The 60,948-nt window shown below is 38.7% G+C and overlaps 3 protein-coding genes and 1 long non-coding RNA gene across 6 annotated transcripts in view; 2 read left to right on the top strand and 2 right to left on the bottom strand.

The window, feature by feature from the left end:
* Nucleotides 1-3,393: 3,393 nt before the first annotated feature.
* Nucleotides 3,394-7,369, bottom strand: LOC307041104 (uncharacterized protein). Its single transcript, XM_079684437.1, has 12 exons — nt 7,295-7,369; nt 7,111-7,196; nt 6,792-6,880; nt 6,593-6,695; nt 6,383-6,499; nt 6,149-6,300; nt 5,874-6,011; nt 5,578-5,641; nt 5,320-5,448; nt 4,360-4,451; nt 4,172-4,211; nt 3,394-3,678 (listed from the first exon to the last, which is right to left on the bottom strand). Exons 3-12 carry the CDS (start codon nt 6,833-6,835, stop codon nt 3,607-3,609), a joined length of 951 nt encoding a protein of 316 aa, XP_079540563.1. The 5' UTR covers nt 6,836-6,880; nt 7,111-7,196; nt 7,295-7,369; the 3' UTR covers nt 3,394-3,606.
* A 6,080-nt stretch (nt 7,370-13,449) lies between these two features.
* On the top strand, nt 13,450-30,678 carry LOC307042002. Its single transcript, XR_013808966.1, has 3 exons — nt 13,450-13,538; nt 17,547-17,634; nt 29,669-30,678. It is a non-coding gene; the product is annotated as an uncharacterized lncRNA (long non-coding RNA).
* A 243-nt stretch (nt 30,679-30,921) lies between these two features.
* On the top strand, nt 30,922-37,498 carry LOC307041998 (uncharacterized protein). The gene is made up of 3 exons (XM_079685636.1): nt 30,922-31,741; nt 31,862-31,981; nt 36,717-37,498. Exons 1-3 carry the CDS (start codon nt 31,523-31,525, stop codon nt 36,966-36,968), a joined length of 591 nt encoding a protein of 196 aa, XP_079541762.1. The 5' UTR covers nt 30,922-31,522; the 3' UTR covers nt 36,969-37,498.
* A 17,208-nt stretch (nt 37,499-54,706) lies between these two features.
* LOC307041993 (metabotropic glutamate receptor 4-like) overlaps nt 54,707-60,948 on the bottom strand; it is a 211,834-nt gene continuing 205,592 nt past the window's right edge. For 2 of the 3 annotated variants that reach the window (XM_079685624.1, XM_079685626.1), the window contains 2 exons: nt 58,372-58,618; nt 54,707-55,764 (listed from right to left, as the gene is read on the bottom strand). In XM_079685624.1, the coding sequence (XP_079541750.1) occupies nt 55,604-55,764; nt 58,372-58,618 (408 nt within the window). In that variant the 3' untranslated portion in view covers nt 54,707-55,603. Of the gene's footprint in view, nt 55,765-56,094; nt 56,432-58,371; nt 58,619-60,948 lie in introns of those variants that run through there. The other variant, XM_079685625.1, reaches the window with a different exon arrangement.

Raw genomic sequence — 60,948 nt, 5'->3', positions numbered from 1 at the left:
TTTAATTATTGATATATTTATGATCCTCGTCACGTATTCAGTTTTTGCGTCAGTTCTTCCTGTTTGTCCAGAAGCCTTCTCATCAGGGCTCTATAAATAAAGAACTACGGCAGATGTGTAATATTTTATGCAGCTGAACCGAACCGAACCAATGCCGTTATGTGATGACTTCCAAAGAGAAAAGCAAGCACACTCCGAATAAAGTATTATTTTATTTTGTTTAAATGTTTTGGATTTCACATCGCATAAACACCATATCCCAACGTGCATTGCGGCTAAAACAGCCAATCACCGAGCTGAGGATCTTTCCTACGTCTGTTTTCAGGTATTGACTACATATCTTCAGAAACATAAGTTGATTCAGATATAACTCATAGCAATATTGTAACCATTAAGAAAAGCCAACTGCATTAAAAACCCAGTTAATAAACACTAGGTAAAGTATTTTCCTTCAGTAATGAAGATGTAATTCCAATGTAGACACACCTGGGGTCGCTATTCTCTCTGTTACGCTGAGCCATGCATTGTCTGGAACGTAAAAGGGACGAAGAAGACGAAGTGACGTACTTCCGGTTCAACATGAAAACATTCCCAGTTAAACATGCAAAAACAAATCGCTAAATAAAAAGATAAAACACTGGCATGTAATTTACTATAGAATAAATAGAATGGTTTTGAATAATAGATGAGAGTAAAATTTACGTCACTTTACAGCCCCGCCCACTTTTGGGGAAACCAACGCTGTCATTTGAACGTCGATCAAGCCTGAAGCCACAGAGCTCTTCTTATAGGCCCATTCCCAAACCGCTCCCTACACTCTACCCCTACACACTACAGGCATCAAAAAATGCTTTCAACGCTTCGCCCATTCACTTGAATGGGGTGACGTAGAAGATTTTGAATCTTCGCCGAACTGCATTGTGGGGAGCATGGCATGGCTTTGCAAGCATCACGAGCATCTATCGGCATCAAAAGTTGAACAATGTTCAACTTTTGAGGCTCGATGCTTGGCATCAGCCAATCAAATTCCGTTTATGCAAATCCCGCCAGTGCAAGCTCAGCCAATCCAACCGCGTGCAAGCTGGGAGAGCCAGACCGCAGTTCATTTCCTCATATTCCAAACGAGATATTACGGTAGCAAATCACCCGGTTCTTTACGACCGGAACTATTTACCGGGATACAAACCGGAGGAACCAGGCATGGAGGGAGGTGGCAGAGACAGTGGGTGAAACTGATAGTTTTTTCGCCTGTTTGGAGAGTTTATATCCAGTTTACTTCGTTTTAACATTGCTATTGCTCTGTATGTCGGGGGCGGGAGATTCATGTGATTGGTTGCTCGCAAAAAATCGCCAAGCTTCAGACACGCCCAGCTTCAAGATTTTTTCATGCCTGTAGTGTAGATGGGCCGTTACCCGTTTGCGCGTTCATTCCTATGAGAGTTGCTCATTGGCGCATGATGATAAAATGGCCCAACTTTTGAGAGAGCGAAACGTCACAGATTACCCAGCATGCCTGAGAAGTACCCGTATGTGCGCTCATAGCGCATGCGCAACTTTAACCAAAATGCTCGTTCACATCAAGCACGTCAATTTAAGTACACATAACATGACCGCGCGTTCATGACAGCATGGTAATGATTTGTTATTATGATGGATTTGATATTAACGAGGCGGCAGTAAGCAGCTAGCGGCTAGCTAGTAATTATGCTAATTTACACATCAATCGTTATGTACTTATATTACGCTGGATCTAGTGATATCCAAGCAACAGAGCTTCATTTAGCATGAAAGAATGATTGCTCTGTATATATATATATATTGTAGTGCCGAGAGACGGGAGTCGGAGGCGGGGTATCGAAGGTACAAGCTAGACTTTTATTTAACATCAGAACAACATGTAAACAGCTTTCAGCCCAGGAAGATAAGACCGGGGGAAACAGGAAGTCCGGTCCACTCACTAATGTCCGTGCGGAACAATACCCCAACCCATAGTTCCGTGGGTGAATAATGTCAATCACCACAATATATACATATATATAGTGCAATACGCTTCTTAGTGCAATAAGAAGCTACAGGGACGTTAATCTAACGTCGGTAATATTAACTTTATTTAATAAAACATTTACGGTACAAGATTTAATCATACAGCCCATGTAGTATGATAATGAATTACAGCAAACATGTGCAATATATCCATTATTACAGCTCCGTGGGATGGCAGTAAGACGATATGGGTCCGTTCTTATTGTGCATCCATGGGTAAAGATAAACGTAACTAACATTGGTTTCTCAAACAGCATCTCTGTAAACTACGTGTATTCACTGAATTTCACTCTCTGCCTTTAACGGCTCGTTGTAGCTCCAATAACTCCAGCCCCCACCCTCCCTGTGAGCACGGTGTGCTCTGATTGGTCGAGTATACAGTCTATGGTCGAGACACGTAACATGAACCAGCGCGCCATATAGATAGAAGTCTATAGTCAGTCTATATATATATATATATATATATATATATATATATATATCAGTCTATATGGCGCTGCTTTGTGGTATCTGTGGCAAGTACTTCCGGTATATGCCACATCTGCCACAACTTGCCGAGGCATCTGCCGCGGCTCAACGGGAGTTGCCACAAGATGCCAGAGTAAGAGAAGGTTTACGGTAGCTGCCACTCGCCTTCCGTGGCAAATGCTGCTATTTAAACCCGTATTTATCGTGTAAAATGTCGATGTTTTGGCATGACTTTATCGAACTGATCTGTATACAGGAGTTGCCACAAGATGCCAGAGTAAGAGAAGGTTTGCGGTAGCTGCCACTCGCCTTCCGTGGCAAATGCTGCTATTTAAAACCGTATTTATAGTGTAAAATGTCGATGTTTTGGCATGACTTTATCGAACTGATCTGCACACAGGACTGATGGTCCGATCTCTATTTTTTTAAACGTTATCATTTCTATTCGATTTTACTTGGAGAACGTGGTTTGTTAAAAATAAATAAACGTGCTATTTTTATGATAATACTCAAGATATATTATAAGTAAATAAAGACAATGTATTGACATTAAAATCTATCATTGTTGACCAGAGGTGGGAAATAGGCTAACTACTCAAGTACTGTAGGACTTGTGATTTAGAAAAAGCCTCCTTGTGCTTTTGTTGAGTATGTAAATGGTATGTAACTTAGTGCTTCTACCCCACTACAATTCAGAGGTAAATTGTGTACTTTTACTCCCCTACATTTATTATAAGCTACCTTTAGTTACTTACTACAGATTCTGATTAATGATTACAAATATAATCAAGTCTTAAATCAGACTTTAGTTATTCCTGGAGTGAATTCACAAGCTACAATCATGACAGTATAGTAAAAAAGCAAGACACAATTCATGTTTTTTTATCCAACCCTTTTATTGGGTTTTGAAACTGGCAAATACTTTGTACTGCTCGAGTTCTTGACAGAAGGTTTCGTAGTCGTTTCTTTTGTCAAATTCAAAGGTGAAGAGCTTGTGTGGTGAGTCATCCTCATCCGTCTCCCCTTGCCAGCGTTGCAGTGCTTGTAGGGTTTCAGCTTGGTTGTCCTTATCCATCGACAGGAAAGCGGGCAACTTTAGTCCCTTCTCGAAAACTGTGTTTGGCACCAAACAGCAGCAGAATTCATGTGGGTAATCAAGATGTTTTCCTGCAAGAATAAAATACGTTTTTACTTTAACTAATGCTTAAAAATGTAAAACGTAAATCTAGTAAATAACCAGATTTACCTCAACTTCTAATTTCATTGAATAATTAAAACAAACCTTTGCATCAAACATAACCAGAGATTGATAATCGAGATTGAGATTGACGTATAATTGAAAAGGCTTGCTTTACATTCAATAACATTATAACCTAAGAAATGTTGTTGTTGTTGTTGTTGTTGTTGTTGTTGTTGTTGTGTGTTGCATTTGAATTTAAATGAATTCTAGTTCACTACCATTTTTATTGTGAATACCAGCAAATATACCATGATGTATTAGTGAATTTAAGAAATAAAATCACTGCAAATCTAACTAAAACATCTTCCTGTATCTTTGCCTACAAAGCACACACACTGCTTTTATATATATAAAGGTTGCCAAAATTCATATAATAGATTTGTTGAGTTAATCTTTTGTGGGTGTTTGTAAATTCCCTACCTCTTCTGGTATGTGAGCCTCATCTACTGTCATGTCAGCTCTGGAAAAAGGACAATTATTTGTTAAGAAACTGGTGCCATTCCTTCATTACATTAATGTAATCTTGATATGCATAACCACTACATGTCCCTGGCAGAATGGATTTATTGATGTCCACATAGTTTGCCTACAATGCAAGTGGGCTATACCTGGTCCTTCTCATGGATGTGCACTCCAGAAGCACACTTTCTGCTTGGTATCGGCAGATTTTATTTTCCTGTGACATCCACTGAATAAAAACCTTTAAATAGAATATATTTGTAATTAAAAGCATGTTCAAATCTGACATTGAAATTAGGCTTATGCTGTGTTTTATGTTATGTAACTATAGTTATTTTACCAAAACGTATCATCTCACCTCTGGCAAAAGTACCCCTGATATATAAGGCTGCTTCTCAGCTACAGTTACAGGCAGTGAGAGTATGTTTTGAATTCGCTGGATGATCTCTTCTGTCTGAAGTAACAAGTAATTTAAAAACATAGAGGAAATTAACAATATGAGACCTAACAATGTGTGAAACTACCTAATTGTAAACTGGAAAATAATAATGTTCCTTAATATGAATACAGATTTGCATGTCTGACCGATTTGCACTGCGCAAGTGCGAGTTGGTCTCCCATATTATTGGACAGCTACGTACGGCAATCCAAACAGGACATATGACAAAGCGGCATTTGGCAAAGAAGCAAAAAAAACGACCACATTAATCTGCACGAGAGATGAGTTATTGAAATTACATCATCTTCTTAAGGCACTTAAAGACCTGCTTAAACTAAATATCCAAATGTATTTATATTAAGGACCAAAGTGCCTGTTTATATGTAGCTGGCAATTGTGTTTGTTAACTATATTACATAACTCAGCTTCATCTGTCTGAGGTCATCATCATACATTACACTGTGAAAAACCAGCGCTGAATGAATGTTACATTTGAGGCTTTGCAGACATACAATACGTTGCCAAACATACTGTGTGTATTTTTAAATGGTATATCAAATGTAAAACAAGATTTAAAGATACATTTTAAATGAATCAAAGGCTATTGTTTGCCTGCTTGAAATATCAGGAATGATATGCTAATGACATTAAAAAAAAGAACTCTACATACCTTCATGTCATTGAACAAAGTAAAATGTTCACCGTAATGTTGACGTAGGGCTGGATCTAATCCTGTATGGTCCCACAGATACATTCTGTTGGAGAGAACAGTCCCACTCTGCAGGTTTCTCTCCAAGTCCTGTAAAAAATATATGTTTATTTAGATGTAGATAAAGTTGTAAGCAGCCCAGACTACACGCATATTGAGTGTCATTTAGGTGACTCTTTGTAAAGTCCACTATAGAAATTGCATAATATATGTTATCACCTGTATCTCTTCATCTGTCATAATATCTCCTGACATGTCTTCCAGTGCCTCCAAGATGCCACTTCTGTTCAAGACAAAATTATGTTTCCAATAGCGCAGACATTTTAATATATTTCACTTTAAAATTTTAAAAAGCAAATGTCTAAGGCCTTCAATTTTTAGACAATTTTTTAGTATTTATATTGTTTATTCATTTAAACGTAAATGGAGTAAAACATATTATTGTTTAACCGTTAATCTGAACAAACTGAAAATGATTGACACTGACATGTGGACATGTAAGAAGATGTACTTACACATCACGTGTGTCGCATCCACAAAAGAAACTCTTCAAAGTCAATTTTCCCTTCAAAGAAGCACATTGAAAATGCAGCCATTTCTTACACATTGCGCACTGGACCCATTTGTACTGTTTGATGTGTTCATGGAAAAACCTGTGAAAATGCAGAAGTGGGACAACTTTATTAATATTACACAATACATTAGAAGTGCTTTCAAGTAGTCTAGTAGTAACTATAGATAACTGACATTGTCAAGTATGTTGTGTGTAAAGTGCTATATAAAAAAGTACTTAGTTGTCCCGGTTTCTCTCTGGAATAAACATGACTTGATTTTCCAAGCCGGGCAATGGATACTGGAGTCTGGTTGTTTGGCTTCAGCTTCCAGTAGTTCAATTTCCTTTTGTTTCACCGTTGCCAATTCTTCCATGGTAGGTGGGAAGTTCTTTGTAAAAAAGAAGAACTTGAGTTTTGCACAACACTTCTCTTATTGCCAGTATTGAGTGATCAGAATGAATTAGTCTTACCTCAACATTCACAGTTTTAAGCATCTGCGAAGCATGGTGCAGACGAAGAGTCCTGCACTGATTCAGTGTCAGAGTCTCTGCAGTAACGTCCAGATTTCTGACTTCATTTTCAGCTGCCTGGTTGGGAACAAAGAAAGAAACAATTGACTAATTGACTTTAAGTATTCAGCAGATTGCACATGAATTTAAAAGGAAGACAAGCTAACTCACAGCACACACAAAAACTCCACAATTAACGGAGTACTGCTGCTTCCACTGGGGAGGACACGTGACAGTCCATCCTTGAAGGCCACCAGACAATGTGAAGACATTTCTAAAAAAGAAAGTCAATACCTTATTAATAATATGTTATCAAATAACCTGACCTGGCGAATTACTGTTGTATGTCAGGCTTTGACTCTCCCTTTACCTGAGTATGTCCATGTCTCTGTCACTGATTTTTGGGAAAAGCATCAGCGAATCATATATCTTAATCTGTTTAGCTTTGAAGTCCAGCACCTGTGAAGAAAGATAACTGTCACCACTTAATTCAGAATTCTAAGAAAAAGGTTAAAGTGACATGTAAGTTTTAAAGAATGTCATGGTCTGGGTTATGGCATTTGCATTATATGCAACATTTAATCTGGCCCTCTGAACATGAACTTGCCTGCCAAAAATGTAAATCCGCTATCTTTAACTATCCAGTTCCATAAACATTTCATTTTTGAAAAATAATAATAAAATATTACTGATGGCTCAACCAAAGAATGAAGTGGTTCCCCCTCTCTGGAGAATAATCACCTACAAGTCTTGGCAGGAAGATCTTGTCTGACACCTAAGGCACAACAATAAATGATAATATAATACATGTTAAAAGCACATGTGTATTGTTGTTCTTTTGTAGTATGCATTAAAAATAGTAAAATGACCTACAGGGATGGACTTCACAACCCTATCACTGACTGCTCCACTTGTAGTCCATTCACGATGCCACAAAATGAAGTCGAAAGTGCCCAAAGAACTACACTATAACAGAAAATGTAGCATTGATATTATAATAATCCTTAATAATGGTTTTATAACATTATATTTAATGGGGAAAAGTTCAATCTATTACCTTGTTCTCTTGAGCCAGTTGTGCCAGACGATAGCCTGTCTGTCGTTGAAAATACATGTTATAATAAAAAAATATTTTTCATTGTTTAGTTTTTCACACTTTTTTTATCAGTATTAGGTAAACATTTCTGGAGCTTCCAAACCAATATTATTTATCTGCACTTACATCATCAGTCAGCCATGGCATGTTTACTGAGGACTGTCCCAACAACTCTGGAGGGCAAACACTATGAATGTCCAGTGTTTCCCCTAGGATGGAGTCATAGCAGCTGTGCTAACGCACGTGGGCTCAGCATAATGTGAGAGCGGAGCGCGTGGAATCTTTTAGTGCGTGCGAAGTGCGCCCCGCCAATTTGTTTCTCCAGTATATGTCAGCACAAGAAAGGCTCTTGAGGCCTAGTACCAGGGCCGGTTCTAGACAATTTGCTGCCCTAGGTGAGATTTTAGGTCACATTTTATATGTAAAGAATAAATGAAAAATCTCTACAAAGACAAATACACAGCAAAAACAGAAACTTATTGACATTTTTTTTTGAACATTTTACAGTAAAATGCTTCGATCTGGTGCACTTTGAGCACACAATTACTAGAGACTAGATCTAGGGGGCACAACTCTAAAACGCCATATGAAAAAGATCGGTTTACATTTTAATAATCAAATAAGTATGTGAACATAACCAATAACCTACCATAGCCAATAGGGGTGTTGAAAATAATCGTTTCTACGATGCATTGCGATGCGGACGTGGACGATTCGGTATCGATGCAGTGACGGAAGATAATCGATTAGTAGTAACGTTGCTTCCTGATTTTCCGGCTGCGGCTTAACTATAACGTTTTTTTTTCTGTCACTTTAATATCAAATCGGTCGGTACCTCAGAGATCAGGGAACAGACGTGACAGCGGCACAGCAACACCAAACACGGAGCAGTCTGCTTTATCCACCAACACAAGAACACCATTCCAGAACCAACAGCAGAAGGACCCGCTCTGAATCACTCCGTGTCGCTGCGGCTCAGAGACACAGGGATTTATGTTTTTCAAAAATAATCGCGTTACAATCATGTCAGGTTTTTGGTGGATTTAATTAAGTCTTGGATTGCAGAGTTTGAATGTCCTCTAGTAATTTTCAGACGATATATACGTGTATAAAGTTTGTGAAGGCAGGAGGAAAAAAGCTTCCGCGATCACCGTCTCCAAACCCCGCCCCCTCCCTGAAAATAACGAGTGACAGGCTGATAGCGACCCGATCGAAACTTTATTATTCACTTACTCACTGAGATATAATGAAGCTAACTTAATCTCATACATTCATGGGATTTATGTAACAGTAAGACAGAGAATGTAAGTGTGAACCCACATGCAGTATTTTTGTTTGTATATGCTATTGTAAATACTCCTGTTGTCTGCTGTGTTCAGACTTAAGTTCGTGTGTGATGCCACATTCAGGACATTCAGTGTCCTTTTTTAACAGAAGACCGTTGCTAGAAGCTGCAGTTAGACTGCAGAAGCATTATTTTTTTGTTTTTGAGGATGGAACTACTTCACACACAGATATGGGAGGCTAGACCTATACAATTCCTTTATTTTGGTTTATAAATTAATGTCAAGACATTTATGTTATTGATTTCTGAAGCACTTTTTAAATAATAAAAAGAGAGTTCATATGTATGTACTGCATGTATGCATTGATGAAAAAATAAGCCATGTGCAGTAATATAGAAAATTGAGGATGCAACGCATTGGTATGAATCGTGATGCATCGTGATGCATCTTGATGCATCGGGATATCGAAATTGAATCGAATCGTTGACAGGATAATCGTAATCGAATCGAATCGTGAGACCAGTGAAGATGCACAGCCCTAATAGCCAATAACAAATACATGTAAGTTATTTTATTTTTGTTGTTCATTCATATCTTATTTTACCTAGTAAACATTTATTTATGCATATTTTTGTATCTCTCCAACTTTAAACAATATTTTTGGATTACTGACATTGGAATGATTTCAAACCTGTTTTTATTTATCCTAATAATTATAAAGGAGTGCCTTGGAAATATGTGTTTACATAATTTGTGGTCAAAACGTTTGAGACCCACTGAGATAACTTAGACTAAAATTAACTATCTAAACACTCAGAGAGTCCTTTACCTCACTGAGCCTCTCAGTCTGACAGGAGAGCTCTCCTCCACCCTGGTTGTAGAAACATCTACTTCTTATATCCGCTAGCGCTGCTAGCACCAGATTCTAATAACAACAGCGCCGGTACCGGTGCGCCCTCTCTCTCTCTCTCCCTTGCTCGCTCTCTACCACGCTCGCACTTTGGCTGTGAGCTGCGGGCGCCTGATAAGCCAACATCCCCCACTTTCATCACTTACAGCGCCCACCGTACAGGGCAAATTAAACGTGTAACCGGGGTGAAAAGGGTGTTACATTTACTTAATTATGAATGTTGTTACATCAAGGCCGAACATTTGGATGAGCGCCAACGGTCAAAAATGTTTTTTCCCTCCCAGAGCTACCAGCGCAGCGCCCCCCAGATCTGGCGCCCTATGCGACTGCCTGTGTCGCCTATGCCAGAAATTGGCCCTGCCAGTACATACAGTGGCAATGTCTCAAGATTTAGCAAAAATACACCTTTATTGAACATACAGTAACACAAATACTGCAAATCAATATAACAAACAATCAAAAATGAAAAATGGTCGCCACTTATTATTATTTTAAGAAAAAAGATATATATATATATTTTTTTTTTGGTACCTGGCTGGCGCCCCTAGCAGCGGCGCTCATATTTCAGGAGCGGCGCTGCGCCGCCACTATTTGTATATAGGGGAAACACTGATGTCCTTTCTGGATACTGGGAAACGCCTTGAGATTTCTGCCAGGGGTTGTTGTTCATTCCGACATCCAGATAACAATTCCATGAGTTTTTCCTTAAATATAAACATTATTACAAAATAAGGAGTGTTAACTGCTTAATTACAGTTATTTAAAGAAACAAAAATGGTAGAGATGTGTGTTTATTCACCTTGTCCTTTAAATATGTTGCATATGACTGTGCCAGAAATGAAGATGTAACAGTATTTTCAAGCTGGATTTTAGGATTGCTGGCTGGATTAGCATGAACATTATCCTTCCCCTCTGTAAAAATAGCACAAAAAATATATATTATTAATTGTCATAAAATAATAACAAAATAATATGATGAACATTACTACGATGCAAGGATTATGCTTTTACACAATTAGATCCAGTTCAAGGTTATGGCAGTTGTTTTAGCACTTTCACAACTCAGAAATTATTATCATTAATTATATTATATCATGATTTTACTAAAGCAGTGCTTGAATTGGGCCGGTACTCACCGGTACGCAGTACCGGCACTTCTGATTTTTACCCATGTGGTACCGGTGTTACAGTATAAGTTGAGTCATGACAACTGGCGACATTCTATTATTTTCGTCATCGGAATCCGGGGCGTGTACATTGAGGACCCATTGTTGACTTACCAGGAAAGAAACATCGTTTGTCGTTTACGTTCATCTTTTGCTATATCTGCCTTCCTAAGATCCACTCGTATGTGAGGTTGTGGGGCAGAGGCCGATATCGTGACGCTTACAGGGAGGTATCGAACATTTCAAAGTAGGTGACTGTGTGGATGCCTGTTCAAAACATTGCAAACTTCAATAAATCATTTAAATTATATATTTGTGTCCGACTTTCATTTGTTCATCGTTTTAATGTGATGTATAGTAGCTTTGATAGCTGTCCATACCTTCAGACAGCCTAAAAGTAAAACACAAGTTGTTTATTCACAGCCTGAACGCTCATCGAGATGACTGGATCAGTCATGACAACTTGTGATCAGCTCCGATTAAATTGTGATATCAATTCTGTAGCTAACCTCCAGGGATCACGTTTATTTTATGAAATACCTGTATCCCTCTCATCACAACAAGACTCTACACTGTGCAGGAAAAACAATTACATACATGAAAATAACCTTGATGCATGGGAATTAAACACACAAACTATCTTCCGTGGCTATATTGATATGTCACAGTAACGGTAAACCACAGAAAAATAAGTCCAGCGGGGCACAAGTTGAATACATATAATACGGTAGTTCTATTATGCCTTTAAGCCTATAAGTTTAACCCATAAGAACCCGGACCCATTTCTACTTTTGGGGAAATTAAGGGGAACGTCATTTAGACTAAATAGACACATTTCTGACAAGTAACCCCCCCTAGTGTTAAATATCTGGGCTTTAATGGTAAAGTAACTCTTATTTATAACTTAATTAACAAGGATGATGTTTTGGTTTGCATTTGTTTGAACATACTATGAATTGAAGAATAAAGCATATGTTAACTAAATATAATTGAATCAGCTAAATTAACTGACCAGACCATACTCATATTTCTAATTGTGCATATATGTCACTCCGGGTTTACTGTGAATGTTTAGGGTTAAAGTCCCGATGTGACACCATGTGTCACAGCAATATTTATGGCATTTGTTTCATATCAATTTCATCAAGAAATGTTTCCACAACAGGTTAAATGTAATCAGAATCAGAATACCTTTATTCGTCCCACAGAGGAGAAATTTACATTTGTTACAGCAGAAAAGAGCCAAAGACAGCTTAATGTTTAACAAATGACATGTCATGTAAGCATTTTTATTCTTAAATGGCTTGAATATTAACTTTAGCAACAAAAAACCTTTCCAAATCTAGCTAGTTCTGTCACATGTTTTAGCCTGACACATGGACATCTTGGACATGTTGTTATGGGAAGACAAAAGCAAATGACAAGGACCATGACCCCAGACTGTTCAGTGTGTGTCACTTAGGGACTTCGTGAGATAGAAAAATCTCATGAGGAATCTGTATAAGGAACTTTCCAGAACCTTTAAATTTCATGTGACACCCGTGTCTAAGCAATTCTGTCTGCCTTCCGTGTTCCTTTTGTTATTTACTTCCTCTCTGCCTTCTTCTGATGATTTATCTGTTAGTTTGTGTGTTTAATTCCCATGCATCAAGATTATTTTCATGTATGTAATTGTTTTTCCTGCACAGTGTAGAGTCGCGTTGTGATGAGAGGGATACAGGTATTTCATAAAATAAACGTGATCCCTGGAGGTTAGCTACAGAATTGATATCACAATTTAATCGGAGCTGATCACAAGTTGTCATGACTGATCCAGTCATCTCGATGAGCGTTCAGGCTGTGAATAAACAACTTGTGTTTTACTTTTAGGCTGTCTGAAGGTATGGACAGCTATCAAAGCTACTATACATCACATTAAGAACGATGAACAAATGAAAGTCGGACACAAATATATAATTTAAATGATTTATTGAAGTTTGCAATGTTTTGAACAGGCATCCACACAGTCACCTACTTTGAAATGTTCGATACCTCCCTGTAAGCGTCACGATATCGGCCTCTGCCCCACAACCTCAAATACGAGTACTGAATGTGCATCAAAGTGATCCTATGGAGGCAGATATAGCAAAAGATGAACGTAAACGACAAACGATGTTTCTTTCCTGGTAAGTCAACAATGGGTCCTCAATGTACACGCCCCGGATTCCTATGACGAAAATAATAGAATGTCGCCAGTTGTCATGACTCAACTTATACTGTAACACCGGCACTTCTTACTGAGTACCGGCAAGGTGCCGGTACTCAGTAAGATGCCGGTACTCAGCCGCCGGCAATATACGTATATATTGTAAACGCAACGCAGCGCAAATGTGGGTCTGACTCTGCCTCACAGAGGGTGACTGGCTGTCTACATGACGTGGCCTGCCGACATTGCCACTTTCATACAGATCATACTAATCCCCTCGATTGGTCTCTGTGTGTCATTCAAGCTCGGGAGGGTATGTGTTGGTGTATGTGTGGCGCGAGCGAGCGAGAAAGCGCGTGCACCGGTTACGTGTATTGTTGTTAGCATCTGGTGCTAGCTAGCTGCGCTAACGAACAACAAGGTGGAAGGAAAGTCATTTGCTGTCAGACTGAGAGGCTGATAACTACAGCTCTGGTGAGGTAAATTACTCTCTGAGTCTTTAGATAGTTAACTTAGTTTAAGTTATCTCAGTGGGTCTCAAACGGTTCGGTCACCATTTATGTAAACACATATTTCCATTTGAGGGGGTAGTGATTAGTAAAAAATGCATGAATAATACAAACAAAATGTTAACTAGGTGAAAAAAGGTAAGATAAACTTGTTGAGAGCTAAAACTAGTCTTTGCTGTTGCCTCAAAGAGGAGCAGGGGGGAGAGGAGGGAGACAGACACACTCACAACTATAAATGAACCAAAAACAAATAAATAAACAAGTTTCAATGTTTTTTCATATTGGATATTGTATGTTATTGGTTATGGCCATGTACTTATGATTTTATGATTATTTAAATGTATACATTTTTGTTTCATATGGGTGTAGTCTCTTTATTTCCCCCTCAAAATGCACCAGATTGATGCATTTAAGTCCCAACATTTTAAAAAAAATCTTACCGGGGGAGCATGCCCCCGCACCCCCCTATAGGATTTGAGGCCCGGCCCCACTGTTCCCAAATAGATTTGCAATTTTTTTTAAATAGTAACCCATCTCCATATGTTTCTTTTTGGGTAGTAGATTTAAACTAGAGGGCTATCACTTTGTGCAGCAACGCTATTGACAAATAAATCCAGCAAAATGGCACAAAAAACTGGTAGTGGCCTCAGGGACGAGGAGTCATTTAACCAGCCAGTAGGAGTCAAGCTTTACTTTCTTTTATATCCATAAAGAAAAAATAAATCTGTTTACAGTTGTTTCATTATGGATGTTGAGAGGTATCCATATATCTCTTCATTTTGCTCTCAAATTGCACCAGATTGATGCATCTAACTTCAATATTTAAAAAAAAATGTTCCCGGGGGATTATGCCCCGGACCCCCCTAGACTAGAGGGTGTCAGGTCCACTCCCCACTTATAAAAATAGCACTTTACCACTGCACCCCCTCTAATCTCAGATGCACCCTGAGTCATTTTGTTTAAGTACAGTGAGCCTTTCTAAAATATACAGTAAAGAGATAAACCCGCCAGCATTATAGGATATACTATGACTTTGTGCGAAATACTTGTTGCTGATTTAGAGTACTGGCACCTTTTTTATTCCAATTCAAGCACTGTGTACCAGCAGATTGCAATCCCAGCATTCTATGCAGTCCAATAGACAGCTGGGTGTTGCACATGGCCTCCATTTGTGCCTTAAAACTGTTGTTAATTTTGTCGTTGTGCAACTCAAACAAAACCCTCAGAGTTTGTTTGAAATGTGGCTCTTTCATTTGGCACAATGAATATTTCACAGCTGACAGTTCACGATTCAGTGGCTCTGCCACTGAAGAGTTCACCTCTGTACGGAGGGTGGGGCAAATGTTCAGGCTTCTCAACTTCTCTTCTGGGCGTTTTTGATTTTTCTGATGAAATCTGTCATACAGAGAGAATCGTTCACATGTTCCTGTTATTGGATGTACTGCTGTGAATCTGTCACTATCTGGGCTTTCTTGCAGTGGTAATGGAGACCTCAGATTCTTCACCCACTGCATGTCAATGTGTAGTTTCCTGTTGGCTGCCAGTTCTATGTTGTCAGGGGTTCGTGCACAGAGTCTTCCATCGTTTGGTTGGAAGAAAAGCTGTTTGGTGCGGTTGTTGGTGTGTTGAGCAACCTGACCTGCTACATCCGAAATGTAGCAGGTCGGAAAGCGCTTGAAACTCAGAAGACCATAAGTATGGTCTCTTGCCGACTCCGTCCAAAACAGAATCTTCATTTAGTACACTATGGCATGTACACAGGAGAAATGAAGGACACAACCTAAAGAATCGGAAAAAAGACATATCATGTTATTGGAAATCAAACAATGTTTAATAAATGTTTGTATTTAAAAATATCAGTCAAGCTCTTTCTCACCACCAGCTTTCTGTAGCTTCACAAAAAGCTTCGGGTAAATGTCCTTAAAATTAAGGAGTTCCAGAAGCCTGTTCATCAAATCCGAAATTGATCCCTCTGAGCAGCACAAGCATCCTGGAGTTCCTTTTTTTGAGGCTAAAAGATTGAAAGGGACCATTTCAATAAATTAAAACCACAATACATATTGTATTATCTTGCATGACAAAACCCAATTTCAATGACAGATCTGCATAGAGGGCTATGTCTACATTGTCAAAAGTCTGAGAGAAAAAACGAAACAACAATAAAATTAGCTTAAGGTGTACCTTCTTTGAGTCAATGATTCCCAGTATGATGTCTTCATTTATGTTCATGTTGGGATGCTTGATGCACTGTGTCAAAGGTCACTCTGGTTCTTCCAAACCGGCACCAGTTGTCTCTTTCATCAGTAAAAACTGAAAAAAAATAACACCGTTTGGAGTAACCCTCGTCTCCAAAGAAAACAGGAACCACAATGTCCACTCCATTGGTTTTTGCAGCAGTGTTTAGTTTTTCACATTTTGTCTTCCACTCAGAGGACATCAGCCCTTTGCTTAACATATCCTGCAAGGAGGTGGATGTGAGGACTGCTGGCTGTGAATATCGTTTGGCACTTTTTGTTCTTTCAAGGTGTACACATTCTTTTCCCGGATTTCCTGAACACCAAGCAATCTGCATGAAAGTACGACAGTTCTCAACCTCACAGTCAATTTTTGGTGGCTTTGTTGACTTGATGACATGAATGGGGAAAACTGGACTATGGTCATATTTTGGAGTGACATAAATTCCATTTCGTACATCTATGCATGTCATGGGTGTAGCATCAAGGTTGTATACATCTTTGATATGCCGTCTTAAGTTTTTTGGTGCACTTAGAACAGATGTGCAAGGGGGACATGAGAAATCACTAGGATTAGAATGTAACCTCTTCTTCTAGTGTTCCGCAGTGTCATCTGCTTTCCGTTTTTGGGTGCTTGGTGTCGCTGCAAAAGACAACAACAACAAAAACAGTTATTAACATTGTTCCAAATGTAAACTTATAAGAAATGCTTATGGGGAACAGCAATATATGAAAATGCTGGCGAATCCCCATCACTGATGATGACATGATACACCAATTTCAGGGAATGATTTTAAGGGAAATAATTCACATATAAATAACATGATCATTAATCAACAGTAGTGCAATGGAGATGGTTCCAGCAGTATAACGGTGAAATCTTACAAATTAATATGATGGCAGTATAGTATTTTGTTCAGTTCACATGTAATGTTCTGAAACACATAGCAATGTATGACAAGGGACTTCGAACATAAAATATGAATGCACAACATAGCACTTACTTCTCATAAAAGACTCACTTCATACAAATTAAATAAAAACGTAGCAGATGATTAAAAAAAAGGGACTTGTATTACCTTTTTTTTTTTTTGCCGAAGTAAGAGCCCTATGACAAAGACAATGTGAATACACATAATTAAATATGGCACACAATTGCATAATGAAATTGAATAAGTAAATGAAATGATGTTATGTTTTTTGGAGAATGCAGTGATTTCATACAAAAAAATATAAAGACAGAAATATTACTTATATTCAACATATTGGAAAACATTTTTTATGATATGAGTTTACTGCATCTAGCTGCATGTTAGTTTTGTTTTCGCCTGACACTAGGCACTATCATTTAACAGTATATATAGTTTGATGATTCAGCTGCTTGCCATAAAGATTACATTTTTTAAATGAAGAAAAACCTACCATGTATGCTTTTAAAATGATTGATGATGGTGGAGGATCGTGTGAATGTCCTATAATGGCAAAATGGGCAATGGTAATGACTTCTGGATGCATTTTCAACGTCCTTGCAGAGGCAGGAGACCACAAATTTCTCTGAAAAAAGTGAAATTGTTAGCATTCATTAAACATTTTAAAAATATTAATGAATCAAAATGTACTGTATAACATCTGTCTTTTATACTTAATACCTTGGTTGTTTTCAAAAAATAAGCTGCTTTTCTGTCTGATATGCTTTATCTGAAGGTGATCCTTATTTGCAAGTTCATTTTTTTTGACAGAAGACACACTGGCCACCAGCACTGGACAACAAAGAAGTAACATCAGAGAACGTCTGATGTGAAGCTGTGAAGAAAAACAACAATTAAGGTGAAAGAATCAAAAAGCCATCCCCATTGCCCACCGCACGGTCTATGTCACACAACTTATACTTTATAACTTTAAATTAACCGACGACAAGTAGTTGTTTTAAATAAATGCCTTAAATTAAGAAAAACATAACTCCTTTTACTATTCTCTGTCGTTTAGCCTTCTTGTCAAACGTTGATTTACTTTACACCATTCTCACCTTCCATTTTGACAGAAAAACCATCGACCAAGTCCGGAGTCTGTTGACATAGGCTATATTTATTATTTTAACATAGGCTATCCAATGTTTGCGTATTATGTGTCATGTGTAAATAAAGTAAACATTTGTTATTGTTAAATAAAATTTAAACATTTTTCTGTTACATTTATCTGCAAAGACCGCTGAGTTTTTTTGTAAAATTATCACAGTCTACATTTTCTCGATCAAGCCAATGAGGAAAATATGGCGCCCCTGTAAAATAATAACAGCCGACGCGAAGTTGGCTATGCTAAAACACAACTTTCTTAGATATTAACTGGAGTAAGAATCATTACATTGGTGTAAATCTTACTGCCATTAACATTTATAACAATTGACACCATCTTCAAAAAAAGGCTTGGCTAAATGTTAAGTTATCCAGGTCTCACCTTTCGTTATTGACGGCAGCGATCCTCTTGTGCTAGACGCGGGTTTCCAGTTATGGCCATAGTAAACAAATTACATTTTGCGGATTGCAGTAAACTTTCAAAACTGGGCCGGATAGTGTTGTATTTGCAATATGTAAACGGTTCTGCACCTTAATTCACAAGTTTGATGTGTAACCCTTTAATTGCCAGACCAAGAAAAAATCTATAGAGCACTTAATTTCCTTTTTTTAATGAAATGGTACGCAAATAACCACAAATATTTTTGTTTTTTTACTGACGAGACCGTTTTATTTGTATGAGCCTCTAACAACTGGTCGAGCTGGCCTTATGGTAAAAGTGCATTTTCAACAATCATCATAATTATACAGTAGGCTACAGTATTTGTATGCAGGGGCCCCTCACAAAAGGAGGAAAATGGTTTAGTCTTCCCCGTTATGTTTCCCTTCCCTTAAACCCCACCTCCCAGCCGCTGCGTCTCAGTCACATGAATGCAGGGGAAATAACTCTCTATTTTCGGCTTTTAGCGCATTTCAAAACTTTTATGATTAAATTATATAAATAACGCCTTTTCAAGTGTTCATACTGAAAAGTTGATTTAACTTAAAAAAACAAACAGGATTTACAGAAGTCTTTCCCAATGTAATTACATGTGAATTTGCTTCAGCACCTTGTGAATTTCCTGAGTGGGCAGAGTGGCTTGCTCTAAAAGGTAGATCATTCAAAGAAGAAGTTCAGTATCAGCTAATGATTTTGATAACATGAAGACAGTTTCATTACTGGGGAATGAACTCCAATATCATCAGTTCCATAAGATACATTAGAGAGTTTGAAGTTAGAAATTCTTCATATTGTTTCAATAACTGCAAGATCTATCATATTATCCAAAGCATAACTTGTAAAGATTGTTCAGCTTTCTAAAGTTTTAATTATTGAGCTTTTTGTCATATATGCTTTCTGATTTTTTGTGTTATTGTTTATGCAAATAAACATGACTTGTGAAGTCTTGTTCAGTTGTCTGTTATTATGCAGTATAGTAAGCAATCTTTTTATGTAGTTGTTAGAAAAGTAAGATGGTGTTTCTTTTTGTTTTGTCTTACACCGTGATAATGATAAATACTTAAATAAACATGAAGAATATTATCTTAAGCATGATACTCAAAGCAATCGTCATTTAACCATATAGAGTAATTGTAAACTACAGTATGTTGAGGAAAGAGGGTTGAAATGTAATATAATTACACCCTTGTTAAAACTGTTGTTTTTTGCATCAAGTTATCTCATTCTTTTCAGTAAGTGCTCTGACACTAAAATATGTCAAAAATGATATGGTTACCTTACTTCAGGAGTGATTTTTAGCCACCATTTACATTGCCAAGGTGTCAATTTGTATAAATTAAACTTACGTGACTACCACGCAGACATTATGATAACGTTTAGTTTATTCTTTCAATTCATTTGTATTCTGTTCTAGAATACATTTGAATTGTATCAAACAGAGAATGAGGAGGTCAAATATAAGGCAGTAAAAAGGTTATATGTCATGCATGCAAATATAAAATCATTGTGTTGCAAATTAACATAAACAGATTTCGATATGATACGTTGTATTTACTTTATTTATCTAAAATGTTGAAATCTTTGCGTTACAGCAGTGTTTTTACAAGGGATAGGAAACATAAAATAATAATAATAAAAAGAAAAAGGAAATAATATACACATTATTAGTATAGATATTTATCTACAGAGTATCTAAAGAATAAACAATATACAGAATACGTAACAATACACTATAATAAACCATCTTACTAAAACCAACAGAAACATATATTTGTCTTTCTTAACCCTTTCATGCATGAATTATGAAAGCCTCACTCAGGATTTTTTTAACAAGTGTTTTTATTGCTCTTGGGGCATGAAAAACAAGATTTTAACTTTTGTTTATTTTTATCTAGTTTTTTCAAATTTAGAAAATTTAAAAATAAATAAATAAAAAAATTTTTTAAGGAGGATGTTGTCCTTAATAATAAGAAAAAAAAAGAAAATGACCACTAGTTGTCACAAAGTAAAACAGCAACAATAGGAAATTACAGTCTTTTCAAGTAAATATATACATATAGCCGATAAAACAAACAATAGAAGCACACTTACTGTCAAGTATACCAACATTAAAATAAGATAATCCTTATGTGTATTATGTATGATGGAAATCAATCAAGGGTGAAAGGTTCAAAACCAGGTTTAAACCAGTACATTAAAATGGTTATATTATCATGTGCACTGCTATTGCTTATGGCAATGAAAATCGTAGGTCCCGCCATCCTCCAACAAAATATATACAGACTTTGGTAAAGTCAATGACAGAAAGGAATTATGTTAATATGCCACACAGTAGTGGCTTCTGTGGAAGATGCCGGAAGTACTTGCCACAGATACCACGGAGTAGCGGCCTCTGTGGCAGATGCCGGAAGTACTTACCACTGCCTGCAAATGCCAAGGCACATGCCACGGCGAGAAGTGGCAACACTCATTGTGTTCTAGTATGATAAATAAAATAACATTGTACCTTGAAAATAAATGCATTCTAATAGCGGGTACATTTTACACGTTGGCAGTTTTAGGTATGGCTATACAGCGCCCCCTGGCGGTTCTAGTGTTAAGTAAAAGTAGAAGCAGCCTACCTTTACTCCTGTTTAGGTTAGTCCAGTATACCTTTTTTGAAGAAGAGAAGACAATTTTAAAGCCTAATTCTTCAGCATTAAGACATAAGTCATTTCACTCAGTTAGAAACCTTCCTAAAAAAAGGTAGACAGTAGATTTGGTCTTGTTATTTTTAAATAATGTCCCTAATTTTGGTGCATTTCATCCAAACTGTTTCTAAATGTACAACCCAGTCTCACGGCATTTTGTGTTGTAGTCACAAAATCAATCTAATCTATTGATTCGTGTTACTCAACACGATTTTTGCATTTTTTTCGTGTCACACAGAACAATTATAAAAGCAATGTATTTATATTGGTAGTTTGTTTCATGCCTGCACCACGTCTTTATGTCCAGTCGGGTCTTGGAAGATCGGATGCTGTGTGGTTCATAAAAACATTTTCTTACTCAATATCTTACCCTAAGCCTAACCCTATCCCTTTTATTTTAAATAGTATAATGTCGGAGTTTTTTTGCCGCTGCGAGGAAAATAAATGGGGCTCAGAGCCTCAGAATACTGAAATCTATATTTTTTTAAAATCTCTTTTTCCTTCTAATTTATTATTATTTACATTGCTTTTAAAATCGTTCTGTGTGACACGTGTTGGTGAACACGAATCAATAGATTAAATGTCGTGACTATAACATGAAATGCCGTGAGACTGTGTTGAAATGTAGGCCCTACTGTTCGAAACCAACATTTTCATGCTATATACAGTATCTGTCCCTCCATCATTTTCAAACTTTAATTGGGACTATGCCAAGCCATCTGCTGTGGTCTCATTTACTCTGCACCAGTCCTACCACACAGCCTTATCCTCAGCACAGGACCTAATATCTTAAGGTCCTCATCTCGGGCTTTGCTAACACTGAATGCCATCCATCTGCCTGTAGCTGATGAGCCGACTGATAAAATAGGCGTCATAGTAACAGCCCTGTGAGATACTTGTGTTGTTGTTATGCATTAGGTGGAGAAAAAGGGCAATTTGAATATGAAAAAGAAATCAGATGGCCTTTTGTTACGTGACCTCTGAACTCCATTGAGCAATTAAATCAGCTTTTGGTAGTAACAGAGCATGTAACTCACCTCAAGAAGCCGCAGTAGAACCGAAATAACCACACAATAGAGCAGGTTGTATGTTTACTCATAAGGCGGCTTACCAGTTTAACAGGATAAACATGGTTTCTGGAAGGAATTAGACAGGAGGAAAAGACTAAATTGACCGTTTATTTGAGAAGTAGATTATCTCATTTAATGCTTTCTGCTGTCTGTGCCTTTCTGACCTTGGAAATAGCAAATAATGAAGAAAAACGAACTATGTTGTGCAGTCTTTCGATATTTCACCTTCTATCATAGCAACCATTTATCCTCTAATCAGGCAGACCCAACCCAAATTTCTCCTCACTGTAAATTAGCACAACTAACAAACATAGCAGCAAGACAGAGCAAGAGAAAAACAGATCTATGCAGAATCAACCAAGCTCTTACTAATATTAAGTACTTTGAGCATACGTCGGTTGGTATATATTACCTTGACGTCTATTCATCGTGTGTATCTGGGAGTGACAAGTGTAGCCCCCAGGTCAGAGGGTAAGAAGCCACAATACCACGTTATTGTAGACAGGAGTGAAAAAATGATCTCTCCAGGCACTCCACTTGTCACACTGTACGAGCAGCGCTTCTTCACTTATTGTAAGCTCCTCGAGCTGAAAAGAAGAAGTGAAACATTAATAAAGAAACACCCCTAAATCTATGACTTCAATGGATGATTCCGCCTCAAGAAATAGACATTTGATTCATTGCACAACTATTCTTTATTTTAGATCCCCATGAGTAGTTTATGATGATAATTTTTCTTGGAGTCCACATTAAAGACAAGACATTAAAACATCACACTCACTCTTACAATCCACAAAACCAAATGAATTACATAAAAGAGAATCTATCACATGCATTACCTCATATTCAAGATTCAAAAGCTTTATTGTCATATGCACAATTGCTACAGTGTAGTTTGGCAATGAAAATCCAATTCCCCAGGCTCCTCCAACAATGAAGCATAGAATATTCAGCACATAAAAATATATAAACATATCTGTGAGCAGGGTGCATTCGACATTATGGTGCAAGTCAAATTAAGAAATAATCTGCAAAATCAGCAGTAGTTGATTCAATCAAGTAAAGAGCCTCTTAAACCCCACGGACCCGTATCCGGGCCCGAAATCGTGTAATTTGCAGGAAATAACTTCTAAGGAGCCTTCATATTTAATAAACTATGAATGTTTTATATCCATATAACAGAAAAAAACTAATTTAACTGATCTTTTTTATTTTTTATTTTTTTTAAACTGAAAATGCTAACGGTGACCCTCTGAATTAACCCCGAGTGTTAAATGCTAACCTATACTGCACCGAAAATCACTCCTAGTACCCTTATTACTGATCCTAGCTGCACATACACATCGTTTATGATTGTAAGGAGACACAGAATCTATTGGTACCCACCTTAACACTCAAAGATTACAAATTCCTGGAGAAAATAACAAAAACCTACATCAAAACATGTGGCGCTAGGTAGCCCAAAACGCTAACAAGGCTTACCTTGGTCTTTGTCTGGTCAAAACTGGTCTTCAATGGCATTACAACGATAAAAACGATGGTGTAGTTAATCCATAGGTTAATCCAATGTTCTGATAATCCATAAACAATAAATACTGCTTTTCCGTTTCCAGATGTCAGAGCAGGAATATTCCTATGCTCTGCAGCGGGCTTGTATGCGGGCTTGTATGCACAAAGACGCCACCGTTTTTTTTGTTGTTTTTTTTAAATCGAGCAAAGGGGGCCAGAGATATTGAAAATCCACCCAAATGCCCCCCTGTGGGGTTTTCTCTGGAAGTTTTTCCTTGTACGATGTGAGGGTCTAAGGACAGAGGGTGTCGTATTGTCATAGCCTACTGATATTCTGTACACACTGTGAAGACCACTGAGACAAATGTAACATTTGTGATATTGGGCTATATAAATAAACATTGATTGATTGATTGAGAAGAGTTTTTTTTTGCTAAATCTGTCTAAAATCTTGATACAGCGTACTTATTATCTGTTGTACTTTGGATTCCTAAAGCTTTTAGTCTACTAACCCATCATCCAAGGTTAGTTTTCACCAGTGGTGTAGTGTGCAATTTTTTTACTGGGTGGACGGGGCGAGGTGGGTGGACGGGAGACATACAGTATATGGACGCGCTCGTGAACAGTCAACTGGGGGGGGACCTCTGTGTCGCTAACAGCGCAACTCACATAATGCCGTTTCGACAATATACCAAGTTGTCAAGGGCGGTGCCGGCTGTCAGCGAACCGATCCGGCCTTTCTGCGCAACTATCACTCAAATGCGGGACATAGTCTCAATTTGTGGGACGCGGGACAAATAATAAAAATGCTGTGTGTGCAGTCCCGCACAGTGCGGGACACCTGGTCACCCTACACACACACACACGGTACTGCCCCTCACACACACACGCGCTTCAAATCAATTTGCATAAATGCTTGAGCTACTATTATTTTATTATAATTACTGTGAAATCTGCCTATTATGTTTTCATCATTATTACAACGAACACACACTTGCAACTGATAACAATGGCAATGATTTTAGATGTATTAGAATTAGACTATTAAAAAAAAAAATCATCCTTCAAATAAGTGGGGGTACGGCGTACCCCCGCGTCCAACGCCCACTACACCACTGGTTTTCACTATAAGTACAAAATATTTTTGGGACGGATACTATAATTTACAATTTTTTTGCATGTTCAATCTGAATTTTCTGTAAAATAAAAAACATCTATATTGATTCTGAATCTTCTACATCCAACTCACAAGCTTATCATTACTTTGAGAAAAAAGATTATTAATTTAACCCTTTTAGAAGGGAAGATATGGTAATTAGTTCTGGGAATGTCATTTTCGAGCCTGAAACCTGAAAAACAGGCTTGGGGCCTAACAGGTTAAAGGGGCCCTATTGTACTTTTTGGGGTCTCCCTTTCCTGTAGTGTGTTACATAGGTTTGTGTAAATGGCCTGAAAAGGCTACAATCCCAAAGTTCCTACAGAGGGAGTTTCTCTCCCACACCAATTGGACTTCTATTGGCTAGTGCTCCAACACATGGTCTCTAAATGGTTGACAAATCCCAACAAAGCTTTGCTCTGGTTTCAGACAGAGGGTGAAAAGAGATGCTGCAGCACAGGCAGTATGAGAACATGCAGCCTAACTTGATTTCTAGCTTAATAAATAAGACAATTTGCTGTTCTTCTATAAGCATGATGCTACAGCAATATGAGTTAAAGATCCCATGTCATGCTTTTCCGGTTATTACCCGTCCCCTTGTGTTATGTAGCTTTTTCTGCATGTAAACGGTCTGCAGAGTCACAAACCCTCAAAGTACACCCTGTAGCGAGTAAAACTCGAACACAGAAAATACCTGTCTATGCTGCCCCAGAACACCTCATTGGAGATTTTTCTTTTTACATTTGTTTATTCCTGAGTATAGTGACGTAACGATACCCAGGTCCAAATTGACCAATCCGTGGAGCTTCTCTCAAACACACTCACTCAGCCTTATATTTTCTCAGCCGCGGCTCTGTGGATCTCCACTCACAGTTCACTCACACTCAGTGTGCTCAGCCTCAGTGGAGGCGCTAGGGGGTGGCTACTTGGGCTCAAGCCACGGATGTTTTCTGAAAAGCCCCAGATGTTTCACTAAAAAAAAAAAAAAGTGCAGTATTGGAGTCCACCAGAGAGGCAGCCGCTGCTGGACATTAGCCTGCGTACTGCGTAGCCTTCCCTTCCCTGAAGAAGAAGTGATCCTTCCTAGTGCCTGACGAGTTTTAAGCTAATAGCCTATAAAGTTATGGATATTAGAAAGTTATTTTCATTGAAGCAGGCGCCACAAGCTGCAGCAGTTTCAGCAGCTGACAACAATGTCATCACCAGTAGTGAAGAAATGGATGATGTTTCAGGTTTGTGAATCTAATGGTGATATCTGCAAGAGTGATGTAATGTTAATGTTATAGCTAGTAAACATGGAGTAACCACACTAAGTATACCCTTATATGCAGGGTTGCACATAACTTTCCCAGTGAGGTACTCAGATGAGTAGCCTACCTGGAGTCAGTGTTTGGTACTCCAACTTCTGGCTCCACTCAATGTTATTTGATGGAGCCCTCTGTATCGCGAACGTGGGGGGTGCTAATGGAGTACTTCATGACCACAGAGCGTGAACGTTGTGATTAGCTGTTTTAGCGCAGTTCTCCAGTGAAGGGGGGGGAGTCTCCCTCCTCAGCCGGTTGGCGTAGTTTTGGCACAGACCGACGTTAACAGCAGCCCTGTCTGTGCATAATGGAGACCGACTCTGTCGTCCGGTGATCTAACCGCCTTCTGAAAAAGCTTCACAAGTACGTCGGTACGCAAATGCGCTTTGTGACACAAGTGATGGTACGCATTTCAGATTGTTGCCGCCCATGCGTACCTGCGTACCAGTTATGTGCACTCCTTCTTATATGTTAGTATGTATACGGAACATGACTAAAAATTATCCTAAGATGTAACGTTAACCCTTCATACCTCAGTCTACTTTTAAGACACTAAAATAACGTATTCCAATTTTTATTTTGTTTTTGCGCGTGGAATTATACCGGGTCTCGTTTCAGTAGGCTACACATAACAATGGAACCATAGCAACGGAACTGACAGGCAACCCTCTGAATCAGACTCCGATTGGCTGTGACTGCATCCACTCAGAGTGTCCGATTCAGAAACGTGACTCTTACACTCTTTAAGTCACAAACAAAGATGGTGGATGAGAATAGATCTATTAAACGATAAGCAATGCGCCAGAATCAAGGTGAGACTATCTGCATCGTTTAAAACTCTATGCACATTCGTTTCACCAAAAATAAATAAACGATTGTATTTGAGTGAGTTAAGGCATTAGTTTGCTTCATTAAAGGGTGTTAATGAATACGTGTTCTCCAGTGCCTTTTGTCCGCTTTAAGCTATTATTAAGGTAGGGTTAATGTTGCTCTCAAAGTGCACCAAATCGATGCTTTTAACTTCAATATTAAAAAATAAATCTTCCCGGGGGAGCATGCCCCCGGACCCCCCTAAAGGAGGCGACGAACCCCCTAAAGGATGTTTGGTCCACCCCCCACTTGTAAAAAAATAGCACTTTAGCTGTATGAGAAACCAATGTGAGTTTGGAACATTGAACAATATAAATCTATTCTAGTAGACCTCAACAATGACATTATGATCAGTAGAAATGGCCATGACATGGGACCTTTAAGGCTCTGATATTGGTGGATCTGCTCAGGCTGATGACTGCAGGCCTGTTTATGAAAGACGAGCTTCCCCTACCTTCAGAGACGACCCTTTCACTTTACATTTCCTCTGCATTACCTTGTTATCATTGTTTGGACATCACGTTACCGGTCTCAGTGCATGCACTTACCTTAAGTGTTTCCTTTTTTAATGTTCTTTCAGCCTTGATGTTCAGCCCTGGCACATTTACTGTAAAGCATGTTTCAGAATATCATATAGCACATAGGAATTATGATTGAAGGAGGATTTACGATGTGTTATTAACCCTTATGTTCTTTTCGTAAGTCTGGGCCCCCTTGAACAATAACAAAAAAAACCTCAGCATTGTTTTATTAGCTTATTTTTTAAGGTCACCTTAATTTACAATAATTTCTCATGATTTTGAAGTGATCTCCAGGGTTTTGACCCAAATATTAATCCACTCAGTAACATAACATAATATACCTTTTCATTGTTTTACCTTCTTCTTATTCTACATATTTAGATTTAAATAAAAAAGGTTTATAGGAAATAGTTGGTTGATTTGTATTTAAGAAAATATATGTTGTTTAACATCAGTGGGGTACTAAAGATGTCTTAAAATATGTTTTGTGTTGCTGATTTAGTTCATTTAATTTAAACATATTTTTTTGACCATACTCTTGCTTATTGGTGATTATTCATCCGCCCCCTTTTTTAACAACAACACTTCTCCTTGCTCTACACGATTAATTACCACTGCAGTGATACTAATCAGAAATGCATGTAATTATTGTTAGTCTCAAGTATTTCTTACTTAAGGGCCTTCATCAAGGGCGGTTTGTAGTTCATTTGTGAGGGGATGGACAGTGTAGCTCAACCACCTGTGTCCATCTGATGGAGATCATTCACTTCACTGTACATGCGAAGCGAAGGTGTGCCTGCCTCCTGTGCTGTTTGTTTCCTTGTCAATGTCTTCAGTCATTAGAGCCAGATTAAAGCAGTTTGTCAGCCTCAAGGACTCTTGATTGCCGAAACAAAAGCAGCAGGGAAGGCTCTCCCAGGAGCCGACAGAGAGTGCAGTACCTGAGCACCTGCAGAATGTTAAATTCTCAATCCTTCATCTATCATTTATTTTAAGTATGAAACACTTAAACTTTGTAGACTCATCCACCCAGGTGGTTGTAGAAAATAAGTCAGATTTTGAATGGAGAACAAATGGTTTGGGCAGCCCATAAAAACTGTCCTTCAGCATTGTATGCTTCTCTCCTTCCATACAGTATGCTACAGTATGTATTACCCAGATGCTGATGATTGTATTTTTTACATACAGTATTTTTACATCAACCACACGTCATTCCAAACCCCATTACACTTCAGTACACACATATTACTCAACTTGACCTTTGCTGCGGCGGATTTTACAATCATTAGATATATTTCTCAAATAATTATCCTACAGGTTGCTTATTTTGTGCTCGTATTGCTTAGATTCGCTGATTTTTACATCTCTATCCTCATTTTAAAGGCCCCCGGGTATTAATTTACATTATCATTTTAAGTTATCCTAAAAAAGTAAGTAAACGTTTTTACTATTTACATAGTCAAAAGGTCCTTTTGTTCAGCCTCACAATGCTATTGGGTAGTAAATTAGTTTATATGTCCCGCCCTCTGGGCAAAAACTCACACCACTTCCAAATCTTCGAACAAGCAGCATCGCTTTGTTTTATTGGACTGGATTTGTCAGATTCAAGTACGTAAAGTGCCTCAAATATTTTTTCAGTAATTATTATAATGTCCAGAACATGTACATATTTAGTTATAAATTCATCAAATGTAATTAAGAACAGAATTAAATAAATGAATACATTATTTCTGATAGCAGTACGTGTATTAAATCTGTAGCAATATTGTAAACTCTACTTGTATCTTATCAGTTAATTAGTTACAAAAATACATTTAACTCTTCTCTGGTTCTGGCAGAAACAGTTCTTTCTGAAATGTTTTGTGACACTTGGATGTATCCCTTTTAGTATGATAATTAGCCTATTATCATTAGCCAGACAGTATTGTGTGACTTGTTGAGCTGGTTTACCTGCATGTGTGGGTGTATGTATTCCTTTTATTATGATAATGGGCTAAGCCAGGTAGTATTATGTGACTCAAGTGTACAATGTAAATAGGATTCAGATGCTTGTTGCTTCAGGACACCTGGAAGGGGGCGGTGCATGCATCCCTTTTAGTATGATAATAGGCTAAGCCAGACAGAATGAACACTTGTTCCACCACCCTATCTATTCCTTCAGGTAATCCATTACAATATAATAAGCATATGTATTATTGATACATATTTATTAATACATTTTCCATTTCAGAATGCCACCAGCAAAGAGTGGTCCTCGATTCAGTGTGCAGGATGTGATTGCTGCCATCCAAAATGGAGAAAGTGATTTTGAGATCTAATCAGAGGACAGTGACACTGCTATGAGTGAAGAAGAGGCAGATGAAGATGCCTGTGGACAAGTGGACAAAGAAAGCCAACAACCCAATGAACCCCCAGTCAGTGATTATGTGGACATCGAGCCCCAACCAAATAAACACACCAAGCCCCTTGACAGGTATCGCTGGCTGAAAAAAGATTTTATCAGTCCCAACACTGATTTTTCTGGTCCAAATATCACAGAGGATGTCATTTCCCTCCACACACCACTGAAGTACTTCCAGAAGTTTGTGTCAGAAGAAATGATTCAGGCTTTGGTAGACAACACAAATGAGTACAGCTTTCAAAAGAATGGAACATCCATCAACACAGATACAAAGGAAATTGAGAAACTGATTGGCATGTACCTGAAAATGGGCCTAGTACAAATGTCTGGAGTCCGTATGGGAGACAGACCCACAGTACTCCCCTGTTTCTGATGTGATGTCACGCAAAAGATTCCAATATCTGTTGACGTCATTACATTTTGTAAACAACTTGAAAGTGTCAGAGATGGAAAAGACAGACAAACTCTGGAAACTCAGACCCTGGCTTGATACATTCAGAGAGAAATGCCTGCAGGTGGTACCAGAAGAACACAACTCTGTGGATGAGATGATGATTCCTTTCAAGGGGAAATTCAGTAGCATCAAGCCACACCCATGGGGGTTCAAAATGTGGGTGAGAACTGGAATCTCTGGCATTATATGTGACTTTGATGTGTACCAAGGCAGTGTCGATGGAATACGAGTCAAGTCTGAACTTGGATTGTCAGGTGATGTTGTGATGAAGCTTGCCTCCACACTTCCAGAAGGTCAGAACTACAAGATATACGCAGAAAACAACTTCACCTGTGTCCCATTGGTAGTGAAGCTCCTTGATCGTGGAATTAATTATGTGGGAACAGCCAGGCAGGTGAGCTTACCCAACTGTAACCTTGAAGACGATAAGAGCTTGAAGGAAAAAGGGAGAGGAAGCTTTGACATCCAAGTGGAGGCCAACCGCAACAGCTGTCAAATGGTATGACAGCAGAGCGGTCACACTTGTGTCTTCCTTTGCTGGACCAGACCCTATGCAGAAAATTCAATGCTGGGAGAAAGCCAACAAAACCTACGTAGAAGTTGAGAGGCCTTCCATTGTGGTTATGTGACAAAGGTAACTTCGCCACTATGGACTGACGGCTTTGGGCCGGGTAATATTGCACTTTATTAGCGTGATTGCACAGTACAGTTAACATTGCGTATTTGCACATAATTTATACTAATTATTGAAGTAGTATTTTTTAGCTGATTAAACCGTATTTATTGGAGTGTCGTCTGGGAGATGCTTCGCGGGTCCTCGGCTCCGCCTGAGAATATAGGGGAGTTTGCGAGAGCGCCGAGAGCATGTATGCTGGTCTGCATGACAGAGGTTGAGTGTAATGAGGGTGCAAATAATATGTTGAAGTCTGTGGCTGCTGATTGTGCGCACCTGGGGCCCTGGGTTGTCTCCTCCCCCCTCACCTGTGTCTAATTGCTCCCCCTCACCTGTGTCTTGTTAGTCTGTGTATTTAAGTGCTGTTTCTTGTTGGGCTGGGAGTGTGTGTGAGATCGTTGTGGCTGCAGGATGTGAGAAAGGAAAACAGCAGGATTGAGGCTGTGAACTTTGTGCACAGTGTTTTAATAAATGCCCACGTCGGGTTATATTTTTACCTCCTTGCTTGGTCTGGGCCGCTCAACGGTCAGTCTCACAGGGTACTTATAACAAGTACATGGGAGGTGTGTATTTGTTGGACTCATTTACGGCCAAATACAAGTCCCCCATGAAATCCGGACGCTGGTACGTGTACATCTTCTGGCACATCATCATCCTTGCTGTGATTAACGCCTGGCTCCTCTACAAGCAGGACTACAAAGCTCTAAAGGTGCCAAAGCAGGAGATCCTGAACAGGAGACAGTTTCAGGCAGATCTAGCATCCTCTCTCATCCTGGTAAGAATGCATTTCTGCTATTTGCCGTTTGTAATATTTTTAAATATTTCACTGTCATATTTTTGACTCGTATCCTAATGTCTTTTTGACATGTATCTAAATTGATTCTGTTCTAATCAGGTGAACACAGCACCAACAGTGACATCAAGGAGCCCATTGAATGCTCAGAAGAGACCATCCTCAGGTGATGGGAGTCCACCAAACGGGGCCCCATCCAAGAGACCCCACCCTCCACTGGATGTACGCAAGGACCTAATGGCACATTTTTCCAGTGAAGACAAAGAGAGGAAACGAGAAACAAATCCGTTTTCCTGACTTTATTTTTTTTGAGAAAGTTACCGATGCACCAAGGAGGAAGTGGAACACACATTAGACAACCATTTCATTGCAGACTGTTATGTTTACGTGGGGAAATGACAGAGCATACATTATTTGAGATAGACTATATTTTGAAGTCAGACTTAATTTTATGGACATTTCGGCCAGGGGTGTAGAGCTATTGGTTTAAGCACCGGATTGGCAAAACAGGAGAGTTTGTAAACCAGTCTGCTTTGATCTATGAATTAATGTCCGTGACTCGCAGAGTACCTGCTTCCCCCGCAGCTTTTTTATAGGGAAACAAACACTCAGAACACACACACAGAGCCAGTGGCGGACTGCCCCCCATGGGCAGGGTGAGATTCCCGGGCTGATTTTTAGTCCCAGTCCGCCCATCATGCGTCCTGATGACCGGCGATCTCCTCCATAAAACTAATAAAAGGGGGAGTAATCGGGCAGTTCGGTGTGTGTGTAGAGGTGTGTGTGGTTAAAACGGCCTGTGGTCACTCTTTATTGCTGTTCAACGAAGGTAAAAACAGAAGGCGGTGCGTAAAAGCTCTTTGAGCGCTGGTGCTGCTCTTCTCTGAGTTACACGTCCCGCTGCCTCCTGGAGTGACCACACACCCCTGGCCGAAATATCCTTAAAGTGAGGTCTGAGTACAAAATATATCTCAAATAATGCACTGTCATTTCCCCACGTAAACATAACAGTCTGCAATGAAATGGTTGTGTCCTGTGCGCTTCACTTCCTCCTTGGCGCACCGGTAACTTTCTCCCCCCAAAAAAGTCAGGATAACGGGTTAGTATCTCGTGCGCACTAGATTAGGGGTGTAACAACTAATCGACTTAATTGATTAAAATCGATTGCCAAATTAGTTGGCAACTAATTCAGTCGTCGATTCGTTGGTGACGTCATCACATGTGTTCTACACCCCGTTAAGCTCCAACGTTATCGCTCTTTTTTATCGGTACAGGAGACATTTAAAACATGTCATATGTATTATTGCTACATAAACATTATATCGCAGTCTTAGTGTCGCCAACTCAGTTTCTAATATGCAATATGACTACAAAATGCGTCTATAATGTATTTTCGATCTTCCCAATTCAGACGAGAGATCTCTCCCCCGCCTGCTTGCGAGGGGGCGGGGCAGTTTACACACACACGCAGGAGATGGGGGAGAGAACGCGCTCCGAGGTGTGGTTAAACTTTAGCCGTCTCGATGTGGACAATGCTCGTTACCAAAAGTGCAATAACAGTTTATCATATAAAGGCATAAAACGAGCAATTTGTCTAAACATTTAGCAAAAGTGCACCACATTCAGACGGAGGAATGCACCGGGTTCGACTGTCTTTCTAGTAGCTCTGTAGCCCCGTCCACGAGTAACGTTTCCACGTCAGGTGTTATGTATGCTAGCAGCAACACACAGAGTTAACTCAGTTATAAAAACATAGGTTAAGGATTAGAGGTAACTGAGTTATTTTGTTAAAGTTTCAGCTATTCTGTTTACAGTTCTGTCATCACATTATTTAATATGATTTGTTAAAACATTGTTGTTTCTTTTGATGTGAAATATTATGCATTTAATTAAAATAAAAAGCAATGTTAGTTTTGTTCACAATTTGTTTAGTTAGTTTACCTTATTTCTTGTCAAAAGAACCGTTAATACTATCGTTAAAAGGACCGGATCGATAAGCAGTATTGATATAAGTAGTAGTACAGTTAAAACCTTAACGATCTGAATAATCGATTAATCGTTTCATTAATCGATAGATTAATCGATTATCAAATTAGTCGTTTGTTGCAGCCCTACACTAGATACTAACCCGTTATCCTGACTTTTTTTTTTTCTCTGTTTTTTTATTTTTTTTCATGTCCCTTTAGGGGCTCCATACATTACTATTTAATAAATGACTATTTATACAAAATATGACTGATGTGTGATTATTATTTATGCAATATACTGATATGGGGCTAAGGAAGCATTCACTCCTGCAAATTAACCCTTAATTGTTCAATATATTTATTCAGACAATGTGAGTAGAAATACAGAAATTCTGTTCCCACTTAAGGCCAACGTTGCAATATTACAACATTCTCCCTACAACAACATCTGAAAGGTCAAACAAAAATGTTGCTAATGTTTTTCTATGTTTGGCCATTACAGGGTTATATGTGTGAAGTAACATTACTGCAGTCTCATTATCAGAATCAGAAACGGGTTTATTACCAGGTACGTTCACACATACGAGGAATTTGTCTTGATGTCATGGTGCATACATAAAATATAAAACAAAGAATCTCCATATAAAACAAATCTAATACAAAACAAAAAACCTTTAAGGACATTGTAATAAAATATAGTTAAATAGCAATAAAATAAAGCAATAATTTACAGCAAAAGGGAATGCAATGAGTTATAGAATATAAACTATGAAATAAGAATATGTGCAGTAAGCAGTATTTGAACATTGCGTGCATTAATGTAATGCATATAGCGTCTACGTTGTGTCAGAGGGGGGGCCGGGCCTTGTTTAAGAGGCAGGTAGCGGAGGGGAAGAAACTGTTCAGGTGGCGAGAGGTTTTGGTCCTGATGGAGCGCAGCCTCCTGCCAGAGGGGAGGGGGGTGAACAGTTTGTGTTCAGGATGGGAGGGATTGGCCACTATCTTCCCGCCTCAGGGTTCTGGAGGCGTGCAGGTCGTGGAGGGATGGCAGATTGCAGCCGATCACCTTCTCTGCAGAACGGATGACACGCTGCAGCCTGCCCTTATCCTTGGCTTTGGCTGCGGCGTACCAGATGGTGATGGAGGTGAGGATGGACTCGGTGATGGAGGTGTAGAAGTTCACCATCTTTGGCAGGTTGAATTTCTTCAGCTGCCTCAAGAAGAACATCCTCTGCTGTGCTTTTTTGATGAGGGAGCCGATGTTCTGCTCCCATTTGAGGTCCTGGGCGATGATGTTGCCCAGGAAGCGGAAAGACTCCACAGCAGTGACTGGGGTGTCACACAGAGTGATGGGGGCGGGTGGGGCTACGTTCTTCCTACAGTAAAGTCCACAACCATCTCCACTGTCTTGAGAGTGTTGAGCTCCAGGTGGTTGTCCCTACACCAGGTCACCAGATGGTCCATCTCCCACCTGAAGAAGAGCAGAGGGGAAAGAACGCAGCCTTGAGGGGAACCGGTGCTGATGGTCTGGGGGTCAGAGACGTGTTTCCCCAGCCTCACGTGCTGCTTCCTATCAGACAGGAAGTCGTGATTGTGCTGCCATATGAACAAAACTGTTATTTGCCATTCTATTTTATTCAAAGTTTCATACTTTGGCTTTATCTTAATCTTCAAAAAAACACTATTGATCTCACATTCAGGAGTGTGTGTTTGTTCGTGCACGGCTGGATTTACCCGCCCTTCGCTGCCCACTGGGTCTCCCCTCACTTCCCTCACTTCCCTCCTGTTCCTCCCACTCTCTGCTCGCCGTGTCCGTCACCTTCAAGCACGCGTCATGTGGTGCACACAGCAGACTTCACATGGCAGCTTCAATATATTTAGCCTGAGGCCCGATACTCACCAGTACTCCTTTGGTGAATGATCCGTGTACGCTTCGTTCATTCATTGATGGCAGAAACGAGAAAACAGTGGTGAATGAAGCTAATTCACAGTAAACACACACACACACACACACACACACACACTGCTAACGTAAATTAAACCGAGGCCACAAGTGAACAGTAAAAGATGGCAGTGTTATTTTAGTTTGAACGGCTCTCAGAGTTTGAACAGTAATAACTGAATAACTTATGCCTGTCAGTAATTTAGAAAATGTTGGATGTGTTCCCCCCCCCCCCCCCCCCAATATAAAGTAAACTTCGTGACCTAAAAATGCGACCTGGAGCTCATCATTCACAGTATAAAGCTGAAATGTAACTAAGTGCATTTACTCAAGTAGGCTACGTTCTCAAGTATAATTTTGAGATACTTGTACTTTACTTGAGTATTGCTATTTTATGCTTCTTATACTCCACTACACTTTGGAAGACATTGTTGTACTTCTTACTCCACTACATTTATTTGACAGCATTAGTTACTTTGAATCATGAGATTAGTTCAAAAATATAAATCAAATTCTAAATTATGATGTATTATTATTATGGATTAAACTACCCTGCAGTACATAAAGTAATCAAAAATAATTTCTATGTTTACTAGCTGCAACATTATTGATGAAACACAAATTGGCGTGGGGCAAAAAAATGTCAAAAACATACTTTTGTATTACAGTACCATTGCTAAAATATTTTCGTCATACTTAAAATGTCTTATAATTATATTGTTGATGTTTTTTTTACAGTAAGTGAAAGTGTCTCTGCAGTTTGAGACCTGTGAGTTAGTGCATCACTAATTATAATCCAGTGATATAATACATATTATTGTCAAATGAGCCATTCTGCATAATGAGTACTTTTTACTTTAAGTATATTTTGATACTAATACTTTTGAATTTAGTAAGGTAAGGTTGTGAATGTATGACTTTTACTTAGTAAAATATCTGCATACTTTTTCCACCAATAGTTTAATTTAGTTTTCTTCATTTTTGTTCTGATTCAAGCATTCTATTTTCAGTTGTTTCTCACTTCATTTTTCTTGTAAATTGTATGCAGGAGGACAGCCGAAGTGATGCAACTAAACACGTCCTGAAGATCCTGGTTGTCCATGGTGCCAATGGAGAGGATCCAGTGGATGCAGCCCTCCTGCTTGAAGGCAAAGAGATGATGCCAGGATGCGGCAGTACTGCCAAGGCATGCACGCTGCTTAAAGGGCTGATTTATGCCTTAAACCTGGCATACCCTGGCAACACTGCGCTACACTTTCGAGGTGTTCCAGAGACCTTTTCTCTGACTGGATGGGATTAAGCTGACCCCGAAAGCTTTAAAGTTGAACCTGCTGTCTTAAAGACATGGCAAAAAACAATCTTGGACCATACATATCAACTGACTTCTTGATATGTACCTTCCACTGTCCTACATTGATGTTTACCTTAGCTGTTAATCAAAATGTTAAAATGCATTAAGGTTTTTATGGCATACTTAAAGTGCACCAATTCAGAGTGCCGGTTTAAATGTTGCAATTGCTCAGTTTCAGGGAGCTGTATGTTTTTATTCAATGTTTAAAAAGCACCACTCCAAATCTATGTTGATGGAGTAGATTTGTCTTGTGGCAGTGATATTTTTATTTTATATTTTTGATAAGTTAATGTTGGTTAATAGTGATTGAATTGTTTTACAGAACAGCAGACCCATGGGTTAATATTTACTCATACTTTAATACGTTCTTCAATAGAGCAAATATTACCATTAAAGTCATGCCACTGTTATATTTTGTATTATGACTGCTGAGATTATATTTTGTATTATGACTGCTGAGATTAAAATTTTTATTATGACTGCTGAGATTGTGTTTATTGAGTATCCAGACTTAAAGGGTCAGTGTGTAGTATTTGGGGTTTTCTGTTATCTTTTAGCAAAGATTATATTTAATGTTGACAAAATAAAGTTTAATTGTATTGTATTTTAGTTGTGTGATTTGTGCTCAATGTATATTAAATGCATAGATTATTATTATTATTTATTAGTAACATTTTTCAAAAGTAAATGAGTAACAATTACATAATTAAAGTGAGTAATATAACTTCAAACAAACGAGTAATTCAACATTTTAAACAGAAAAAACATGATGGTGGTAATTACATTTTGACTTGATACTGAAAGTAAGTTCTACTTGATATTACAGCAGTAAAATATACTTAAAAAATGTGAGTACAAATACGATTTAATCAAGTAAATCCTACAAGTCGTTTCTTTCAGTGCATGCATGTTTGCTCTTTTTCAGATACATATTTGTAAAAGTTTAAAAATAAATGTCTTAAAAGTTAGTTGACACAACGGCTTCACTAAAATATGGCCTTAAGATTTGTTAATGGCGGCCAGGTATTCCTAGGAATAATGTCCATATTGGATGATCCTCCCCTCCAAATTTCCATTGAGACATTTTCAGAAAGTTGTGTGTCCTATATGTAGTGATCCAGAAAGTGTGGAGGTCAGTTTGATGAATGGATGTGAAACATTTCAGACTTTTATCAAGGTGAATGGAGTTTGCATTTGCCACAAAGTGAAATTAACTTCTGCCTTTTTATTGACCGTAACCAGTCCTTACTCTATTCATGTCCAATTGTGCTTTTACCTTAGTGTATTTGCCATAAGCATGATGTCCAAGCCTAACATAATTGTTGTTGCCATGTGTTACCGTGGTTCATTATTCAAAAGTGGTGTGAAAACATGAAATCTCAGGTGTACATGCATTGCGGAAGAGAAGACTTTTCATTAAAGAGGACAAATTATTCTTATCTTTATTTTCAGGTTCATATTTTAATTTTGTGCTGCTACTGTGACATGTTCACATGCTTTAATGTTCAAAAAGGTCTTTGTTTTTCTCATACTGCCTGTGCTGCAGTACCTCTTTTCTGCTCTGTTGTTATTGGTTAGGGATGTCCTGCCCCCTATAATAAAATAATAAATACAAATATAATAATAATAATTCAATATTATTATTGTGTATTTTATATGTTTGATGCTTTAGCATCGGTTACCTGGAACGTTCATGCCAATTAAGCCTAATTAAACTGCATTTATTTGAATAGTGTTTCATTTTTAGTTGGTTGAAACTAAATATTGCACACAATTTATTAATTTAATATGTGTTTTAAAAAAAACCTGTCTGCAGGGGATTTTTAAATGAACGAAAGCCACTGTGACATGGTGCAGGTCTGCTGCCCCGAGGCTGTTTTTTGAACATTTAAGCGCCTACAGTACCTGCTGCTCTTCAATTGGTTTTATCCTTTACGATAACTGTCCTTTTGGGTCAAATATTGATTTTTTTGTTAGATTCCCTTGAAAACCAAAAATTGAATGTTAAGAATAATTGTAAGCTTACACAATTGCTACATTTTATTCTGAGATTTATTTTCCTTGTGCTTTTTGTAGTTGTGCACATTTTGGTAAGACAACACATACATACTGTATATTATCTTTACGTATACAAAACACACTTTTTCCCCCATTCAATAAGATTAAAGCATTCAGAAACAGACAGCATTGATTCGCTAATCTGGTTTCTACGGGCAGTGAGTAATTTATAACATCTAATTGGACAGTGACGATGCTTTCAGACTACTGGCTGTTTTCCTCGGCTGCCTTAATCTGTTCTCCTATAACAGCACTGAGTATACATGTAGCAGACAGACAAGCAGTTTATCACCTCTCCTTCAACTGTATCATTCAGCAGGTCGGATGTTTCTAGATGTTGCAGAGGCAGAAAGAGACAGGAAGGAAGAACTCCAGGAGGGAAAACATGTATTTTCTTTGCCCTCTGAAAAGACATTTCTGACTCTCCTTGACACATATTCCCTGTACTATCACTTAAACAGCTCTTAAGGAGGTAATATCTATTGGCAGCGCGATTTTCAGACTGAAAACAGGAAGAGAAAGTGCAAGGAAAAACATTTGTAGGTTGTCACACTGTATAAAAGTGAGCTGCAATGATTTCCAATGCTGTCTAAACTTTCACGCATACTGTATGCAGAGCAGTTCCCAGGACTAATTTCCTTGAGTGCTCTCAACAATTCTGTGAGATGTGTTTGGATTTTTGAGTGCATGCTTTGAATCGTTTCAGAGTCCTCTTTGGACTCCTTTTCAATCATCAAGCATTTGGCTGAGAATCTTTTGAAATGCTGCAGACTATGTTACCCTGACTGTTATCTGTTTATTGGAAGCTGAACATGCACAATGGGACGGATTTTATAACTGTGAAATGATTTATTCTTCCACTGCTTTTGCTTCTTTAAGTAGAATTGCATTAAAACAATGGCCAACTCTCACTTCTTTGAAAGTTACCTAAATGGTCAGTTTTATTGGCTTATTTGAACAACGCGATTGCAAGATTCAATATTATTGCAGATCTGCTGTAGGATGGCGAGTGCACATGGTCACGTAGCTAACATAGTCATTTCAGATTTACTGACGAAACACTTACAATTATGAAGCAGACTAACTCTTCCAACAGTGACAGTTGGCCAATTTTATACAGTGATGATTCCCAACATCAACAAGCCTTCTTGCAGCATTTTTTTTTAATTGCAGCGGGGCTTTTCTTTCGTTTATGCAGTGATTTTTGTGGCGGTAGTGGCTCAGCCAGCTCGCCGGTTCAATGCCAGTTGGGACAAAAGGAAATACGGAGTGTGGACTGGAGAGGTGCCAGTTCACCTCCTTGGCACTGCCGTGATGAGGTGCCCTTAAGCAAGGCACTGAACCCCCAACTGACTGGCAGCCTCTTCGCTCTGCCACCTCTCCTATCCTGCATGTGGTTCTGTTTGTGCATGTATATCCTCTGATCATTTATATAATAATACATGTCATTTATACAGCGCTTTTCCTGGTGCTCAAAGCGCTAATGTGTAATGTGTGTAAAAACAAAACAGAGTGGCAAAAGTAATTTAATTTAATGACATAATTAATAAATGACTATGGTGTGTGTTGTCAAAGGTTAGGGTTATGCACACATGAAAAATCCATTTGCTTGTGTTTTGGCAGCGAGTTTCTCTTAAGAGAAGTGTTTTGGGCCATTGTAGCGTGTTTTCCCATCATACACCATTGTTTAATCAGTGAACAAACATAAGGTCTGTCTGTAGTCTAGATAGTTGCGAGTCAACAAACAGAGACAATGCAAATGCATGGTGGTCTGATAGATAAGCCTTTGCTAAGTTAAGCTAATTGCCAACCAGCGACAGCTACAGCAGTGTTGATCTTCTTCCTTAAAAGTCTGCAAAAAAAGGGGAACAAAATGTGTCCTGCAAAATGTTGAAGTATTCCTTTAAAGCTGCACTCAGCTCTGTTTTTTTTAACCAGCAATGGGTTGGAAAGCTCTGTGTGATGTGAAATGGCTTGTTTCGCAGTGATGATCATCCTTCAGTTCTATAGAGCAGCTCACTGTTTTTGTTTGCTTCTGCAGCTAAAGAGTCAGATATTTTCTTCAGGAGCTGATTGAAATGAAAACGGAGCGAAAAATAATTAATCTTGTTGCCAGAACCACCCCTCGAAATGAATGATAATCTCTCTTTATGTCTGAAAACACGTTACAATGAATCCATCCACTTTCTATAAATTAGCCTTAACTGACTCTACATGATGGGCATCACTTTCTTTTAAGGATATTAACCACTGCAACCTACTTGAACCATTTTGTCTATTGCATTTGAATGCACTATTTTATGTCTTGTGCTTTAAGCTTTAATTGTATATTACACTGCTGGAGGACCCATTGTGAATTTGAGAAATAAAGGCTTTGGATCTTTGAAATATTCATTGTACTATTAATATCTTAGTAATGCGGTTACCAAAATATAAACTGCTAAATAATACACATCAAAAATATATTATTAATTTTCCTCTCTCCCAAGATTGCTTTTGGAGCTCATTGTATAGGATTCTCCAAACAAATCGTCAAGATTCCTCAGACACGATGCATATGGGGCTCCATAATTAGGAGGGGGGAATATGTTGCTTTAAGAAGATTTGTGTTTGGCTCAGCTGTAGGGATTCAGAAACCAAACGGGTGTGGTTAAGATGTTGATGAAAGATACAATGAGGTTACGTCCGCAGTAGATTTCTCATTTTGGTGCAGCAGCTCAGCTTATAGCCTAATCAGCTGTTCGTATTGGCTTTTGATTGGTGCAGGGTATCTGGTTTTATAAGCAATTATCCTTTACCCAGGAATCAGGTTGTTTTCGGCTCAGTATGTCCTTTGCTTGAAAAAAGAAAAGAAAATAGAAACAGTGTTTCTTGGATCTTTCATGTTGTTTTAGTTTCTGTGACCGGAACAGCACAGTGTGAGGCCTTCGGGCGACAAATGAAGGGGTGGGACCTTTTGCTCTCATCAACATTTAAAAACTCTGAGTTGTTCAGTTGCATAAGGTTTTATGGGACCCTGTTTCAGACCTTTCTACATCCCAGGGACTTTGAGACTAATAGCATTTGTCACAAGTTGTTGAACATACATTTAGTTTAGCATTTGCAGACTTTGTTTTGACCCAGAGGAGAATTTAAAATGTGCCTTGAGGCAAAAAGCAATAGTGTCATATGTATCTTGCAGCTAAGGGGAAAAAACGATGGGATACATTCTGATTCCCAACAGCTATGTCCACTTTAGGCTTGACACATGCATTCAAAAATATATTAATGAAGAAAAGCTGTAATTTCTGTTCACTCCATTGTGTAGCAGGTTCAATATAAATGGAGCTGTGTCCTCAAGAGGAGGTCTTGAAGCTTCAGGCTCTGGAGGAGTAGAGTGTTGATTGTTCTGGGAAATTGTTCACTTACACACATCATAACACTGCAGGTCGATTTATAAGGTAGGAAGTGAGTCATGAAAGTGTCCGCTTCGATGTGAAAAGTTGAAGTCAGATCTTTTATCTTAAAAGCTTTAAAGATTAAACACACAACTTTCAGAGATTAAGGTTTAAGACTTCAGCTTTTCTTGCTGCAATTTCCCACGTGTTTAGGAATTGTTCTTCCGACTTTGGTTTGTTGTAAGTTGTAATTTCTAAACAATATATAAGCTACAAATATGTGCTTTAGGCCTATTTATCAGTCTGTTTCCAGTAATTGTGTGACATCAAAGGAAAAGGCAATGATCAGCTAAGCCATGAAATGTCAAAATGTTCAAACCATCCCACAATTTTACCCGTTAACGTGAGGGTAAGTACGTTTTTTCCTGTTGGGAACACATTTTTACAATTATTCGACACCTAATGAATGCAGCACAAATGCTTGAGTTGAATCTGCTCCAAAATTGTGGGTTCTTTCTTGGCCCGTGCTACACTCTTCCACATCACCATTCCATTAAAAGTGATACATTCAACATACTCATTGGATTCTTTTCAACATTTCATGAGAAACGTATGTAAATGGTTAGTGGTGTTAGGGGTGGTTTGTGCTAAAATCCTGATTATTCTGATCTCAAACAATCCAAAAACAAAGAGGGCAGAGATTACTCCCATTAGTAAATATGTTGTGTATTCTTATTGCTACCACCCTTACACACACAGATTTAAACACATGTCAAATCTGAAAAAAAAAAACATTTTGGTTATGGATACAGAATAATCATCCCACTATGTGAGATGACCCACAAGCAAAAGATCTGTATGCAAAAGGCATTTTAAGTGGAGCTTTATTTATCGTTGCACGAGTCCCCTCGTCCAGAAAATATGTGGATTTTATATTAATCTCAACAGAAGGTTTAACAGCCCGATCAATCCAGTAAAATGATAGGGTCTGAGTCTGTTGTAGATAAACATTTCCTGTTAGTCATTCTTTATATTGTGTTGCCAATGTGCCTCAATGGGAAAAAAATATTCCCCATGCATCATTATTTCTTTCAGATAGGAGGTCCTGTGAACATAATCAAAGCCAGCGTTGCTCAGTGTTGTCCACATCCGGTGAGTCAGGAGCGGTCATATCAGGAAGGATGAGCTGGGTATCAGCCTGGAAATCAGGAAGACAGAAATTTATAAATACCTGAAGCCATTTCCTCTCTTGCATTGTGTGATGCTGTGTATATATTACTGTTAGAGCTCCCATCCTCTCCGTGACCAGGCAGCTGTCTCTGCTCATACAAGTAGAGTGCTGTTTTAGCGTATGCATCACATTTACCTACAGTGTCATCCTCGGTGTCACTGCTGGTGCTGGTGGAGAAGGGGTTTGAATAGCTTGCAATATATCATGATTTTAACAGCTTCAGGGATTGAGTTCATCTCCATCTAGACTTGACCTACTTCATAGCAAAGTCCACACAAACTAAGTTGTTGTAGATTTCCCTTGTGGGAAAAGACAAATGTGGATATTTCCTAAGTATTCAGTGTCCACTTTGTGTCTTCTTTTGTTACACATAATCCGCATTCACCGTCCCAATCCAGCTCCAATTTACTGTTTGAACACACATCCTCCTGCAATGAGGTGTTGTGATGTGAATAAATATGTATCAGTTCGTAGACATGAATATAACAATTGCAATGACACAACATAATGTAATGTGTTATTGTGATTCTAATCTCCTCAATAGTGATCATAAAGTACATTTTAAGTTCGCTATTTAAATCATTATTTAAGAGTATAAACATAGTTGATTACTCAATTCTGATTGGTCAATTTGGACATCTGCAGTGAAGTCCGGTTAATTTAAGGTTAAGGTGGACAACAAACTCCATTAGAAAACACCATGAAATACTTTTTGAATATTCATTTTTATATTTGTGGAGAACACACATTTTGGATTCACAATGGCTAAACTCGTCCCAGTAAAGAAAAGACAAAGAGTGCAAGAGAAGTAAAGCGGTTAAAAGACAGAGTAGCCTACTGGCCATCAAAGTAATCAACAAAAGAAGACAGACAACTCCATCGTGCCCCAGCTTCTGTTATTTTCCTGAACTCAGCAGAGGAGGGGTGAAGAAAGAATGTCAAGAGTCCTGAGAGATTTGAATGAAGAAGCGAAAGAGCCAATCACTATCTAGCCAGTCAACAGTAATATATACTGCAACGTGATCCTGAGTACTAATTGTATTCAACTCAATGCTTCTGTTGGAGATTAAATAGGTTTTCTAAACACCTCTATTTTAAAAATAGGACTATTTTAGTTGTAGTTACATGCTACTGTGATAACAAAGAACAGGTATTGTAATATCTGTAATACTGGTCCCTAAAAGATGACTAAGGCAGAGATTCCTATTGTGGAAAACAACTGCTTTCTGCTTTTAATGTTATATTTATTTAGGCCTAACAATGTTTGCTTCTGCAGTTTATTTTCTAGTTCAGGTCAGTTCTCTCATTTACACATTTTCTGTGTCAGTATATTATAACACAAATAATAACAGCAAGTTGGAGTACCTGTCTTTGTGTTTGTTTGTTTTTTCATAGCTAGTGGTTAGAAAATCTTATCATTTTCCAGTGTGCACTGCAGTAGTTTGAGAACATTTTAGCACACTTTGAAAAATAAAACTTATGAAGCATATACTTCCTACTTTGCAAAATGTTTTCACTTTTCTACTGTGAACATGCATTAGTATTTAGAATGAATTTGAGACTGTGTGTCTGCCATGCTAGCAGCTCTGTGAGGTTAGCGTGTTAGCATGCTAACATTTCAAATCACTTACAAACACAAAGTAGCCAACAGCTGAGGCTGATGGGAATGTTATTAGTTTTCCAGGTTTTTGGTACAAAGTTATAATAGTGGTTCATTAACAAAAGTCAAGGAATCAAAATAATCAAATCATTTTATGGCAATATATAGGCTAGTTACTGAGACACGTTGCTCAACTACAAATGCTAACCTCATGGTGTTAATGTAAAAAAAAACGAGTTGATATCCTCATGTGATGGATCATAGTCAACAGGATTTATCCTCTGCACCACAAGGGCCTTTACAAAATGTCACAGCAAAATGTGATCTAAACAATAGTTGGTGAGATGTGTCATTCTGGATTAATGTAGTGGAGCATTAGACACTGCCATCCTTAGAAATATGACGCTTACATTGTAAATGATCAAAATACAATTTATCCATAAACCAAAATCGTGTATGTGCCAAAATACAGTAGAACTGCGGAAATGCAATTTGAATTATGAATATATTAAAGAATGAAGCAAAGAATATGGGTAAAATATTGATTAAAAGACTTCCATGTGGTGCTGTTTCTTTGTGATTCTTTGAACAGCCAAGATCCAGAGAACAAGAGTGAGACAGCCCCCTGACAGCATATCTTCTGAAATGTATTTACCATACAACATCATGATGCATTTGAGGTCGGCTGGGCTTAAAGCAGAGAGTGAAATGGTGCATATCAAATGAAAGCAATATTGGCAGTGAATGTGAGAGGCCCTGGCTGCGGTATACCAGGCTCTGTATTCTGCTGTCACAGTGTTTCCCCATCCTTGTTAGGATGGCCTAGATTCATCATAAAGGCTTTACCCACCTCCTCACACTTGTTTTATTTTTCTCTGAGGGAAACAAGTTGCCCAAGTGTCTGTGTTTAACCTGGGGTTCTCTGCGTACAGCACTCGTCTGGTTCCTCTCCCTCCCTCGGGCTCAATTAAAAGCGTCACTCAGTGGCCTCACAGTGGCCTCACAGTGGAGATGATCACTGGCTGCGTGTTACGGACAGACGTGTGTAATCTTTTAAATAACGAAACCTTGGAGATAAGAAGACTACTGACGTCTCGGTATGACGTGGGTTACAGTAGCTTTGAAAATAACTAAAGAAACACACAACAGCTTACTTACTCAATAAAATACATTATTAAAATGCCTATACTTCTGAAAGATTATAAAATTAAACTCTTTTGGCCCCAAAAATATGCACACCATTTTAGCAGTTTAAATATACAATAATTGTAACCTGCATTTGAAAAAAAAAGGCTTCAACCATACGTACAATAATATCTAATATTGTAAAAGCCTCTTAGAATCAAATACATAATAAACGATGGAGTCAAGGTTAATATAAAATATGTATACTAGTGTTGTATGTTAAACCAGTTGCTGGTAGATTATCCTCAGATACATGGGAATATTTAATTATTCTTAGAGTAATTATAGTTATTGTTTCCTGGAATGTAATTTCAGCCAGTAATTACATCTGATAACATGAAGCCTTTTTCTAACTGCAAATCTCCTGTAACTGAAAGCTAATACTGCATACCAAGTCACAAGTGCAAAGATGCTTGTTAGAAAAAGTGGTGATATTCTTTATTTTTGTCTTCCCAATTTGATTTGTCCAATTAAAAGACCAAAACCAGCATTGCATTGAACCATCTAACAAGTCTGTATAACTGGATACAGCTTATTCCTCAGTGCCACAAACCCCCATTCATGTTCAGAAACCATTAAAAACACATCAATGAGCCACACATGAAAAACAAGGGCCATGCCAAACTGAAGATTATTATGTTTTAATATTATAGACATCAAAATTGTACTTAAGAAAAGTAATTGGGTAAATGTTCTTCACTACATTCCACCTCTATGTAGCAGTGAGTGTCCAGGGAACGGACAATGCGACTATGAAATATCTTAAGTACCTGTGAGCTCACCTGAATAACTGCTGTGCTTGGCGGCCATCACAAATGTCCTGGCATCAGCTGTCTTCTGTGGAGAGGTCTGCTGGGACAGCATCATCTCCGCTGCTGACAGGAAGAGACTAACACACTTTAAGTTAGGAGGCCAGCTCCATCCAGTGGACGAGGAGGAGGAAGAGGAGAGAGGAAGAACAGATGTATGAAAGGGAGTCCTTCCTTCCTGCTGCCCTCCCTTTACAACCAGCACTGTTCCCAGTACACCACACAACCAATACCTGACGATTCAGACATTCATTCATCCACAATATAATGGACACCACTGTGCAATATCACTAGTTGTGCAATACCAGTTTAACAGTCAAATCAACCAGTCAAATGTCTTCTACTATATTTAGATTTTTTGTAGGCTTGCTTATTTTTTACATCTTGTTTTTCTTCACTGTTGTCTTTTGTTGTCTCCCTGTCCCCTCTACTGCTTTAACACTGCACATTTCTCAGCCGTGGAAGTAATAAAGGGTTATCTTTTTCTTATCTTAAGGCAGGAAGCCAACCTTTTTTAGGATAAGAGCTACAGTACTTTCAAAAAATAAAACAAGTCGTGAGCTACTTTTACTCGTCTTTTGTTTTTTGCAGTGCATATATTTAGCACATTTTAACAATATGATATGCTTACCTTTAACCTTTGTGTACTGTTTGGGTCTGTGGGCCCAGTTGTCAGTGTTTACTAAAAGAAAATGTATGCAATTTAATTATTTTAGCCTGTTTTATTTGGGGCTGGACCTCACATCCTCTAAGTTAAATGCATCAATCTGGTGCACTTTGAGCACAAAATGAATTTATGGATACAGCTCTCAACACTCAAAGGGAGCTGTATACTTTTCAATAATCCAAAAATCTTTAGAATATGATCACAACCAGGGTTGGGTTGTAACGGAATACATGTAACGGCGTTACGTAATCAGAATACAAAAAATACAACAACAAAAAGTAACTGTATTCAGCTCGCGTTACATTTGAAAAACGAGTAATCTGATTACAGTTACTTTCGTAAACCTGAAGTGAATACATTTTGGAATACTTATTGGAATTATTGGTGGAAAAGTTGCCTCACAAAATGTAATATTCATTACCGGCAGATCTGTGTGCACGGCGCTGCAGTGTGTTTGTGAGAGAGAGAGAGAGAGAGAGAGAGAGAGAGAGAGAGAGAGAGAGAGAGAGAGAGAGAGAGAGAGAGAGAGAGAGAGAGAGAGAGATGCAGCGTGTCTGTGAGGCCCGCCCCCGCACGCAGATGAGAGAGAGAGATCTATTTTGAAATATATTGAAAGTTAGAAACAGAGATAGTTCGATAAAATGTGCAAGAATCAGAGCCATGTATTCAGTAACTAATTATATTTTCAAAGTACCTCCCAACCCTGATCACAACCAATAACAAATCATTTAAACTTGTTTATTCGTATCATATGTTACATAGTTAGCATTCTTTATTTTTATTTATGTATATTTTACTAATCACTCCCCTTTTAAACTGTTTACTGTCCTATAGTACACATTGGAATGATGTATTACTTTATTTTGTACAACTATATTAAATAGATAAAGGTGCTATGAAGGGCCGTGTATGCCAATATTCAAACTCAAGGCCAGATGTGTTCAGTAGTGTGTGTGCAAGGTGTTCAGTCGTGAATGTGAGAGTATTTCAGTTGTGTGTGTGCAAGGTCAGATGTTTTCAGTAGTGTGTGTGTGAGGTGTTCAGTAGTGAATGTGAGAGGATTTCAATAGTGTGTGTGTGTGTGTGAGGTTAATTTTCAGTTGCGTGGGTGTGAGGTTAATTTTCAGTTGCGTGTGTGAGGTTAATTTTCAGTTGCATGTGTGTGAGGTTAATTTTCAGTGATATGTGTGAGGCTTAAATGTCAGTTGTGTGTGTGTGAGATGTTCAGTAGTGAATGTGAGAGTATTTCAGTAGTGTGTGTGCGAGGGCAGATTTTTTTCAGTAGTGTGTTGTGAGGTGCCGCTCCACATTGCTTTTCTTCACGACTGCAACGCTGGTCCCGCAAATCAAGCAAGAACATGATTGGTCGATATTCGTTGTGGGGGAGGAGGGGTGTTAGATAGATATAGACAGTGGCGGCTGGTGGAAAATATTTTTGGTGGGGCTATGGAAATGGTGACAAAACCATACTAGGGCATTTCAAATCAGGAGACTAAATACGAACATTGTGTGTGTGTGTGTGTGTGTGTGTGTGTGTGTGTGTGTGTGTGTGTGTGTGTGTGTGTGTGTGTATGTGTGTGTGTGTGTGTGTGTGTGTATCATACTTGCCAACCCTCCCGATTTTCGCGGGAGACTCCCACATTTCTCCCGATTTCTGACAAAATCAGATTTACTCACGACTGTTTCCACTCGGACTTTAATACAGCTACACCATTGTTTGGTTTCCATGGTAGCGCGTCTCTTTAGCAGCGCGCGCAACTCAAAGTTTGAGGGTGAGGAAGATGAAAACTGAACAAGAATCGACAACTCGACCCTCTGATCACTCCTTTCCTGTAAAATACAGGTCCAGCCCACACATATGCTCCATGGTGCCACAGGCATTGCCCTTACAACTACAATAAGCATGTAAATGTTAATCTACAGCTCCGGCGATCCTAGCACCGGAGTCTACACCTGCAGACAACTACTGTAGCGTCACCTTGGATACATACGAGTCCAAACAACTCACAGACACACAGGCCAGGGCGCTGAAAGGGCGCCCTTTGAGCATCAGATCTGACGACGCTGATTGGGTGAAATTATGTTTCGGCGGCATAGTTTACAGATAGCAATAGTCAGCTTGTTGGCTGCTGCTGCTCTGGCTGAGGGCTCCTTTCTACCGCCCGGACGAGAGAGGGTAATGATACACGCTGCGGCCAGGCAGGAAATATGTGACTTATCAGTAACTTTAGACATCGTAAAACAATTTTAAACGAGATTTTATTGTAGACTATACATTTTACTGATACCAACTATATATGTGGGAAGAGGGAGGGCGGCGCCCCTAGCGCCCTTTGAGCATCAGATCTGACGACGCTGATGAGGGCGGCGCCACGAGCGCCCCTATGGGCCGGCCGCCACTAGATATAGAGTTGTAGTAAGTAAATAGAGTTCGCTATGATTGAGGTTTCGTTTATAGGGTAGATTCTTTTAATTACATTTCCTATTTTTTTTTGTGTATTTTTTACATTTTGGATTTGCTTGTACTTATTGAGGGCTTGCGAGCTACCGGTACCGGTTGTACTGTCATACTATAACATTTGAATGCATACAATAATAAACGACATAATACTATGCTTTTTAATGACTCGATATACTAAGACTTATTTTAAAACATACTACAATGTGACATATTTAATGTCATCTTTATATCACTCTATAGCATGCATTATTTATGACATTTCTCTTTCATTCAGGCGCTGAACTATCAGAGCATTACTCCTTTGATTCTGCAATAACTGCAGGATATTCATGAGCTACTGTTTCCTAGCAACATAGTGTATGCACTGTGTATAGGCTACAGACTGTGATCACTCAGCACTATCAAAGACAAAACGTGAATGAAAACATTGGGCTATGATTCCTTAAGCACAAACACGGAGCATGAGAGCACTGCCGCTTGTTTTCAGAAATACTTCATCTAACAAATACCGCAATATTTTGCTTCATACATTCAGAGTCTCTTGTTTTGCATAAGCGCTCTTCTATCGCAGTCCACAGTGATAGTTGAGCATTTTGTGCGCCTGGCTCGCTCTCCTCTGCTGGAAGATCAGTCCTCTAGATCTTTCCTCAGTGTTTATGATGGTATCCAATAGCAATGCTGCACCGCTCAGTCAAAAGACCCCTGAGACAAACAGCACTGCATTGCTTTTCCTAATCCTGCTATGTATGTATATTGGAGCTCGATTCTAGACAAATGTGCTCCTGTGCTTATTCCGTCACCTGAGAGCAGCTGTATTGTGTTATCCTCAGGTGCACACAGGGGAGGACGGGAAGCACTTTTTATTTGCTCAGCTTTTCATACTTGCAAAAAGGAGGACTGTTTCAGGAACTGCTGAAGACTCAGTGTCCCCGTCCATTGCAATCAGCCACAGTTTATGTGATTAATGACATCGTTAATTGTTATTTGATGACTTTAACCATTGTAATTACTTTTTGAGACATATTTTGCAAGAAAAAAGGGTTTTTGTTTACACTTTTTATGGACTTTGACATGATTAAATTGCCTTAGGAAAGTGGGACAGAACCATTTCGAGAACATATGAAAGGATTAATAATTGCACCGTGCTCTAGTCCTTGTGTGATTGGTTTTGTGGGTATGTATGCTTATATTAATATTTCCCACTGATTTGGGAGCTGTATTTAATTAATTTACTTCACTAATCTGAAGGAGCTGTCATTGTCACTGTGATCAGGATGAGCAGCGGTCTACGTGCTGAGATGGAATTTTCCCTTTTTTATGAACGACATGGTTAAGTCCCCACATTTATAGTGTCAAAAGATCATATATGTTTTTAGATCTGTTGACGACCCATCATCTATCTGAGCATCAGTATCTTCCCATCAGCAGTTACCCTGTAGGGTGGATTACATTGAACTCTTTAGTCGTGTCATTATTGCTGCCCACAGAAATGCGTTTCTGAATGTATTTTGCCATTACGCTGCCAAACACAATCTCAAGTTGCCCCTAATATTCGTCAACTTTATTGAAAATAGCCTGTTTTCAGACTCACGTGCAGTGAAGCATTGAGAGGCCAGCTGTTGTAGAAATAACACAAGTCTCCTGTCTTCTAACAGTTAGGAGAGAAGTCCTTAGCTATGGAAACTAAAGTCTCTGCTGGTATTGGTATTATTTCAAAAAGTAATCAAAGAAAAGTTTATTATTTTTCCTCCTGTATGTGTAATTCTGTAGTATCTATCTATCTATCTATCTATCTATCTATCTATCTATCTATCTATCTATCTATCTATCTATCTATCTATCTGTCTGTCTGTCCATTCATCCATCCATCCATCCATCCATCCATCCATCCATCCATTCATCCATCCATCCATCCATCCATCCATTCATCCATCCATCCATCCATCCATCCATCCATCCATCCATCCATCCATCCATTCATTCATTCAAAACGTTTCTCTTTGAATGATTTGCAAGAGTTTACATCTATATTTACTTACGTAAAATGCATGCATATGTTGGCACTTTCCTAAGGCGTCCGAGAGATGCAAACACGCAACAGTAGCCCAAAACAATTCCAAGAGGAGAAATGTTTTTTTAAACTGCAGCACTTTTTTGTTGTTGGTGGTTATAACGTGTGTGCACCTGTCAGCCAAAGCACTTTACTATATTTAAAGGCATTTTACTGCAAAATCAAATACAAAAAATATACTTTCATGTTATGATTTTATATACTAATTTCATGATAATGAGTCAAAAGCTAAATTGATCTCTTGTCATGCTTTTGGTGTTTTTAACTATGAAGGAGAACTCCATTCCTACCAGCCGCATGCTTCACAGTCAAAGTCTGCACAGTTACAGTGTGAAGAAGCTGAAGGATGAGTTTATATTAACCTCATGAGAGAGCTTTGGAAACTGTGTCATGTGAACTATCATTATGTTAGCGTTGTCCCATTCAAATGACCAATATTTAAATTGTACAATCCTATAGGATTAACAGTGTTACTATTTACTTTAGAATTAGCTGTTAGATGGAGAACATTAACAGGGAGAAATGTCTTCTGTTTAATATAGAGAGAGTATATGCTTTTTTTCCTCTAGTACATGTAGTACAACAAAAATGTTGAATCCTGCTCACCGTATCTGTAACATCATGTGGGACTGATTATTTCAGTGTGAGGGTCTCGAGAAACAAAATAGAGGTTATGTGCAGCTTGCATTGGCCTCGGCCCACTGATTTATTTAATAAGTACTCACATCAGGGTCTGCAGTGTCTCTCATGCTGTTTATAGATTTTTATTTGGCAGCCAGCAGAAAAACGGTTCTGTTTCTATTTTTGTATTCAATGTTTCACAATTGTGTGTTTGGTTGTGCATTGGAAAGTGATGCATGCTGGATTAATATTGAGGGATTCATACTGACCGTTGAAACGTTTGCAGCATGGAAAATTGAAATGTGATACTGATACTTGCTGATGTGGTAATGCAACATAATAGACACCATTTTTATATTTAGTGCCTCTACTGTGACATGTTTCCATGCTTTAATGTTCAAAAAGCCTTTTATTTTTCTCATACTGCCTGTGCTGCAGCACCTCTTTTCACCCTCTGTCTGAAACCAGAGCTCAGTCTGCTCTGATTGGTTAGCTGGCCGGCTCTTTTGTGATTGGTCAACCACATAGAGATGTTTCGCCCCTTAGTCTATCACGTACAATGTGTTGAAACACTAGCCAATAGAAGCGCAAGTGTTACATAGTGATGTCACCATGTTACAAAGGCAAACAAAGGACTCCAATGGAGGCTTCAGGCAGGGGAGGGGGGGGTCGTGTGATTTGGGCCTTTGCAGACCATTTATTTTAATCGTTTATTTAGTAGGGACAATGCACAGTAATGAACACTTAAAACACTCAAAAGTGTCAAGCGTAACAGTGCCAGATTTAGCTTTTTACATACATTACATTACAACAACCTATACAACTCACTACAGGTAAGGGAAACCCCCCCAAAAGCTTTAAAGGGCCCTTTAAGGGACTCATCACTTTGTCACACCAGTGTTCTTGGTTAGTGCTTCATAGTCGCATGACATATTCCTCATTTGTTGCTAACAAAAGGGGAGAAAATCATCAACAGGAGTGTGTGTCATGCAAACCCGCAGCCTCATGAGACCAAACATTGAAGACACCTCATTCTGTCTCTGCTGTGAGAGGATGATATATAATCTGTCGTGAATATTTCAGTAACTAGCATTTGGGCATTTAGCACACTTGCAAAGCAACAACTGTTATTTCAGAGCCTTTTGTAAAGTGGGCTAACAGTATGAGAGAGGCGAGGAGAAGATGATAGAGGCTGAGAGATTGCTGCATGCAGAGGAGCTGGTTTGAAGTAGCAGCAAACCTTTCATTTGAAATAATTTCATGTTTCCCTCCAACAATTCTACGTTCTGCCAGAGCTATTATCAGAGCAGTGGTGGCAACATATTATTCAGAGGATGGCAGCTATTCTCTTCTTTCTTCAGGGCGGACAGACTGTTTTTGTTACATCACATTATTAGTTTACAAGAGGGATGAAATACCCGTATTCACAAAGAAGAACTGCCGATAATTTATTTGAAGATAATGCAAATGTGCTCATGTGCCATTCTGTATGCATTGCATGAGAAAATGAAAGCATCTCGCCCTTTATTTTTTAAGCTTATTAAGGAAGGAACCATCTCATAAAGGAAATCTTCTTTCAACAGAATCACACAAACCCGGAGTTGAAGTTTGAAAACATTTTTAATAGAAATAAAATTTTGTATAAAAAAAAAATAAACATGCTTCACACACTTCATTAGTTTTCATGAGGTTTTACAAATACATATTCAGATAGCCAGGCACTGTATCTTTTTGTACATTTCCCCCAATTTTAGGATATGTCAGGACATAAAGCAGACATCATCAATCTATTTAATAACATACATTAACTTGCCATTTAATTTGGTCAGCACTCACATTTTATTCTGCAACACAAATGGTGTTGAAAGTAATACAGAGGGAGGCATGAAGAGCAGCATTGAATTTACAACACAAATGACCCACAATGTTTTTCCCCAAGACATTAGAGGGCTTTTATACCGCACGAAGCCAACAATTAATCTGTTCAGCGAGCTGAGAGCGATTAATAGATATATTGTATACTTTTGCTATCAGATTTTCATCTGTTGAAAAGCCTTACACCTCCTCCTTATCATGAGAGTGCCTGAGGAGGACATGTAGAGTAATGAATGTTCTCAATAGCTGGTACATTATGGATATCACCTTCAGGTCATATTGCACAATCCTCTCAAGGGCATACTTCATCTTAATTCTCCTGCTAATGGATGTACAGCTAAGCTTTACCCTTACACTACGTGTGACCAAGAGAAAAGCTGGTGGCAGTGATGGGGGGTGTGGGGGGGGGGGGGGGGGTCATCCTGGACCACAGCTGACAGTTACACCTCCTGGATAAAATACGGTTGATTTTAACCACGGGCTGCTGTTTGAACGCACATACAGGTATGTGGAGGGCAGTGGCAGCCTTGGGCTAGCTGGTAATACAAATCATGGCCTCATTTAAGCACAGATAAATAATCACTCACTAGACCTTCACCATTTGAGAACAGTTTCAACGTACAACGGGCTCACGCCCAAACAATTGTTAACAACGCTGCAACAGATTTTAAAACGCATTCCAAATATATATATTTTTTTATTTTTTTTATTTTATCAACACAACACAGGATTTTGAAACTGGCATGCGCAAAATTGGCAGAGACCGTCTTAGAGTCCTTCTTTATGAATCCTGGAAAATAAAAAAACATGGAGTTCGGTTCAGATTTGTTGCATTGTTGAGATGATCGCCCTTTCCAGTAGTTTCACTCATGAGACCAGATGACATATAGAAAGAAAAACAAACACAACCCTCCCCCCTTGTCCATGTTTTCATGCCTTTTTGGTGTTGATTAATCCCTTGTGATGCCTTGAGGGTTTTCAGAGAGATTACGGCTTTTCAAAACTGGCAGACGACACAGAGAACACCTGAACATATTCTTGATTTTAGTTCAGTTTCCGTCAGCACGGCTCAAGATAACGGAGAAGTGTAGGAAAGAGGACACAGCGGAAATGTAAACACTCAAAAGTAAAGCTCCGTCCATCAGTCTCCCGGCCTCTGCCATGCAAGTATTTTTTTTTTTTTTTTTGTGTATTCTCTTGAGGCAGACAGAAGATGGGACTTTGCATTTACTGTTATCTGTTCCCTTGTCTGTCGGTCCCTGTGATCTCTCCTCACTTCACGTCTTTGGGCAACGCCTCTGTGATCTCCACCCGTACAATGACACATCAATTTTTTATGCCGGCTGTGTGAAAATCCACTGCGTGTTTTTATTGTAAATCCTGAATTATGATGAAAACCTTTGTCCCTTAGATTGCATGATTGCTGTAGCTGATGTATGTTTGCTTTGTTGGGTAATCTGAAAGAGAAAAATTAGATTAGAATGAGGTCAAGTTGAACCGTAGTAACCTGTGAGATAAGAAAGACTTCTAAAGGTGGAGTGGGCGTTTTGATCTGCCTTTTTTTTCCTGAAGTAAAAAGAGGAAATGCCAAATAGTGCAAACATGTGTTTAGTCCTAATGCTGCAGTGTAGCAAAAGCCAATTCAATTCTCTAATAAATCCTCAACTCTGGCTTTATTGTTGCCCTCCCTAAATGTCTGTTCTACCTACAGCAGATGGGGGTTTCAGTAAAGCCTCCTGCCCCCCCACACCTTATTTTCCTTCAGCCATCAGGCTTCAACTTCCCGATTGTCTCCGCGGACCGTGTTAGCTGATTCGCTGGGGTGGAGCAGATAAATCCTGACATATCGCCCACCAGATCTCGGCAGTTGTGGGCGCCGGCCCAGACAGGAATTTTTCAATTTCATCAAGCCATATATCCACAGTGGCGATGACAATGACGAATGGTGCTTATTCAAATAGCCATGCACTGTAAAGCCCTGTAAACGGTAACCCCATCAGAATAAATTGCTGCTGGCTATCAATACTGCCTTTGCCTTCTCGCCACTTATTGTAACAAAAGGCCCTATTAACCCTTCAGGGAAACTTAAAGCAGTGGAAGGAATGAATGTTGCACCGTGTGTTTACATGTGGCAATTCCGATTGGCCCCACCCCCATTGTTGCATTGTCACACAGTTTATATGGATTTCTGTTTTCTGTGTTAACGGGGAATATACGGTTAGCTCTTTTATTCTACTGCGAAGGGAAACATTTCTCAGCAGCGTGGGAAAGTAAGGAGTAAACAGCTTTTAAATGTGTGACAATAGGCTCCATTTCCTTTTTATAACAGGCCAGACGCAGCAAAATCATATCTGACATGACCCGTTGAACCGTTCTCAAACGGCGAGCTGATGAAGAGCGTTTTGGACGCCACATGAGTCATTTCTGCTGACTCAATTACTCAAGTCATCATTTACTTTACGTGTGTGTAACTGATACAGTCGCATAATTGTATTGATAGTCAGATTTGTTGAGGGCACGTCAGAGGCGCTCAGCTGTTTCAGATAAGAGTTTTAACTCTGACTGAACACAATGATTTTAATAGTTGTTCTCTGGATTATTATTATTATTTAGATTTATTGTTTTTTATACAGTTCACATTGTTCTAGAACCCAAGGTGAGGTCTTGAAATTAAGTGTTTTGTTCAAAACACAAAGATATTATATTTACACATAAAAAGTTCCATATACTGAATCTCATAAATGACTATAACCACAGTTTAATAAGTAGTTGAAGTCATTGATGAACACATATAGATTAGATCATTGGTGCCCTCAACCACATTAAGACTGAAGTCATTTATCTGAATGGTTCACACATTTTGATAGCCTTTTATTTTAGAAATAATCATTTCTGTTTTGTAGTAATGCTGCAATATCTTGTTCTGTTTATTAACATTTTATGTATATTATAATATGTGATAATGGTCAGATTTCACCTGTAGCCACTAAATTCAGTCAAATATTGAAAATAAAATGACATAATAAAAATAATGTTTCACTTGCCATATGTTAAGATTTCACTGAGTGTAGTTGAATTATTTAGCAGAATGTGTTTCTTTGTTGACAACAGACTTCACCCCCCACACTCATAACTAAGTATCCTATAATGCTTCATCTGACTTGCAAACAATATCCACCACCCCCCACCCCTTACATCACAAACAACAATGGGACAATTACTGGATTCTATGAAGTGTTATTTAACATACCAGACATCTGTTAATCAGGGATTATCTTTCACTGTGCTTCATATCTCCGCACCAATGTGTTTGCTTTACAGAAACTGAAGGACAGAATATGCCAGAAAATAAATACAACTGGGTGCTTTTAATCCTCATTAGCATGCATGCTCTTACTTTGTGTTTCCAGGCTTTCGCACAGCTCGGTCTTGGCCTCTCCGTTGGGTCTGAGTCCAGCCTTGGGGTTGAACTTGTTGGACATGGTGGCGGCAGTAACCACAGCCTTCAGGCTGCGTGTGCGCTTGGGCACATTCTGCTCGGGGTGGAAGAGAACAACGTAGACCTTGGGCATGTAGAGCAGCCCGAGAGACACGGAGGCGCTCAGACTCACGGAGATGGTCAGTGTGGTGGTTTGGATGTACATCTGCAAAACAACACAAACAGTTTAGCTCTTTTATTAAATTGTTCCGATGTTTCTATATGTGTAGAGTGACATCTGCTGTGTGTCATTCTGATTAGAGCATCCAATGACGCGTAGGTTGGCCAAGCTGTCGTTTAAGTATTTATACTGCGTCCAATATACTGTACGCTCCATACTATTTACTGCAAGCGGTGTAATAAAACTTGCTTTAAATCAGCATCTCATCTGCTTTATGGTGCGTAAGCCGAACCAGCCTACGCCGCCTTGTTTGTTTAATTTTCTGCCGTACTAGTTTTAATATGGCCATCACGTCAACCTGCACACAGATTTGATAATAGCAGTGTATGAGATACTTTTTTGATTCATAACAAGCAGTCCGATAAAAAAAGAGACGAGCTCGTGAATATTTTCCACATGGTCAGATCCTCTGAATGATGGGGGAGGGCGGCGCAGAGTATTATTCCCACTCATTCCATTTGAATTGTTTGCAAAGCTGCTGTGTATTAATGAGTCATCTTCAGGGAAGCATTAACGACGAAGGCAAGCAGTACATCATACAAGGTTCTGAAAACTTGACTGGCCAATTGAGAAGAAATACTTTGAATGGTTACAATTTAATGATACCACAGACTTCAATGCATCTAAAGTGTGGGTATTGCCCACAGTATCCAATGTATGACATGTCTAATATATGTAATATAATGCAATGTAAAGCACTTTGAGCACTTGCGCTAAAATAAATACCATGAATTAAACATAACTGTATTTGTTACAGCAGAAACTCTTAAAACTCTTTGTGTTTGCCACCTTTTTCTAAAAGTTCTGTGCTGCGTTCACATCATTTAGACCCAGGGTTTCCAAACTTTTTTCAATGAGGGCCACATACAGAAAAACATAGGAAGGGATTGGCCACTCAATGGAGGTTAGGTATATTGCCTCATAAGTTAAGTTATACAGTAAGTCAGCAAAATCAATCAAATCTAGCACAATTATGCTTGATACTTGGATGCTTGATACTTGGTTGTGCTTTAAGAAAGAAATCCGTTATACTTTTTGAATTTGCTGTGGGCCAACTCAAAATGGACAACAGGTTGCAGTTGGCCCCCGGGCCGTAGTTTGGACACCCCTGATTTAGACCCTAGAGCAAATGTGTAATATTAACGTCTACATAAACCTTTGAGGATTACTGACAGATACATAATCTCCAACTTGAAGGAACTACACAAGTTTTATCAAACCAGTAGCCTTTTTAATAAAGTCAAATATGAACACTAATTGAGTCGAAACAAAGTATTTTATGATTTTCTTCTCCATCTGGGGTATGAGGTTTTCCTGTTTTGTCAACGTTGCCAACCTTTTGCGAATATAACAAACGCAACAGGTCACATACAGATCATGATGCGAGCATACTAATGACCAAAATCAGTTTCTAGTTGATAAAAGGTCATACTGGTAAACAGCCTATCATAAAATAACCTTACAAATGTTATTATTATAATTTAGTGTTTTTGGCTGAAATACGATATATCTGTCCTCCACGGCATTTACAACCGGATGTTGCTTATCTCTCCCACACAAGGAAAAAACATGTTAATATTTTCTATGCCACATCTGGAATAATTTGAGCAGTGATTGAAATGGCGCCAAGAAGCCAAATATTTTTATTAGAATACTTTTATAAAATATACATGAAAGCATTATATTAAATAGATTACGTGGTATTTTTGTTTGTAAAATAGGACATCACTGTGTTAACATTATCACACACTGTCAACAAGTTGTTGTGTGCCTGCTTAATTCATGTGAAAGCTAAATTAAAGAGCTGCACCACGTTACAGAATGTTTACTCTAATGTGAGCAGAAGCTGGCAGCAGTCAGCATCAGCACTCTGGAAATAAAAAATCCTGTATCAAAACATGACATTTTTTATTGTCGAATAAGATTGTAAGATACCAGAGTTGGCCTTAGAACGAAGATGGACTGTTGTTGTTACAGTAAACAAGACAATATTCATCCAGCATATGGAAACATGTTTTAATATGGTTCGTCTTTCTTGCTTGCCGATTGTATATATGTGTTGAAAAAAATGTAATAATACTGCCACTCCAAAATCAAATTTGATCAGTAAAAACACATTCAAGCCTGACGCTCCAGCATCCGCTCTGCATCTGTTGCCATGGGAAACAAGATAAACTATCACCCTTTTTTTTTTTTACACGTAACCTTTTCTGTCTGAAGCAGAAGCTGTTTTTTGTGGAGTTTTTACGTCAACCATGACGTAAAATGCAACTAAAAGATGCCTTTATTCAAAGGCGCTACACTATAAAGATTTT

This window comes from Notothenia rossii (genome assembly GCF_949606895.1).
Source record: "Notothenia rossii genome assembly, chromosome: 5".
NCBI lineage: Eukaryota > Metazoa > Chordata > Actinopteri > Perciformes > Nototheniidae > Notothenia > Notothenia rossii.
This window is presented reverse-complemented; position numbering and strand designations above follow the sequence as displayed.

What these genes read in the sequence shown, in the direction of transcription:
- LOC307041104 (XM_079684437.1), bottom strand. Translation starts at nt 6,835, where the DNA reads ATGCTTTTCCCAAAAATCAGTGACAGAGACATGGACATACTCAG. An exon ending in GTGGAGTTTTTGTGTGTGCT is followed by an intron (nt 6,500 to 6,592) that starts GTGAGTTAGCTT and finishes GTTCCCAACCAG; the next exon opens with GCAGCTGAAAATGAAGTCAG. An exon ending in AGGCTCACATACCAGAAGAG is followed by an intron (nt 3,679 to 4,171) that starts GTAGGGAATTTA and finishes TTATTCTTGCAG; the next exon opens with GAAAACATCTTGATTACCCA.
- LOC307041998 (XM_079685636.1), top strand. Translation starts at nt 31,523, where the DNA reads ATGGGAGGTGTGTATTTGTTGGACTCATTTACGGCCAAATACAAGTCC. An exon ending in TAGCATCCTCTCTCATCCTG is followed by an intron (nt 31,742 to 31,861) that starts GTAAGAATGCAT and finishes TGTTCTAATCAG; the next exon opens with GTGAACACAGCACCAACAGT. An exon ending in GACCCCACCCTCCACTGGAT is followed by an intron (nt 31,982 to 36,716) that starts GTACGCAAGGAC and finishes AATTGTATGCAG; the next exon opens with GAGGACAGCCGAAGTGATGC.